General features: G+C 33.6%; 1 protein-coding gene across 1 annotated transcript; it reads right to left on the reverse strand.

The window, feature by feature from the left end:
* Positions 1–2,239: 2,239 nt before the first annotated feature.
* LOC128554228 (uncharacterized) lies at positions 2,240–48,098 on the reverse strand. The gene is made up of 3 exons (XM_053535477.1): positions 47,488–48,098; positions 12,574–12,615; positions 2,240–11,594 (listed from the first exon to the last, which is right to left on the reverse strand). The coding sequence occupies exons 1-3, from the start codon at positions 48,041–48,043 to the stop codon at positions 10,108–10,110; spliced, it is 2,085 nt and encodes a 694-aa protein (XP_053391452.1). The 5' UTR covers positions 48,044–48,098; the 3' UTR covers positions 2,240–10,107.
* Positions 48,099–72,089: the final 23,991 nt, after the last annotated feature.

The following is a 72,089-nucleotide window of genomic DNA, read 5'->3' on the forward strand; positions in this document are numbered from 1 at the left end:
TTAGAAGATATTGAGTAGTCACTAAGTTAAGCAATCTAATCATCAAACGTGTACTTGATTTGGACTGTTCGCTCTGAACGTCCTCTTGATGAGGTAAATATTTGACGAAAGTTTTATGAAAAATTTTCCAGTGGTTAAGGAGATAGTAGTATTGAGCGGACACGAAGGTAAGTTATTTCTACGTTGACCTTCTAGTGACCTTGACTTTGGATCTAGTGTCCTGGGTTGTGTGCTTTGCACGTTGCCCTTATGCGGTAAATTGATGCTACTTTTATTTGAAGATACATATCCCGCACGAAGTTAAGCTATTTGATCGTTGAACTCCGTGCGACCATAAACGTGGATCTAGTGACCTGTGTTGTTGTGTGCTTTGCACGTTGTCCTGATGCGAAAAATAATTGATGTTAGTCTTATGAAAATCTTCCGAGCGTTCTCATTGAATACAAGAGTAACCTTGACCAAGGACCGAGTGACCTGGATTATGCGCTCTGTACGTTGTGTTAAAGAGGTAAATATTTTATGCTAGTTTAATGGAAATCTTCCCAGCAGTTTAGATGATGTGGAACAGACATTAAAATGACCTTTTTGTGACCTCCGATGTATTATCTTGAACTTGGACTTGGACCTGGGATGTACGTTCAACACATCGTGTTGTTGCAGTTTAACATTCATGCTTGTTTTGTGAACATCTTCATAGCGGGTAAGAAGTTATGGAGCAGATTGCCGATGATCGATTATAACCGAAAATTGATCGATAATATCCAATGTCGGCGACAATCGATTATAGTTTTGAGTAATCGATTGTTGTTGAAATGAGTGTTACTACGCAGAACAAGCGTGTTGTTCTGTTCTTTTTTCTCTTTCTGTGACTTACTCTTGGTTTAAATACAGTTTTTTTTTCAAAATGGCGACGGATCAGACAAATCTGTCTAGGCCAGATAGATGCTTTCATATTCTGAAAATGCCTATTCTCATGCGTGGAAATATTTCATTGGAAAGACCTCCTGTCAGGACTATTCGCTGTTAATCGGTTATTTTGTAAAACCTACGCTAATAATGACTTACCATTTTCGTTTTTCTATAGGACACGAGGACGGACGGCCGTACCAAAAGTAGGATGGACGGACAAAAGGACGGACGGACCAACGGACGGACCGATCGACAAACATACGTGACTTCATCTTGACTGTATCTGATGGTATAATAACTATTCATATTTTCAAACCAATTGAAAATGGAGGCAATGCTGTTAAACTTGTTGCATGATCCATAAGGTTCATGTGAAGTTCAAGTGCGTTCTCGTTGGAATATTTAAGGGAAACCACACTTTCGCCATATTTTCTAATTCTAAAAGGGAAGTGATTTTGTAAACATTAAAGTAAGGGTTAGTGCATGCAATGTGCAAGCTTGAATTATAATCTGAAATGTTTGTTTGAAGAACTGTCATTTTGGGACAGTTTGTAAGTGTGATAAGGGGGAGGGGGGTGGGGGAATTTTGTCAAGAGAAATGTCACATTTATGGGACCTGGTATGCGATCTTATCTTATGAGCCTCATATCTTACTTTAGAATTTTTAAATGTTGTCTATATCGGTTCCAGAAATAATCAAAGTAAATTATTTGGTACGAGATTAAGTGATTGTAATATGCTGAGCAAAACTTCCAACTAGTCACTTGAAGAATGTAGATATATTTCTTTTTAAAAGGTAAGCTAATGAATTTTAAACACCGTTTTATTGACCTGAAAGCCTACACAAATATAGGTAAAAAATCGCAAAATTCTTGGCTGTGCACGTGAAAATCGTGATTTTCTCATTTGTATTCTTAAAATTTGGCTGAATTCTGTTGTGTGTATTAAGAAGCCTGGTGTTTTGGTTAAGCAAAAAGCAGAAAACACCTGATATAAACTGAATATGCCTCGGATGCGACTCGATGAAAGGGTGCATGCCAAAGGAATGCTGGAAGCAGGAATGTCACGACGTCAGGTAAGCATTGTGATTCATGTAACAATTATCAATATTTTTTGAAAGAATGTTCTCTATCATTACACAAAAGTACAATAATTCAGAAGTGACTTTCTGTACGTCTCCTGCTTTATTTCAAGTAGTCAGAATCTTTGACAGACATGTAGGGGTCTTATTGGAAGTTTTGCTCAATATATCTAGTAGCCCCAAAATCCGTCTTTGTTTGGGGTATTTTGATAAAATGTTTGATATATGGAACGAAAACGAAACATTGAACTGATTACATATCTTTATTAGCCGTAATACAATAGAACACAAAACATTATACAATACAAAATAAGAACTAATACATTGCCGGAATACACGTTGGCTATATTGCAATACAAATGTAGTTTACTAATATGTATCTAATTCTATTGCTATTTTAAGGATATACTAAACTGTTTCATTAAATTCATGTTCCGGTAGGTTTTGTGAAAAGTGAAAAGAATCTGTGGAATAATTAAATAAAGAAAAACATCTGACAAAATTTCATTTTGTACCTGTTTGGATAAGGAAAGTCAGAAGTTCCAATAACCTTTTTTGCACGAAATCCACGTGCGTGTGTAATTAATGATTTTATTTGTATATTTTTTCGTCACTGGAAACATTGATGATTGGCTCACTCGAAAAACAGCATAATGTTTAAAAAATATTGTTGGTTGCATAGCAGACCTGAATCAAATTCAGCACAAGCGCACAATTGGGATGTTACAACGAAACAGACACGCAGAAGATATAGCCAAAATTTTATGCTAAACGGCTATTGTGGGACTACTGACGGTTGATAGAGTTTAAAAAAAAATAATTCAAGTGTAATATGGTAAGAAGAAAACAAGTCAAATTTATGAATCTAAGTTAGTTATTAAAAAATACCCAAGTTGTTCATCTGGATAGTTTCTTTTGCTGTTCAGTATATTATCTGACCTAGTGACTACCTAGTTTGTGAATCCATATAACTTAGTTTGCATTTTGGTAGACAAACATTGTGACAAATGTCATGTTCGCATTTTGGTAGACAAACATTGTGATCAATGTCATGTTCGTCTGGTAAAAAATTAATGTGCCTCTGGAATGTTGACACGTTTTCTTCTATGTTTAGTCGTATTGACTTAATTTTCTTTTATCCCAGATGATTCAGTTCCTAACTTAACTTAGTTTATTTTGTTTTAAATGGACTTAAGAGAATTGCAGAGAAAATGACAGGTTTCAAAAAGTAAATAAACACTGTGACTACTTTTTATGTTGAGCTAGAAAAATATGGTGTCAAGTGTGTTTTTATTTGACATTATAAACTAGTTTTGATTTATGATAATACAGTTTTAACCCGACTTAAAGTTTAAAAGAAATAAGGACATATACAATCATTTTCTCGACGCCAAAATGTAACAAACCGTACAATCACAAATATTGAGAAGAGCTTTTTTTCAAATAACATCAAATGGGAATCCATTTACTATGTGTTAAATAAAGTAAATAAAGTTGTAGTAGATACTCGAATAAAGCAATTTATATATTAGACTATACATAGAATACTTGCAACAAATGCTTATCTGTTTAAGTAGAACATCGAAAATAGCCCATTATGTAAATATTGTAATAAGTTTAAAGACTTAGACCACTTCTACCTTGGTTGTAGATATTTAGATACCTTCTGGTCAAAAGCAGTAGAAACATTTAATAAATGTGGTTTTAATAAATCGTAAAGGAATCTGAAATGTATGTTTATTGGATACAAGTTAAAACTTCGTGAATATAATTATACAGATTTATTACTGTATTTGATATTGCATATATAAATCTTTTTTTATGAGCGAAAGACGAACAAAATCATTTAACATTTGGAACAAATCATATTGCGATTATTTAGTTTTAATCAACTATTATGAAAATAGGAATATTCGTCAGTATACTTTGATAGCTCTTCTTAAAGAATATGTGATCTTGTATTCAAATTAACTACGTAATCAAGATGACATTGCTCACATGTATTCATATATTGTCTCACACTCAAATGTCAATGTATGTTACTATTATTGTCACATGCTGAAATGAAAAAATAAACGGGTTGTTCCACGTTTCTGAAACAATTCCAAAAAGAAAAAAAATATACGAGCAAAAATTCTAACCAGTTTTCCAGTTAATCAAGTATTATAAAAGATGGCCCCTAGAGTGTCAACAAGATATTTAGATAATGTAACCAAGTGATCTAGTGTAAATGACTCGGTTTCTAAAAAATAATCTAGATTTAAAAAGAAAAAGACAAACTTTCTGACATGGTTTCATTTATAACTAATAGAGGGAAACATTAGCAGTATGATTACGACTGTACAAAACGTCTACATTTCATTTTAAAGACTACGTATTAAGTAAAGTACACTCAAACATACACAGTTTTAAACTTGACATACGATATAGACACGTATATCTAACACATTAACATGTAAAATAACGTTTACACCTTCATACTAACCCAAACAAAACAAAAACATAAACAAAGCGGAAATTTATCTAATTTGAATATCGGTATAAGAAATTGAATACCTGATTGTTTATTGAGCAAAATAAACATTGCAATAATCCAAATGACAAACTATTGTTTATGAAGGTACTTACTACTTACGTACTTACTCTTACTTACTTACTTACTTACTTATACTACTAACTTACTAACTCAGTTAATCTTACGTGCAAACATACTTAGATAATTACTTACTTACTTACTAAATCTCTTACTTACTACTTACTGACTAGTCACTTACTTCCTTACTTGTTTACTTTGTTATTACTTTCTTACTTCCTTCCTTACTTACTTTTTTCTTACGTACTTACTCACTGACTCCATCACTTCACTTACATACATACGTACGTACGTACGTACGTACGTATGCACTGGCTTACTAACTAATAATTTACTTATTGGCTTATTTTGTTATGTACTGGTTTACTTTTTTACTTGCTTACTCACTTCATTACTTACTAGTTTACTTACTGGCTTACTTACTTGCTAACTTAATTACTTAAAGGTTACAAGTAAATATTATTTTATCATAGCAGAACATGTGTTGTAATTAGTTACTACTTGCTACTTGCTTACTGATTAACTTTCTTACTGGCTTACTGACTGGCTTTTTACTAGATTACTTACTTATTATCTTATTTACTTACTTACTTACTTACAGATTACATGTAAATATTATTACATTATAGCACAAGATGTGTTGTAATATCAAAACAAAAGAAAAATACATTTAAATCGTCTGAGTAATATGATAAGTTGAATAGAATACATTACTGAATTCAAATACTTTTAAGTCTCAAACATAGCTATTTACAATCTTTCTGTTTGAATATAATGCATTTTGCAATCTTATTACTTATCAATATATAGAAAAGAATTGCATAGTTCTATAAACATAACAGTTTTGAGCCGTTCCATGAGAAAACCTGTATTAATGACAAACAATCAAAACTGAAGTTACACAATTTTCGTGAAGAACATTCTTTTACCTTACAAATTTGACAATTTGAAGTAATTACTATCGCTGTTTCAAGAGTTACAATGATTATATGTAAGTCATAGAAGGAATATTGAGACGGGACGTTAAAGCACGTCATGCAACAGCATGACGTCGCCGTGCATGGCGTGTATTTTTCAAGTTATTTAAGCAACACATTTTGCGTATCACTTACTCAATATCATACGTTTTAATATTTGAGAACAGTTTAAAAATGAGTTTAATGAAAAATAACGTATCAGTATATTTTTGTTTCATCACGGGCCTATTATCTACACATCTCTATATTATCATGATGCATGGGTTCTATGGAATTCTCATTGCCATGACAACACAAATAACATTTATTTGTAAAATATGTTATAATTTGTTTTCCCTTAGATAATACAATATACTTATTATTAGTGTCTACATGAAAATAAGAAGACTTAAAAAAATAAAAAAATTCTAGGATTTTATGCAACAAATACACCATTTCACTTTTACAGGTTTTCTCATGGAACGGCCCATATATATATCGACACGTATATCAGTATATACATAAAGTTGTTTTGTATTTCAAGATGTAAACAAATTGACACATTTAAACATATATGGCATATATTCCTACCGAATTATCTGTATATATTATTTCTCTCCTTTTCAAAATTTGGATACACAAAAATATAATGACATTCATCTCGAATATCTATACAATATGTACATGTATGATTGTGTACCAGTATATTTTGCCACCTCTATAGTTCATTGAGAAGGCGATGATATCTTCTCGTAAAACAATATCTAGGTTTGAGGATAGTTCTATTGGTTCAACATTATATATATATTGATCGTGCTACTCAGTTTTGACTCCGCATGACACATTATCGAACTCGTCCGACACTGACTTGTTGGAAACAGTCTGAGTAAAAGACTTGACAAAAACTGTGACCAGTCAAGTCGATTGACAATGGATGATGGACGACGACCCTTGACCAACCGCATATACAAAAGCCCATCTAGAGCCCTTCGTTTAGATGCACTAAATTTAGAGGTAATTAAATTTGCTTATTATACAAAAAGCTCACAATTACTTAACGAGAAAATAACAATATACTCATTTATACAAGTAGAGAAAAATCTGATTTAGATCTACTGATAACAATTTAATAGATTAAGATTTAGCTTAATACTCAAACACTCTAAGTTATTTTGACAAAAGCAGGGGTTGTTATGAAAGCATTAAGTTACCATCTAGAGGAAATATGAAAAAGCGCCAAATCGACATATCAAACTGTTTTAAAGACGTAAATAATACACCAGATATGTCACTATTTATCTAAAGTGTTAAAACTGTGATGACAAAATATATGTGACAAGATCCGGAATTCGAACATAACAGTTTTGAAAATAGAAAACTATAGACAGTCTGGTTCTTTAACGTGCCCGGTGTATAGCACCGATACCCGCGAAGTCGTCTTTCCCGGGAAGAACAAGAACAGACCTCTTAGTCAGGTAAGAGACACCCAAGAGCATCTCAGAAATTTCTAGTTCCTGGACCTGGATTCGAACCTCGGACCTCTGGATTGGCAGTCAAGCATGATACCACTAGACCACCTGTATTTTAATAATGTGAAGCTTGTTGAAGGCCTCATTGTAAATGTGTAATTTCATTTGTATCTGCTTATGTCATTGCATAATGAGTTAACCTTCGTAAAATAAAGAAATAATAATAATAATTATAACAATCATTATCATTATAAGATACGGCACAAATATTAGCTTTCCTACAGATACTGTATATGTTACCAGTAACACATATTATGTTTTGTAGTAACAGAAAACAGAAAGGAACAATATTGCAACATAAAAATATGTTTGTATAGTTAAAATACATACTCTGGGAAAGATTACACCCCTTTTAAGAAATGAATGTATTTGTTCAGGATTGATAGTTAAACACATTTTGTAGCTATCATATACTTTACCTAATATATGATTACATCATTTGTACATACAGTAGGCAAAAGTGTTGACCAATAATTTCTCTCAACAATAGAAACGGGTTATGCCTATCAAACTTAATTTTATATTTGATTTACAACAATTGCATTGAATTAAACACATCGTCACCTTAGCGCAGTAACGGTAACTCCAAATTTTACAAAAAAAGACTTTTTTACATTTTTGGCTTCAAAATAGACGTATACATCAACTGAAAAATTATTGGATATTATATCCAAGTGAAAAATGATGACTTTGATAAAGTTGCAAAAATGTTTGAACTTCACAAAAGTATTTGTTTAGTGCAAAAACCCAGTAAAAGCACTTATTGTGTTTTTGCTAAATATATCTAGATATTGTTTAATATAATTGGCGGAAAAATGGATTAAGTGCTCTTATTTTTGTTGCATTATTTACATTTAGGAAATATCAGAAACATCATTTAAGACGAAAACAAAGGAATTCCATGTAGCCTGAAATAGAAGTACAGTGATATTTTAAAGGAGTATATCATTATTTCATTATATTATGTGTTTCAAAGAAAGATTTCAGTGGGAGTATGAATCACCTTTTAGTGATAGTTCTAGTCAGTACAATTCTTAAATTTTTGTTTCTAGAATCCACAGCTTGTACTGAAATCGTTGGAGATTAGTAGAAATCAAAATTGAAAATTGATACATAAGGTTTCCTCTGCAGGCACAGAGTTCATTTGATGTGTTAATATTATTGCTTTTAGGTATAAAACCTTTTCAAAATTTGAATATCATCATATAAAATAAAACTGTTTAATAAGTATTATACTTGTATCTGCATATGTAAATAAGGTTTATATATCTACATCAAAAGAAAACATTAATTTTCATATCATGTACCAGTAATCAATTAATAGATTATGCATAAAAACAAAATGGTAACTATTCTAATGATAAACAGCTATTTTGTTTATTCCACTTTTTAAAAAGTACGTAAGCTGCTGAAAATTGCAAACAAATGCAAAAATTGTTGAGGCGTCTTTTATCTGAATGAATAATAGCTTAAATTCACCAAGTTTGGGTTTATTTATTTTTCACTTTCAATATGCATTCTAAATGCATTTTGTACATTGTTCTTGTCAGCATTCATTTGTGATTAAGCAAAAATATCATAAAAAGCATAAAATGGCACGATTATGATTTAGTTCAAAAGTGCACTATAATTAGTACTATGTTATCTGACATAATAATGTAATGCTAACAGTATCATAGTACTATTTTTCCGACCAATATGGAATATGACGTATATGAGATGAGGCAGTAACTAAGCAGGGTGCCTGTGAAATTGCTTCCTGTGTTTTCAGTTACTTCAGATCTGTGTTAAGCTGTAACATTTAATCAATCACAACATTTGTTTTCGTAACAATACTGGTCAAAATTAGAATAGATAGTTTAAACCTTATTGATTTTGAAAAAAAAAACAACCAATTGCGCAATTTCTTAGAATGATGTCACATTCAAAATGAGTATAATTCATTCACCTATACAAACGAAATGCAACATTTTCTTTTTCTTTTTTATACAACATCGCAATTTGCCACAATTATTTTTTGAAAAAGAAAACTTTTTAAATTTATATTTTAATTGTTCATTTTTCTTTGAATACCATAAGAACACCTTGTGTTGCTGCGAAGAAAAAAACAACTTAATTTTACCTGATATTAATGAGATTGGATTTATTCAGTTTTCTCTGTATAGTGCGAATATAGATCATTAAATTCTTGTAGAAAAAAATACATCTTTGTATTTGCAATGCATGATTGAACGATCTTGTGGTTTTTTGTTAGAAACTTAAGTGAAAAATTATGTTGATGACACCAGTGATTGGCATAATTTTGGTACTACCTCTCAACCAAAGCCTTATGTTCATTTCAACTCAAAGAATTCTAGAGCACTGGGCCTAATTATACATGAAACAAGCTTAGAATTAAGAGCTTTTCTGTAAGTTGGTATAATTAATAAGTTTCTAAAATGGAAAGCGTTCCCTTATTCATTTCAGTAGCAGTTAATAACGTGTTCCATTAGCGGTCTGTTATGCGTTCCATTAATGATCTACTATGCGTTCTGTAACTATAGTCTTTTAAGGATTCCATAAGCAGCGGGTTTATGCGTTCCATTAGTGACATATCAAGGATTTCATTAGCGGTGTTTCCAAAAGAATATTTTAATAAATTGTCTTGAATATCTCAACCTCTGCCTTGAAGTGCCCTGTGATTGCCGTAAAAGCATTGTAATACTACAACAGTCATTTGTGGTCATGGATTTATAGTATCTATGTAACAGTCTAAGACTTTTGCTTAAGCCGATGCCAGGGGCACATTGAATATTGAACAGACCCTGTCATACAAAGTCTGCTATTATTTAGCTTATTTACATTCTATACGTCATCATGGTCTTTTTAAACAGTTTATGACATATATATGTAAATAAAAAAATAGAAAACACATTATTTATCACTAAAAGGTTTAACAATTTATACAAGTGTGTTAAGTCTGCTTATTATGATATTGCTGTTTCAAACACTTATACACTTTGTTTGTGTTTCAGTGAATTTTTGGAGAGTTTTATTTATTTACATATATCGTATAACTACTTCGAATACTTGCAAGCATTTTCTTCCCCAAACACTGTTTGCAACAGCAAGCTTTGTTTTGTCTTGTGAAAAGCAAATTGTGCATGGAGACAACATATCTATCTCATGAGATTTTAAAATATGCCCCAAATGAGAAATCTGTACAATGCTGTTTGTCTCGCGGCTACACACGAAGATACAATCGAAGGGTCCTACTGCTACCCCTTTTGGTGAAACTATCCTGGCGTCTTCGTCAACGACGACCTTTTTCTTTGTCGCTATGTCGAACAGAAAGACATTTTTGGTATCAGTTACCGCAACATTTTTTCTGTTTCTTATATACGTACACTTTATTTTGCATTCAGGATCTTTCTTGTTCAGATAGCTGTAATCTTTCTCACGTCCTGACAGAGATAGAAAACGAAATATCCTGGAATCATCGGAAGTTCCAACAACGAAGTGTCCATCGTCCTTCAGACATATAGAGTCATATTTAGCTGTTACTTTGCACCTCCTTATCAAAGTTATTTCACTGGATTTGCTGACACGTAGAATATCTATCTTGTAGCAACCACCACTTGTTATCGCCACTTGCTCCTCAGATACAGCAACTAAACTCTGAGGAAAATACGATAACTGATGTGATCCTACTTTCTGAAGCTTCTCATTGAAAACTACGCATTTACGGTTGTTGTTATCCACGGCAACTAGTCTACCGTCGAGTAGATAATCAATGCCCGAGTAAAATGGTTCTTTTTCATCGTCTTTAGTCGACTTCGTTTCAGTAGAACTGATAAGACAAAGCTGTACAGGGCTCTGCTCAGGACTCACCGTTTTTAGTATTTTGGTCCACTCGGTATGGTCAAATTTCCAATCAAATTCAAGACTGTCAAAGTTGAATGAAGGTAGAGATATATCTGAGAATGAATTAAGATCGTTCACAAATTTCTGCAATGTAAGTTTAGCAATGACATTTTCTGTCTTTTTGTCACTTTGAGCCATATTTATCAGTGAGAGTTTCGCTTGTTCGGTTTTTACTATAAAATCCTCACAGTGGCTGCGATTTCCCTCTATCTCGATAGATGTCATATCTCTGACTAGTTTTGCCTTCCGTTTTAGTAATTTTTCTTTCTTTTCGGTATGTTCTTGGAAAGTTTTTCTCCGTGCATCAAATTTTACTAAAAGAATGTCTTCCCCTTTCTTATGTACCTTTTCAACGGATGAAATCCAATTACCAAGCAACCGAGCTTCAGTCTGAAGTCGTTGTATTTCCAATGCTGGATTGCATTTCCACTCCAATATTTCCTCAGATACTGGTTGAATGCCTTTACATTTTTCATGCTGCTCCTTTTTGCACACATGACAGCAAAGAGTGTTCTCTGTTTCACAGAAGAATGAAATTCTCTCTTTGTGTTGATCACATGTGCCCATATCTTCTGTTTCATCCGTTTCTTGCAAGTCTTGTATCTTTTCATCGCGTGGGGGAGCTTTAAACAGGGAAAGAAAATAGTACTTTTGTATGTATTGGTTAAAATTGCAACAATCGAGAATGAAAGTATTGTAAGAGTTTGAATTTTGATGCTTTTGAAACTCACACATTATCATTTTCAAAGAAATGCATCTAGCATATATACAAGAAATAATGTAAGAACAATAAATGAATTCCAACATAATTATTTTATGATTTAAAAGCCTTAGTTACTTATAAGATACAGAACGTCCTCAAAATGAAATCTAAACCAATCTATGAAAATTAGTTATCTAAGTGTAGCTTCCATTAGATTTCAATTGAACGCAGTACTGCAAATCTATCAACAATGAAAATCAATTTAATAAAATATTAGTTTCATTTTATTTATTCACATGCATGCATTGCATAAAAAGCAGTACAAGAAGCATCTGATGAATAATTGCCATAACTGTATAAATACCAGACACATCTGCAGTGATGTATGAATACAATTTAACTCCTGTTAATGAAATACACGTGTTTGGTGTTCAAAACACTTTCAGCTCCAATGCCGATGAGTTTGTTATAGAAATTTTATGTATAAATTTGGTTAGAAATTCTATGTTCAGAGTTTTTAAACCTTAACGCCTTCGGTCAAGGTCAAAGATTTTGCTTTCGGTCAAAGATGTTATGATTTTAAACGTAGCGTACCAGTACTGGCTAGAAACTGATAGAAATGTCTGATATTCTAAGCACAATCTATGCAAAGCTTACCTGTAATAGAACAATGCAGTATACGATACACAGTAAGCGCAATAATAGCTATCAGACATTACTTCAGAATTCAAGATGTAGTATTCAAAAAATTTGCCATGATATTTTTGAAAGATTATCTCTGTGTTTCATTTCCTTAAATACCAGTTATTCTAGACCGAAACGGTAATGTTGGAATAAGTTCGACCCCAAAAGTCGAAACTTTCTTCCTTTATATTTTCCGATAAAGTTAATATTCTTACCTTGTAACTTTTGGAGTCCTTCTGTCACCGACAACTGGATATCTACAAAATAAGCATTACATTTTTAAAGTGAATTAAGGTGATGAGTTACATGCAAAATAATGCATATTGCAGAATTACTCAAACGATCTATGGTTAGCTGTACAGAAAATGTATCATTATCGCATATTCATACTGCTCTGAATTTGGTAACTAATATAGTCTTCATGAATATGTCGAAATCTTGCACGAAGTACAACTTAAAACAGAAATTTTCAGTTTTCTGATGTTGATAAAGCACTTTATGCTGTACATACGAAGAGGCTCTACTTGTATGTGCAGTGTTTATACATGTATATGCAGTGCTTATACATGTACATTGTATATGATGTCTTTAATACTGTCAAGTTCCAATCATTAAATGTATGAAACGTTTGGTTGTCGATTAAAAGGTCTACGGTTCGAATCCCACGATGCCTCTATTTTTAGCTCGACTTTTCTAAGAATAGTCCGAGCTATTATATTCAGCCTGGTTTCGGCGTCAACGTCAGCGTCGGCGTCACACCGTGCTTTAGTTTTACATGTAAGTACATATAGACTATATACCAACAAAAGAAATTGTTCTTTGTTTCATATAAAATTAAGCTACTTAAGAACACTTTTGATACAGTTTCTAGATTTTCACTCCGTCGTAGACCTATTTTACACTGAAGTTAGGTACTCTCATATGGCCGCATTTCAGAAAGCGGTCTGCAGAATAAACACCCTACTTACGTTTAATAGTAACAACTCGATAACATGCGAATATTAGCATGAAAAGTGTCTTATTTTATGTAATATTCATTCCACGAGTAAAATAATGCCCATTTGGCCCCCGGTTTACACGCAAATTCGCGATAAATGGAAAATTAGGATCTGTTCATTAGGGACTTCTTTTGACTACACCACGGATGCAGATTTTGAACCGAATTACTGCTCTATAACCTTTAACTATCATTTTAGGACATATACATGTAGACTGAAACTTATTTTGTTCTTCTTCTAGGTCAGTTACCAACTGCACTGGATCCAGTCCCATAACGCTGACATGTATTTTGGACAAATTATGCCTTCTTTTGGACAAAATAAATCCTGGTTAAAGTTAACCATGCAAGTTCCTGTCTCCAGAACTAATACAGATATTGAATTGAAACTTCAAATGTGTCTTGGGGGGTTTATATTTTTTGGGTGATAGAAATAAAGTAAAAAAATTTTTTCGAAAGTTTTGATTTCCGGAAGTTCTGTAATGTTACCATGAGCTTATTAAAGTAAAACAGTAATGCACGTTTGCAGAATGAATATTGTTGTAGTGAGAAGATATTCAAACCACATACTTTGTCTGTTTGAAGCTTTAATCTTTTGATCGTCGTTAATCTAACCCGATCACATTTTTTTAATGTTGGGCGGGTGTGTTAAAAGCCGTTCCCTATCCTTTCGATGCCCTTCAAGCACTCGAAGTAAACCCTTTTAAACTCCCAAATGTTGGAAGGCAATAGCAAAATTGTTCTATTGCGATGATTAAAAATTCTGAAAAAGGGTTTTCTTTGCTTGGCATTTTTCCCCCAAAAATAAAATACCACACACGCGCGCACACTTTCCTTTAAAAAGAAACCCATCGGGGATAAAAAGCTAAAAAACCTTTCCAAGGGGAAACTTCTTTTTACTTTTGTTTCAGTTTTCTTTTTTTCTTTCAACTTTATTCTTTGATTTTTAAAATTTAAACCCCGGGGTTTTAAATTTAAAAAGCTATCTTAAATTTGTTAAGAAAGGGAATTTTTCAATTCAGGGGGGAAATAGGGGTTTTTTAAAACCAACTGAGGTGAATGTGTAAAAAAACCGGGGGGTTTTGTGTATATCGAAATGTGGAATTTGTGTGTTTCAAAAAAAACGGGGAGTTAGTGTAAAGACTAAAGGGGGTTTCCCAGTGTATAAAAACCGGGTAAGTGTGTAAATTTGAAACAGGAACTACCCTTTTTAAAAGGTAAAACCCGGAAGTCCGGTTACTTTTCATATATTTGAAAAAAAGACAATCGGGGGGTTTAAATTTTGTTTTGAGGGTTTTCGCCTTTTAAAAAACACTATTTCTTTTATGTCGGGTTTGGGCTTTTTCCCCCAAAAATTTTTTTCCCTGGAAAAATCAAGTATTTAACTAAAGCTGTAACCCTTTCTTACATAAAGAACCTAGTGGGTAGAAAGGTTTTAAAACCCAAAATCCCCTTAAACCCAGTGGAAATTATAAGTGTTTTTAAAGTCAGCGATTCTAACCCCCAAAAAACAGAGGGGGTAAGAAAATAGAGAAAGTTCTATATTCTGTTTTGTAGGAAACATGAAAGCACTTAAATAAATTGGGAATTTCAATCAAAAAATTGTCTATTTTCAAATTTTAAACTTTTAAAATAACTGTTTATGCAAGACATAGAACAATCGAAAACAAACCAACTCATGATGCAGAGGACAAAATTAAAGCAAAAAACGGGAATCGGGTTTTTTTCAGTTGGGCCCTTAAATAAATTCCATTCCCTACAGAAACCTTTTGAACTTCGATTTAAAAAATTTCCCTTTCATGGTTTTAGGGGGTGCAAAATGGGAAAAATACCCGGGCCCTCGGGGGAAACCCGTTTTGGGGGTTTTAACGAGGCTCCTTGAGTTACCGCCTAAACATTCCCCGGGCCGGATTTTTCCTTCTGCCCTAAAACCCAGGGGTTAAATCTTTTTCTTGCAAAACCGGGTTTCGGGAAATAATAATTAAAAAATAAAAATAAAACAACGAACAGCTGTAGGACCGGAAAAAAAAATGCCCCAATCCCTGGTTTCCCCCCTTGTTTGTGCTAAGCAGAAATTTTTTTTTCCTTCATTCTACTTTTAAAAGACGAATTAACGTCAAACTTTTTAGTGGGGGTTTCCCTTTTTAAAAAACCTTTCGGTTTAAAAACGAAATCATGCTTCAACAAAAACACAGACAACTTATTTGGTTTAAGCCCCCCTTTCGGCGAAAATTTTCATTTAATTTTTTCCCGGGTTGTTGTTTCCTAAAAATTTAAAAAGGGGTTTTTTATTATAAATCCTTTGTTACACATTACCCATACACATATTACCGTTTACTTTTTAAAATCATGTTTAAAGTTTAAAAAAAGATAACATTAAAAAAAGGGCTTTTCCCTGGTAGATTATTAACTCATGACTCGGGCTTGAGACAAACAGTGGTAGGAAATTTAATTTAAAAAGATAGAACGAGGAAAACACATGACTCTAAACCCGGATGGCAGAAAAAAAGCATTTTTTTTTTTTGCCTTTTCCTCCGTTTAACGGGTTTTAAAAAAATTTGATTTTTTTTGGAAAAAAGAATTTTGCGCTTTTTAAAAATTTACAAATAAAATTTTGGGTTTTCAAATATGGGGAAAACAGGAAATAAAGTTTGGGGGAAACCCTTAAATTCAAACTCCGAAATGACTCGTTTTCCCCGGACTTTTGCATGAAAATCTTTTATTTTTTGGGCCCTAAAAATAGCAAAAATTTTTAAAAAAAGACAAAAAAAAAAGTTTACAGCTTTTCCGTCTTGGGTTATTTTTTTTCTAAACATTTTCCCAAAAAAGGGTTTTTTTTTTTAAAAACCTTTTTTTTTTTAAAAAAACCAGGGTTCGGGAAAAACTTTTGATTTTTCCCATATTAAATCTTTAAAAATTTTTGTAAAGGGGCGTGTTTTCGAATCCCACCCCGGGAAAGTTTTTTTCCCAATTTTGGACGTTTTTTCCCTTTTGGGAAACAAACATGATTAAATTCCCAAAAAACTTTTGGGGAGTTTCGATCACAAAAAAGTATAAAAGTAAAACATTACAAAGGTAAGAGAAAAAAATAAAAAGCAAACCCCTGAATTTACCGCCAAATTTTTTTTAATCAGTACTCTTCAAAAAAAATTTTTAATGAAAAAAAGGAATGCTCGTTAAAAATCGTTTGACCCAAGGAGATTAAATGAAAACAGTCATAGGTTTTTTAAAATTTCATGAATTGTTGTTTTAATCAAAACGTTTATATCTTTAAGTTTTTTTAATGATTATTTATTTTTGGGGTTTCCCTAAAATGTTTTTTAATCCCCCAGTAAATCATACGTATGCCACTGTCAAACCTTAAGTTTAAATTGCTTGCACCCATTTTTAAATTTCCCTTTAAATGTGTCACCAAAATGGGAAAATGTCTTTTTTGTTTCGGTCATTTTTAAATGATAAAGTATGAAAATCCAAACATGTAACAACAAATTAATATCGTTATGTTTTTAAAAGCTTTTTATTCAAAAAATTCCCTTCAATCGCAATAAAATTTTTCGGGTTTTAAAAATTTCAATAAAGCGTTTTGTAAAATGTATTTAATTTTTGGGTTTTCATACGTGCTTTCATATGTATTTTTTTAATCCTTTGGGGGAAACCCTCATCTGTAGAAACTGTGTTGGGATCAAATTTCACTCACTTTCAGTTCAATAAATCAAAAATTTTTTCTTTCCCTTTTTTTCCCAAAAAATTTTAACACATAAAATGCAACCGAAATAACGCACGGTGTGATATACCACGGGAATGAAAAAAAAGATAAGCGGGAGTGGGGAAATTTTTCCCCCCCGTCCAACAAAAAAAATTTTCTTTAAAACTTTTTTTTGTTAAAATTTGAACTTCTACGGACCTGTAGTTGAAGAAAAATTTCATGGCAATAAAATTTTTTTTGTCAATACTCATACTTTTTTTAAAACGTTTGGTTTGCCCATTCAGAAAAAAACCCCTTTTGGTTTTAATGAGCACATGATTTTTAAAAAAAACCCTTTGGGTTTTGGGTATGTCGGAAACGCACTGGACTTTGAGCTTTCAAATTTTAAAAACGTCAAGGGGTTTTTTGTGTAAAAATTTAAATTTAATTTTTTTAAAATTGCAAAAAACCCAAAGGGTTTAAAATTTAAAAAGAAAAGCGTTTAAAAATTTATTGAAATTCATGATTTACTTTTTAAAAATAGTGTGTTCGTTGGGCAGAACGGGGGCAATTTTTCTGTAGGATATATCGGTTCTTTTTGTGAACAATTTTTTTTTCTGCTTTAAAATTTTTGGTTTTGCGGGTGTTTTCCCATGTGCTTAGTTGACGCCCCGGGGGTTTCTTTATTTTTTCCAAAAGGGATTTTTTTTTAAACCCTGCACCCGCAGCATTTCTTTTATTTAAAACCGTCAAAAATTTAAAATTTTTCGGATTTGGGTTCAACACACTTTATAGCCTATGCTTTTTGAAACTTTTTTTTTTCCAAAAAGGGATCGCTAAAAAAAAAACCGCGCAAAAAAGCTTAAATTTTCCGTGGTTAGCTATGATTTTGGGCTTTAGTTTTTCCCAAAGTGTTTAACATTTTTTAAAAATTTTAAGGGAGTCAGCCTTGTTTTCCCATTTTCTTTGAGGTGTATAGAAAAAAATCAATCAGTTTAAGAAACAAATTTAGGTGGTTTTAAATTTTTCAAGGGAAAAATTATGCTTTCATAATTTTTTTCCCCAGAAAGGGTTAGTTTTTTTTTTCAACAAAAAGGGGTTCATGTTCCCAAGGCCCTTTTAAAGGTTATGAAACTTTGCTTTTATGTTGTAAAAGGGTATTGTTTTTTTTAAAAGGGAAAAAATTCATGCAAAAATTTTTCTTAGGGGAAAAGGTTTGTTCAAACTGCAAAAACAAACAAAGTAAAAATTTTTAAATTTTTTGTTCCCGGGGGCAAAAAATTTAATCTTAACTTTTAAATCGCCCCCTTTAAACGGTCTAGGGTTTGGGCAATTCGGGGGGCAAATTTATTTTCTGAAACTTGGGGCCAATTCCCAAAAAAAAATTTTTTTTAAATTTTTTTGAAAAAAAAAGAAGGACAATTCAAAAGTTATCGTTGAAAAAGGGTTATTTTAAATTTTTTGACAACCCCTCTTTTGATCTTCCAAAAAACGTTATTACAGGAAAACCCAATACGTAAACTAAACTGGTTACTTTACATGTAAAAAGGAAAGGGTTTTTTCTTTGTTTTAAAATTAAAGTTTAAATTGCAAAGTTTGCGGAAGAATTAAAAAAAGTATTTTTGTTTGAAAACGGGATAACAAAAAAAGATTTTTTCTTTATTTTTTTCAAAAAACAGTCGCCCTTAAACAAAATTTTTTTCCCCAAAATTTGGGGGGGCATCTCTCAGAAAATTTAAAAATTTTTTAGTTTTTCTTTTTGCATTTTTTGGGAAAAATTCTTAACAAACAGGAAAATAAAAAAACGGCTGCATTTTTTCATAACAAACGTCTCGACATTCGAAAACCCCATCGAAAAAAACATTTTAAAATTCTTTCCCCAAAATGGTTTGGTGTCATTTCTTAAATAGAGTTTTTGAATGAAAGTATGTTTTTTAAAAATTTTCACGTTTCCCACTTTTTTTCCTTGTTTTTATTTGTATGGAAATAAAAAAAAACTTCCCTTAATTAAAGGGAATTTGGTTTTTGGGAAACCCAAAATCAGCATAAAAATGACAGTGTCAAAGGGTAAAAAACCAAACCCCTGTTTGCATGATAAACGGTTTTGCGTGTTATTTAAAAAAAATAAAAAATTTAATTAAAAATTTACCTAAAGTTGCATTGGGTTCTACCGTTTTAAAAACTGAGGTAGAAAAATCTTCACCTCGCACGGCAAAAATGCTGTTTTAATTTTTAAAAATTATGCTCTTTTTTAATAAAGAAATTTCTGTTAAAAGTTTGCAGGGTATCATTTTCTATTTATGAATGTCTCTGACATATTTAGAAAAAAATTGTGCTTTTTTTGGAAAAATAAAAAAAAAAATCCTGAACCCTTTTGTTGTTGTAAGATATTTTACGAGTAAAACGGGCTTCAAAAAAAATCGATTTTACGTGCCTTTTGAGCTCTTTTTGTGCTGGGGCCACAGATCACATCAAAAAAAAATTTTTTTTAAAATTTTTCCAAAATTTAAGGAAAAAAAAATTCCCGCCAAACTCTTCTCCCAAATTTTTTATCTTTTTGGGCCTTTTTTCCTTTTCTGTACTGTTATTTCCGCTGAGTGGGGCCTCCCTCCCCCCCCCCCCCACCCACCCCCTGCTCCTACCCCTAGGAAAATTTGTGAAAATTTTAAATAATTTTGGCCCGGCCGTTTTCTAAAAAAAATTAGAAAATTTTTTTGTGGGCTTTTATTTTCATTGTGATTTTTAATGATTATTGAGTGGGGTTGGAATAAATTGAAAAAAAGTTGTTTGCGGTAGAATGGGTTTTCCTGGCTCCGAAAAGAAAATTTAGGCTAAACGATTTAGGGGGTTTTCCATCGAATAATGTAGTTTTTGGGATAAATGAAAATTTTTGGGGGGCCCCCAGCTCCCCCCCTAGCCCTTTTTTTTTAGATCGGACCGGGGGCCGTTGTAGAGGGGAAATCCCAACCGGCACGGTTTAAACCGCCAGGGGGGGAAAAAATTTTAAATCGGGGGGAAGGGGGGTCGAGGTGTGAGGGGGCTTTGGTCCGGGAGGGCCCTAAATCGTTCCAGCATTAAAATTGTTGAGACCTGGGGGGCCCGTTTGGAGGGTGGCGGCCCAAATGGGGGGCCAGCAATAGGGGCTTTTCCCGGGGAAAACCCTTTTTTACTCGTGTGGGGGTCTCAAAGTTGGTTTCGGGCCATTTTGGGAAATTTTCATTTTTTTTTTTGGGGGGGCCCCCCCCACCGCCCAGTCCTTTATTTTTTTTTTTTTAATGGGACCGGGGGGCCCTTTTGTAGAGGGGGTTTGTCCCTCACCAGGGCACGGGTTTGGCCGCCATTCCGGGAAAACTTTTTTTTGGGGGAGGCCCCGGGGTTCGAGGTGTGGGGGGGTGTGGGTCCGGGGGGGGCCCAAAAATTTGGGGTTTATTCATGTTGAAAAGGGGCGAAAACCCGACAAAATTTAAGGTTTTTTCAGATGCATAAATGGCAATTATTTCTGTTTTTCTTGTCCGCCCCCTTTTAATATGCCCTTTAAATTTTATGTGGGAGGGGGACTCTTCATTTTTCGACCAACTTAAAGTCAGAATTACCGGAATAAAAAATTGTTTTTTATTCTTTTTTTAAACCCCCCGTTTTCTTTAACTTTTTTGTTTTAAAAGGGCACTAAATTTTTGGGTCCCGGGAACTTAAAATTTCCCCAATTGAAAAATTTTTTTCCCGGGATAGAGGGGACCGTCCCGGGACCCCAAAACCCTTTTGGGTTTCGCTCGTTTGACGGACCCCCCAAAAAAGTGTGTCTTTGGGTCCGATATGGGGTGGGGGAAATTTTTTTTGACGGATTTGTTAGAAAAGGGGAATAATTCCTAACAAATGTCCCATTGAAAAACTTTACCGGATAGGGGTGACCGCCGGACCCAAAAACCTTGTTTCCTCGTTTGGGGCCCCTAAAAAAAGTGGAAATTTGGGGCCCATATGGGGGGGTGTGGGAAATTTTTTGATGGAAAAATTAGAAAAGAAAATATTTCCCAACCATTTTTTTTCCTTTGGGTCACTTTTTTTAAGTTTCCCAAAAACGGGAAAAGGCATTTATTTGTTAACCAGGGTTTTAAAAAAGTTCATTTAAAAAGGTAAAGTTAACATTTTTGGAAAGGGGCGTATTGCCGTTTTTTAAAATTTTATTTAAGCCGGCCCAATTTTTTTTTTTTGCTTTTGGGTTTTTTTCCTTTTTTTGTTTTTTTTTTTTTTGGTTTTTTGGGTTTTTAAAGGTATGCTTGTATTTTTTTTGTAGGGAAAACAAAAAAAGGCAATCAAAAAATTTTTTTAAAAAAGAAAAAATTGAAGTTAGCATTTTAATTTCTAAAAAGGGGAATTTTAATTGTTATACTTCCTCTCGTTTATTCATATTCATTTTTAAAAAAATTTTTTAAAATTTATTTTTTTGTGGGGCTGTTTTAAAAAAAACCCTTGAACGATCATGTTTCGGGGGGCCCGGGGTTTCAAAATTTTTTACAAAAAGGGTTTTTAGAGAGGGCCCACCGTTTTTTCATTTTTAAACTTCATTTCATTCATATCACCCGGTTTGTTGCCCAAGCAAAAGTTGAAAATGGCTCGATTTAGTGGCTATACCCACCATAAAATTTCATTTTTTTAAAATTCTGAAAAAATTTTCATGCTGAAAACAACGGGAAGTTTTTATCTGAGCGTTTAAAAAAGAATCCCGCCCAAAAGCTGACAAAATCTTAGCCATAAAATTTAATCAAAAATTATATTTTGTTTTTCTTCTTTGCGTTCTTTCTAGCTTTGTGGAAAAAAAATTTAAATTCAGAAAAGATTTTTAAATTTTAAAGTGGGCAGTAGTTATATTCCCCCTTTTTTGAACTACAATAAATACAAAATTTTTTTGAAAATGTTTAAAAAAAAAACAAAAAAAAAAGGGGGGCAAGTGACCCGGATCGCTCCCCCGGGAAGAAATTATAAAGTTTCAGGTTTAAAAAGTCAAATTGTTTTTTTTAAAAAAAAATTTTTCGGGGAAGATTTCCGGATGTACAATCAAGAAACCCCCTGGGGGGGGGGGGGGGGGGGGGAAAAATTTTTTCCCCGGGGGTAAAGTTTTGAAAAAAGTTGTAAAAGTTTTCAAAAGGCAATGTTAAAAAACATGTATAAAATATCTAAGATCTGGGCCCTTCTGGTTTTTTTTTAGAAAATTTTTTATGAAATTTCCCTATTTTCATAATTTTAACCCCCGGGGGCGGGGTTCAATTTGCCCGGGGGGTCAAGATTTGAAAAAATTTTGTAGGGTCCACTAGGCAACCCTACAGGTCAATACCCAAAAGCTCTGGGCCCCTTTGGGGTTTTTTTTTAAAAATTTTTTGAAGTTTTTTTCTATTTCCCTTTCAAGAAAAACCCTAGGGGCGGAGTCTTTTGTTCCGGGGGTCATGTTTTGAAAAATTTTTTTTAAGTTATTTTGGCAATGAAACAGTGAAATATTAAGCTCTAGGCCTTCGGGTTTATTTTCAGAAATTTTTTGAAAAATTTTCCTAGGGTAAAATAAAGTTCCCTGGGGCGGGTAAATTTTGGGACCCCGGGGTCATGTTTGAAAAAATTTTAAAAAAAGGGTTCACTGGCACTGCTAAGGTAAAAAATTTCAAGCTCAACCTTCGGGTTTTAAATTTTTAAAATTTTTTTAAAAGGATTTTCCTTTTTAAAAATAAAGGGGAAATTCCTGGTGGGGGGGTCAATTTTGCCTTAAAGGTCATGATTTGAAAAATTTTTAGCAGACGCCCCATTTGAAAATTTGAAAAAGCCCAAAAAATCAAAGCTCTAGGGCTTTTTTTTTTTTAAAAAAATTTTTTTTTTGGGTTTTTCCTATGAAAAAATGTTTTGGACCCCTGGGGGGGGGTTTTTTTTTAAAACCCGGGGTCAGGATTTGAAAAAATTTTGGGTGAGACCCCTTAGGAATTGTTCACACAAAATATTTTTGCTCTGGGGCTTCGGGTTTTAATTGAGAAAAAGGGTTTTAAAAAGGGGTTTTCCTTTCGGTTGCAATAAAAACCCGTTTTTTGGGAATTTTCTTCTTTGTTTTAAAATTTTGGGAAAGGGTCCCCAAAATGGAACCGAGGGTTGGTTTTGGAAGGGGGGGGCCCGTGGGGTTAAAGGGGGGGGAGACTTTTTTTAAATTTTTTTGGGAGGGGGAGGGGCCAAAGAAGAAGGGAATTAGGGGGTACAATAGTCCCCCTTGGGTCCCCCTTTTGGGGGACGGGTTTTAAGGTTAAAACCGGATGGGGGGAAATTGGGAAAATTTTGGGGGAAACGGGGCCCCCCTTTTTTTGGGGGCTTTTCAAACGTTTAAGAACCCAAAGACGTGGCGTCCCCTTTTCGAAGGTTTTCCCCCCCCCCCCCCTATTCCATTAGATGGCGCCTTTTAAACCCCTTTCCCTTGACCTTGATATAAACCAAAAAAACCTCAAAAAACCCTTTTAAATTCAAAAGATTTTAATGTATATAAAAAACAGATGAAACCCTTTAAATTAAAAATTTACCCAAACTAAACAAATAAATGACGAGGCGTAACATTTTCAGGAAACAGAAAAAATGATTTTGTGACCCAAAATTTTTGCTGGCAGTATTTTCATGTTGGGCCCCTGATATACCAAATACCTGATGCCAGTAAAATCAAATGGTATAAAAAGCATTTTGAAGTGGGGTAATTGCTTGCGTGTAGCCCGTTAATGCTAGTAGTACAAACAATTTTAACTTTATGCAATGTTGCCGGGTTAAAAAACTATAAGTACTGACGAAAAACCATTAAAAGGCTGAACTGGGCCCCCCCCCCCCCCCCCAAAAAAAAAAAAAAAAAACAGCCCGTAAATTCTCTTTTTTTCTGGCAGTTAACCCCCCCGCAATTAACTGCTGTAAAATGTAGGGAGTAAACTCTTTTTTTGCTCCCACTGCTGTACTGCCCCCTTCACGCCGGGTTTAAATTATAGGTTTTTGTTTTTTTATTGGAAATATGCACGAGTTCTGCAAACGGGAAAAATTGCCCCGGCTGTTTGAAGGGACAGTTCTTCCGCGAAAGACCCGGGGCATATTTTCGAATTTAAAACTAAATTCTTTTTTTTAAATGCGATTTCCCTTTTTTTTACTTAGGGAAAAATTATATTTAAAAATTCAATTTGTTTTAAGCACGTGCAAAACTAAATTTTCGTCGGGAAAGAACTTTTTAAAAGCAAAAGAAACAAAAAAACTGAGTCACCCAAAAAACGAGACACAAACCATTTGAAATTTGAAAAATCAGTATGGAAAAATATTGACGTTTTTGGTTAGGGTGAAACTTAAAAGGGGATTATAAAAGGTTTTTGGGAAAAATAGCCATTTTCGCATTTTTTGAGGTTTTTCTATTTTTTTTTCCCCCGTTGAAACCTCTGGTTTTTTTTCGCCGAAAGTTTTTTTGTTTTTGTTCATTACAGGGAAAAAGGTTTTTTTTTATTTATATTTAGCAATACTTTTTTTTTTGATTTCTGTTTTTTATCATAAAAACGGCGTGAATTGGGGTGAAACCCCCCCGGTTGAAAATTTTCCCTACTCCCAAGTACTAGTAAATGAAAAAAAAAATCTGAGGTTTTTTTTGGGGCTGTGACGAACCTCTGATTTTTTTTAATGAAAAAGCAAATTGGTTAAGTTTAATCTGTTAAAAAAGGGAATGAAATGTGAAACTTTTCACGGGAAAAATCACCACCCCGCCCCCAAATAGAAAGGCAAATTGGAAACCCTTTTGGGATTTTTCGCCGAAAAACTTAGTTTTGTTTTCCTTTAAAAGGGAAAAGGTTTCGGGGCCCTTTTCCCCCCGTTTTGCGTTAAAACATCTGGAAAACCCGTCAAAATCGACCATGTAAAGCTTTACCGTTCCTTCTTGTATCGGGCCGAATTTAAAAAGGGAAACTTGGGATTATTAAATTTCCCGAAACATCCGATTACAGGGTTTTGTCTATATTAATCAAAAAACAGCAAATCGTCCCTTTAAATTTATTTTTGCCAGTACTTACTTAGATTTTCTGTTTGAAAAGTAAAATTTGACGTGATGGGTTAAAACCCCCTCCTGGGAGTAATGCGCAGGGTTTGCAAATAAAAGAAAGAAAAAAATTGAGGTTTTGAATTTTTAAACTTGACTTTTTCCAAACTCTCCAGTGCAAAACCCAGGGGAAAAAATTTTAAAAATTTTAAATTTTAAAGAGTTTTTAAAACCTTTTATTTCGTAGGGTGACAATTAAAATTCAAAATTTTTTAAAAAGGTCCTTTTTTTAAAATTTTGACGTGTTGTTACCAATGAAACACAAAGGAAAACAGAAACAAAGAAAATAAATTTTCAATTATTTTATATTTTGATTACTTTTTAAAATTTTTTATATAATATTGGGTTTTTTCAAAAATTTTACTTTTTTTTTGGAATTAAATTTTATGATCGAAAATGACAGTTTTACAGACGGATTGAGTTCAGACCGACAGATAGACACAGACAGAAAAAAGGGCAAACCAAAGTCATTCAGATGAAACACTGGGAGAACACACAGTAGAGGTATTAAAATTTAAGGGAAATTTTATGATTAAAAAAGGGGAAAAGGGAAAATTTAGCTCAGACCTTCATTTACGTGAAGTTATATTCAGGACATTCCGTTACCTGGGGAAAAGAGTCCCTTTAATTTATTATAGTTTGGATTATTTTGTGGTAAATTTAAAAAAGAAGACTATGGGCATAAAAAAGGTTCAAAACCCCCTTTCTGTCTTAATTCGAAAAAAAATCAAAGAAAAAACCCAAATTTTCCATTTTTCAATTTTGGCTGGAAATTTTAGTAAGGAAAAGTTTTTACCCCTTTAATTTTTTTTTCCTTTTCAAATTTTTTTTCGGGAGTTTTTAATTTTTTTAAAGAAAAGTACACTTTTGGGAAAATTATTTTTCGTGGAAAAAATTTTTAAATTTTCTAAAAAAAAACTCCACTGTTTTTTTAAATTTTTTGACGTTTAACCCCTAATTTAATCAAACGAATCAACCCCCAAAAAAATTTTTATTTATGAAAATTTTAAAGGTTATTTGAGAAATTTTTTGGGAAATGAAATGAGGAAAAAACATACATTTGCCCCAAATTGTTTTATACATATTTAAACAATTTGGAATGGGGGCCCAAAACACCCCCTTTTCATACATGGACCCTTTTTTTTTAAAATTTTGACGAAAAAAAATAGAGTTAAACGAGGTTTTTTTTAAATTTTTAAAAAGATAGCACAAAACCTTAAATCACGAAGAATTTAACGTGACAAAGATTTATTTTCCCTCCCTAACAGGTTAATGAAAACTTGATTTTTTAGAAAAAAACTTTTTTCGATAATTTTCAAAATAAAAATTTCAGGTTTGATATGGGGGAAACAAGAAATTTTAAAAATCGGGGAACGTTCATTCAACCTCCCCAATTTATTCGCGTTCCCCGATTTTGCCCTGAAAATTTTTTTTTTTCTTGCCTGAGAAAATCACATTAAAATTAACAAAGAATTAAAAAAAACGCATTTCCGGTCATATATAATTTGGGTTTCCAATATATTTTCGGGAAAAAAGTTTTTGTTTTTAAAATTTAATTTTTTTGAAAACGAGGGTTCACACCCCAGGACGGAAATTTACACAGTTAATTTTCCCCGAATTTGGTTTAGGGGCCTGAGTTCCCGGGTCCCCACTGGGAAAATCCTTTTTTCCCCCAAATTTTTTTTTTTGAAAAATGAAAAGAATTTTTTTTTTTCCCAAAAAATTTCTTACAGGTTTTTTTCACGAAAATTTTATATAGTATTTTTACCAAAGGGAGGAAATGAAGAAACAGCGGGTTTTCCGCAATTCAAAATATATTTTGTTTTTTATTCAAAGGGAGACGTATAAAAACTTTTTTTTGTAACAAAAAGCTGTGGGAAAAACCTTCTGATCAAGGAAAGTAAAAATTTTAAACAGTCATAGGTTTTTTTAAAAAAGCATTTTAGGTTGTTGTTTTTTTTTCCAAACTTTTTTGTCCCAAGTAAATTTTTTTGTTTTGAAATATTTGTATTTTCCCCGAGCTGTTAATTTCTATTTAAAACATTGTTACGCCACTGTCAAAAAAAAAATAAATTTTAATTGCACCTATAATTTAAATTCAGCGTTAGTGTGCATTTGGAATTTGGGAAAAAGTCTTATTTGTGTTGGGGGGTTACTTTTAATGAAGGAAAGAAATAATTTTATGTAAACAAAAAAAATGGCGTTATTATTTGAAAACTTTTTTTTTAATAAAAAACCCTTTTTTTTCACTTTTCCCCGGGATAAAATTTTTCTGTTTTTAAGTTTCCCTTTTAAAGATTAGTTCATGTGTGATAAGTTATGAAGATATCGGAATTCATTCAATGCATAACAAATTTTAATTTTTTGACCCTTTGGGGCTGTCTGTTTGTTTTTTGTTTTTTTTTATTTTTTTCGCCCCTTTTCGTTCAATTTACAAATCTTTTTTTGCTCCCGTTTCCCAAAAAAACCAATTAAGTTTCCCACCGCCCAAAAACATACGGTGGATATATCATTGAATGTACAAAACTGATCCACAAACAAAATTTCTTAAAAAAGTTGTTTTTCTACGGACCCCAAGTTGAAGAAAAAATCTTTTGCAGATAATTTTTGCCATATTCAAACTTTTTTGAAAGATAAATGTCAAATGGGAGAAAAAATTTTCCTTTTGGTTAAAGGGGCATTTTTTATTTTAAAAAAATTATCCTTGGTTTTTTCTGTAACCACGAGACTGAGTTTTTTTACCTTAAAAATTTTACGAGACCCCTTTTATAATACTTGATATATCAAAAGGTCTCGAAAAAACAGAAACCGGGGGGGGGGGGTTACAACTTTAAAACGATAGTTTACAAAGTAAAACGCTTATTAAAAAAAAAAAGCAAATTTCCCTGCGGTTTTGGGGAACTATAAGTACTTAAAAAAATGTGCTTCAGGTTTTCAGGTTTTGGGGGACAATTTTTCTACAGGGGTTTTTCTGTCCCCTAAATGAACACCTAATTTATTTTTGTTTTTTTTTTTGTTGTTCTTTTGCATGAGAATATAAGATTTAAAAATTGTTTTTTTCCCTTTGGTTTTTTTTTTCCCTGTGGGTTTGTTGGATCTCACACTTCATATTTTGATAAATGTTAAAAAACCCGTGCAGCCCCAGCATTTTTATTTTTTTAGGGCCGTTGTAAAATTTTCAATTATTTCGGACTTTTTACCCACTTTTGTCCTTTGCTTTGGGGGTTAAAATTTTTTTTAACATGAATTTCTACTTTGGGGACCGTGAACAAAAAACCCCGCAAAATTCCGTGTTTAAAATAATTCACGAGTTTGCAGGGTCTAGGGGGTTTTTTTTTAAACTGTAATTAACAACGTTTTGGTTAAGGATTTTCCCTTTTATCCCTTTTTTCCTTTTTGTGTAGTAGATTTAAAAACCTTCAGATAATGTACTAATGGAAGATTTTGGGTCTCCTAAATTTGACAAAAAACTCATAAAAAAAAACTGGTTTAAAAACCGGCCCCTTTGGGGGTATTTATTTCCCTTGACATTCATAATTGGCCTTCCCGCAGACAGCCCGTTTTTTATAAAATTGGGAGGGGGTATTTAACATTTAAAAAGAAACCGTTTTTTTAAAAGCGTTTTTTGAGAGGGATAAGTATTTTACTTTACTTTTGGGAGACCAAAAAAAATCTGTATTTTTTGCAAAACTGTTGAAGTGAAATTGAGTTTTTGCAACTTAATTTTTTTCCCTTAACCAAAAGGGAACCTCGAGAGGGCTTTCAAAACCAAATTTTAAGCAAACCTATGTCGGCTGAAGATGAATAAACCCCAGACCAAAAAATAAACGTTATAAAAACAAATTTTTAAAAATAAAAAACAAATTTTTAAACCCCAAAAAACCGCCCATTTGGCAGAGACAAATAAATTTTGTGCGAATATTTTCAAAATACATGAAATAAAACAAAGCTGAAAAATCTAATTAATTTCATTTCAAACAAAATAAGGGGTTACCGGGGGTTTTTGAAAGAACAAGTATTGTTCAAACAGTTGCGTTTTTATGGCCAAATAAAAAGAAATTTACTTATCCCCTTTCCTTTTTTTTGTCAAAGTTTATTTTTTTTCGAAAAAATTTTAAAAATACTGCTGTGCCTATTTCAGGAAAAGAAATTTAAAATTATTCGATAGCTTTTATTTATAGGGTAAATACCCCTCAAATTTTTTTATGTAAAAGTTTAAGGTTTGAAATGTTTAAAAATTTTTTTAAAAAAAATTGGCTTAATTAAAGAAATCGCAAAATAATCCCCAAACGGGCATAGGCCCTGGGGAATCCCGCGAAAAACCCCAAAGACTTTTCGGGGGCCATACCTAAAACCCTTAAATAATTTCTTAGCAAGTTAAATTAAAAAAAAGTATTTATTTCCCGGTGTAAGTTTCCCAAATTAAATTTCAGTTTGCCCGGAAAAAGGCCGTTTATATACCCTTTTAATTACCCTTTTAAATATATTTAAAAAGAAAAAAATAAATAAAATTTTAAAAGTTTGGGGGAATTAAAGAATGTAAAAAAAAATATTTTATGTATCAAAAATTTGAAGAATTTAAAAAAAATTTTAATAAAAGGGGAAAAATTTTTATTAAAATTTGAACACAATTTATTCAATTTCGGTTTATATTCCCTTTTAAATTTTGCAACGCTTTTATAGTATTTTCTTGAGGGGTAAACCAACGTTCTTTTTAAAAAACCCAGGGACTTTGAAAAAAAGCTGTAGTGGGGGTCAACGTTAACATATTCCTTTAACTGTTGTGAAAAAGCTTTGAAGAAATTCTTTATAATTTTAATACTGACAGAATTTCCGGAAAAAAAAAATGCATTTTAAGCACCGCTTAATTTTTAAAATTTTTTAAAATGAATATATTTTAAAAGGGTCATAAAAAACGGTATAATTTTTGGGGTATGTCTTAAATTTTAATTTTAAAAAATTTTTATTATCAAAAATTTTTTTTTTAAAAAAGGGAATTTTCAAACGAAATGGTAAACCCATAAGCCCGGGCCAAAAGGGATTCCGGAAAAAAGATATATAATATCGTCTTTTTGGGAAAGGGGGGAAAAATTTTATAATTAGGGGGAATAATTAATGTTTAAACATTTAAAAAATTATTTCAAAAGTAAAAAATTAAAAGACGAAAACATTTGGTTTAAATTTAGTGATAATGAATTTTAAAACCCTTAGTGTATGAAAAAACGAGTTTTCGTACAGGTTAACCGGGGGAAATGTAGAAAATTGCAAAAGGGTACACACTAAATTTTGTGTTTAGATATGTGTAAGATAGAACCTGCCCAAAGCCCCGGGGGAAAAATTTTACGCTCGAATAAGCTCAAAAAATTTTGAGAGATTACTAATTTCAAGGTCAGGGTTAACGTGGTATTGTTAGATTGAACTGGGGAATTCCCCGGTTCGTGGCGTATCCCCGGTTTGTTGGTGTGTATTCATACGAAATTACCCAGTTGGCTGCGTTTACAAACACACACGCACACACGCACACAGCTTTTCTTGAATTTGACTGGGTGACCTAGTTTTTGACCCAACATGATCCAGGTTCTAACTTGATCTAGAGGTCATCAAGACAAACATGCTGACCATTTCTCATGAGTTTCAAACTTAAAATATGGTCTCTAGAGTGTTAACAAGCTTTTCGTTTGATTTGCGCGGATGACCTAGTTTTTGAACCCTTATGATCCAGTTTCAATCAACAAGATTAATATTCTGACCAAGTTTCATGAAGACAAAATTATAAATGTGGCATATAGAGTGTGATCAAGCTTTTCCTTTAATTTTTCACTGGGTGACCTAGTTTTTGACCCCTCATGAATCATGATCCAGATTCAAACGTGACCTAGAGGTCATCTTGACAAACATTCTGACTAATTTTCATGCGATTTTAACTTACACTGTGGACTCCAGAGTGTTAACAAGATTTTCCTTTGATCTGGCCTACTGACCTAGTTTCTAATCCTACATGACCAAGTTTTGAACTTTTCATAGACATCGTCGAGACAAACAATCTGACTAAGTTTCATAAAGATTGAGTGTTAAAGTGTTAACAATATTTTCCTTTGATATAGCCTACTGACCTAGTTTTAGACCCCACATGACCCAGTTTCGATCAAGACCTAGTGATTATCCATACAAACATTCTAACCAAGATTCATAAAGATTGTGTCTCAACTGTGGCCTCAAGAGTGTTAACAAGGCAAATTGACGAATGACGGACGACTGACGAAGCACGACGATCGACGCACACCGCACGACGACGGACAATGACCGGTCAAACTTTGTGCTCAGGTGAGCTAAACGGTTGTAATGTGTCTGTGATAAACAAAGCGTAACTACCGATTATGAAGTTCATATTTGTGTAAGCTTTATTCGAATATACATAGAAGAAAACAGATATTGTATATCTATTTTACGTCGTTACCACATTAAGTGATAAACATTTTGACCAGTGTGTCCGATAATTAAAGGACATACTGATTATTACGCTGCAACACATCAGTGTAGGTGACTTTTACGTAATTTTGAATGTTCATTTGGTGATGTCAGACGCCAAACCCTAGAGTTGCAACCCTACCAGTATCATTTTGGTGACTCTCCCATACCGGTAAAACTGTTCGGTACTTGATATCTCTTCTCTACAGCGTTTCAAGAAAAGATTTTGAGAAATGCAACTTCTATGAAAAATAAAAGTCAATCTGAATATTGGTCTAAACAGAAGATTGAAACAATAAGAATTCTTATGGAATTTGAATAGACAAAATGACAGTAAGTTAACATTATGTTCCTTTATTGTTTTAATTTAAGACTTGTTAGCTACAGTATAGGAAATGGCAGTCTGAAAGACAGCTATATCACCCCCCCCCCCCCGCCACCCACAATGTTAACGAAAGTGAAAGGGTAGATGGTATTGGGTGGAAGCATTGACATTGTTGAGCATATATTATATTCCATGTATGACAACATGAATGAATTTGATCCTTCAAGGGGGTTAAGAAGATACAGAACAGATACAAAATGGATGGCTCAATCCTTTGGCCTAGAGTTGTGACATTGACCTTTTTCCGACATGACTGACTCTTGATTTTTCGTCTTGATTAGGTGATCATTTGATCCGAGTTTCAAAATATTTCAAGGGGTTTAGGAGATACAGATCTGACACAAAATGAAAGCTCAAACCTTTGAACTAGAGTTGTCACCTTTAGCCGACATGGTTGATGCATAAGTTCTGCGCATCGTATTGATTAGGTGATCATTGACTCAAATTTCATGAAAAACCTTCAAGGGGTTTTAGTGATACAGAGCGGACACAAAATGGAAGGCTCAAATATTTGACCTTAAGTTGTGACATTGACCTTGACCTTGAGCCGACATGGCTGACTCATAAGTTCTGCACTTTGTCCCGAAAAGGTGATATATCAGCTCTAGTTTCATGGAAATCCATCAATGGGTTAAGGAGATACAAAGTGGACACAAAATGGAAGGCTCAAACATTTGACCTTGAATTGTGACATTGGTCTTGAACCGACATGGCGAATTCATAAGTTTTGGACATTATCTTGATGAAGTGATCATTTAACCCGAGTTTCATGAAAATCCTTCAAGGGGTATAGTAGATACAGAGCTGACACAGAATCGAAGGCTGAAAACTTTAACGTTGAGTTGTGACCATGACCTTGAGCCGACATGGCTGAGCCGTAAGTTCTGCACAACGTCCTTCAAGGGGTTTAAGATATATGGAGCGGACACAAAGTGTTACACACGGGACGGACGAAAAAAACATGAGGGCCATGATGGCCCTATATCGCTCACTTGAGTACCTAAGCTCAAAATGATACGATCGTTTCAAACCAATATCATTAGAAGCTGCTAAGGTGTATTCATTTAGATAGAAAATAAAGGGAGGTAATTTGTCATAAATTCAGTCAATATGTATCTTCACTGATTGTCCAAGTCCATCTGTTGAAATTTCAGATCAGCATCTTTATTAGTTACGGAGAAATACCCATTTTAATTTGAAATAAAGGGAGGTAATTTGACATAAAATCAGTCCATAGTTATCTACCCTGATTGTCTCAGTCCAACTAATGACAATAATGAAATTTCAAATAAGTCCCATAAGGACTTACTGATATAAATCCATTTTGATTACAATCAGGGGAGGTAATCAGAAATAAAATATCTTTTGGATCTGAAAGATTTATCATGGAATCCAAGATTTATTGTTGTTGAAGATATTTTGGAAGTTTGTATCAAATCAAACCATAAATGAAGTCTCCATATGAAGCTGCTATATTTGTGCAGACAAGGTCAAAATAGCTAATTTTGGCCCTTTCAGGGGCCATAACTCTGGAACCCATTATGGGATCTGGCCAGTTCAAGAAAGGAACCGAGATCTTATGGTGACACAAGTTTTTTGCAAGTTTGATTTAATTCAAATCATAAATGAAGCTGCTATTGTGCAGACAATGTCAAAATAACTAATTCTGGCCCTTTCAGGGGCCATAACTCTGGAACCCAAAATGGAATCTCGCCAGTTCAAGAAAGGAAATGAAATCTTATAGTCATACAAGTTGTGTGCAAGTTTGGTTAAAATAAAATTAAAAATGAAGCTGCTATTGTGCAGACAAGGTCAAAATAGCTAATTCTGGCCCTTTCAGGGGTCATAACTCTGGAACCCATAATGGAGTCTGGCCAGTTCAAGAAAGGAACCAAGATCTTATGGTGATACAAGTTGTGTGCAAGTTTGGTTAAAATCATATCATAAATGAAGCTGCTATTGTGCAGACAAGGTCAAAATAGCTAATTTTGGCCCTTTCAGGAGCCATAACTCTGGAACCCATAACGGGATCTGGCCAGTTCAAGAAAAGAACCGAGATCTTATGGTGATAAAAGTTGTGTGCAAGTTTGGTTAAAATAAAATCATAAATGAAACCTCTATCGTGCAGACAAGAAATTGTTGACGGACTGACTTACGCACAGACGACGGACGATGGACGAAGGGTGATCACAAAAGCTCACCTTGTCACTATGTGACAGGTGAGCTAAAAAACGAAATCTAAAACACCAAAAATAAATGAATTGCTCACTAAATATAATGTATAGCAATACTTAAGTATCTTTATATTTAGCTAGTCACAACGGCCAGTATTTCTTCTTTCAAATATACAAAAATACTCGGGTGAAAAGGCACCTTTTATGCAAATTTATCTATGACAAGGCGTAAATGAAAGCTAGATGTGTGTCCATAGGACAAAGATGCCCCCACTCCTGACACTGTAACATGGTTTTATGACTCAGGTTAAATAATTTTTAAGATGTTTGCAACACAAACTTTTAAGAACCTTATGTGTACTTTTCACTTAGTTAGCCATACCTTTGGCCTACCTGAGTAAAATCCTGAAGAGAACACTTCACAGGCAATAAAACAATCCTCTAATGTGTTATGGTTCTAGGTAAAATACATTTTAACATACATGTTGCACAAACTTTTTTTTAGTAAGTCTGGACAAGAAGTCTGGTCTTTTGTAATGGAAAAAAAACTAAAAAAGAGGGCCAAGATGGCCCTAGGTCGCTCACCTGAGAAACACACCATAACAGTGTAAACATGTTTGAAATAGTGATTTGATGGAAACAAATATTCTGACCAATTTTCAAAGATTGGACCAAAAATGTGGTCTCTTGAAGTGTAAACAAATATTATCTTCAATTTGATATAGTGACCTAGTTTTTAAGCCAAGGTAACCTACTTTCAAACTTGACCTAGATTTGATCAAGGCAATCATTCTGACTAAATTTCATGAACCTCAATTGAAAAATACAGCCTCTATCACATACAAAACCTTTTCCTTTGATTTGTCCTAGCGACCTAGATTTTGATCCAGATGACCGTATTCAAAATTGACCTTAATTTCATCAAGGCTATCATTTTGACCAAGTTTCATGTAGATCAATTGAAAAATACAGTCTCTATCGTATACACAAGGTTTTTCTTTGATATGACATAGTGACCTAGTTTTTAACCACAGATGACCCATATTCTAACTTGACCTAGATTTCATTAAGACAATCATTCTGACAAAATTTCATGTATATCCAGTGTAAAATGCAGACCCTATTGCGTACACAAGGTTTTTCTTTAATTTGACCTAGAAGACCCATATTCAAATCCACCTAGATTTTATCCAGATTCTGATCAAATTTCATGAAGATCCGGTATAAAATGCAGGCCCTATTGCATACACAAGGTTTTTCTTTGATTTTACCTAGTGTCCAAGTTTTTTACCCCAGATGACCCATATTCGTGAATGGCCTAGAATTCCTCAAGGCAATCATTCTGACCAAATTTCTGCAGATCAATTGAAAAATACAGCCTCTATTACATACACAATGTTTTTTGTTTGATTTGACCTAGTGACCTAGTTTTTGATCCCAGATGACCAATTTTCAAACTTGGCCTAGATTTTATCAAGGTTATTATTCTGACAAAATTTCATGAAGATCATTAAAAAATACAGCCTCTATCGCATACACAAGGTTTTTCTTTGATTTGACCTAGTTTTTGACCCAAGATAATCCATATTCGAACTTGGCCTAGATTCCATCAAGTTAATCATTCTGACCAATATTCATGAACCTCAATTGAAAAATACAGCCTCTATCGCATACACAAGGTTTTTCTTTGACAAAATTCTTGAAGATCAATTGAAAAATACAGCCTCTATCGCATACACAAGGTTTTCCTTGATTTGACCTAGTGACCTAGTTTTTGACCCCAGATGACCCATTTTCGAACTTGGCCTAGATTTAGATCAGTTGAAAAATACAGCCTCTATCGCATACACAAGGTTTTTCTTTTGAGTTGACCTAGTGACCTAGTTTCTGACCCAAGATAACCCATTTTCGAACTCGGCATAGATTTCATCAAAGTAATCATTCTGACTAAAATTCATGAAGATCAATTGAAAAATACAGCCTCTATCAAGGTAATCATTCTGACAAACTTCATGAAGATCAATTGAAAAATACAGTCTCTATCGCATACACAAGGTTTTCCTTGATTTGACCTAGTGACCTAGTTTTTGACCCCAGATGACCCATTTTCGAACTTTGCCTAGATTTAGATCAGTTGAAAAATACAGCCTCTATCGCATACACAAGGTTTTTCTTTTGAGTTGACCTAATGACCTAGTTACTGACCCAAGATAACCCATTTTCGAACTCGGCATAGATTTCATCAACATAATCATTCTGACTAAAATTCATGAAGATCAATTGAAAAATACAGCCTCTATCAAGGTAATCATTCTGACAAAATTCATGAAGATCAATTGAAAAATACAGCCTCTATCGCATATACAAGGTTTTCCTTGATTTGACCTAGTGACCTAGTTTTTGACCCCAAATGACCCATTTTCGAACTTGGCCTAGATTTAGATCAGTTGAAAAATACAGCCTCTATCGCATACACAAGGTTTTTCTTTGATTTGACCTAGTGACCTAGGTTTTGACCCCAGATGAATTCGGCTTAGATTTCATCAAAGTAATCATTCTGACATAAAATCATGAAGATCAATTGAAAAATACAGCCTCTATCGCAAACACAAGGTCTTTACTTGATTTGACCTAGTGACATAGTTTTTGACCCCAGATGACCAATTTTCAAACCTGGCCTAGATTTCATCAAGGTAATCATTCTGACAAAATTCATGAAGATCAATTGAAAAATACAGCCTCTATCGCATACACAAGGTTTTCCTTGATTTGACCTAGTGACCTAGTTTTTGACCCCAGATGACCCATTTTCAAACCTGTTTTAGATTTTATCAAGGTAATCATTCTGACCAAAATTCATGAACCTCAATTGAAAAATGCAGCCTCTATCGCATACACAAGCTAAATGTTGACGGACGACAGACGACGACGGACGCCGGACGTCGAGCGATCAGAAAACAAAATAAGTCAGGGTCCATAACTCCTACACGACTGAATGAATCCGGACGCGAAACCCCAGGTGCACAACTGCACATCGAGGGGTGAATGCGACGAAGTGCGAAGTGCATTTCATGAAATTGTACAGGAGAAGGAAAACGCATTCCTGTTGCTTTATAATTCTGGCAGATATTGTAATATTTTAAGATATGATTGAAAACAACTATATTTGTTTAATCTAGTGAACGTTTTAGAGGAATGTCCGGCAGAAAGTTTTTTTTAATCAAAATGTCACTTAGAACTTTTTCGCACTCCAAATAGATATAAATTTGCAAAAAAGTTAAGTGCGACAAAATTCTAAGTGATTTTATATTTCATGATGAAAGGGGTAAAACATTCATCATTTTGTACCCAGTTCTTTGTAGTATTTGAAATCATGGAATAAAATGAACCTTACCAAAACCATATCACTTAAAACGTTTTCCCAGTCATTTTTGTTTACTATCCGAAAACTTTGTGAGCTTGAAAAGAGTCCAAGTGACATTATGAGTAAGCCTTTTAAATGAATATGTCATCCAAAGTTTTTGTTTTTGAGCTTATTTTTCTTTAGAAGGAAAAATTGTTCATGTATCTAGTAGAACAACATGGTGTTAAAAGGTTGGACACAGGAAGTTAGCCCTTAAATTTCTTTCATAGTAATCAAATATAGTGTTCGCTGTATGCAGCATAGCATAACAAATGATACCGGTTTATCTGCTGATTATATTTTCAATAATACATGAAAATTTTTATAACACTAAGTGCAGAAACAGCACATAACAGTTTCTCTTTTTTCTTTAAAGCATTTCAAACTTCAGTAATATCTCAGACTCATAATTATACCCCAGTCACACATACGGGGTGGATAGCTATGTCTAGCCACGGATAGAAACGTAGTAATCCATATCAATTCGTGCCTGAGCCGCACCTTAAAGTAGTAATCCGTATCAATCCGTATCAATCTGTACTTAGCTAGACGTAGCTATCCGCGCCTTATGTGTGACTGGGGTATTACACTGAACAAAAAAAGGCTAGCCAATCACAATGTATCTTTATAAATCATATTCTTTGGCTTGGTTAGTGTATCAGTTTTAAGACAATTATAAAAACTGATTTCAGACTTGATATTTTCTTAAAAGTCTAAAATTCATTCTAATATGACTAGCAATGCAATAATCATCATATTAAAAGTTACTATTAAAAGGTATTATGTTAACGTCATGTCAACTTGATATTTACCTACAAGTATGCATCTAGAAATAGTACTTTCAAATTTGATCCTATATTTGCTTAGTAGCATGTTTGAAATGGAATGTAACATTGCACAACTGCCTAGATTATTTTACACACATACTAATCTGGTTATCCGCTTGACAGATTAATTTGCCGTCATTTTCGTCCAAATTGAACTCTTCTGCAAGACATATTACCATTTCCAGTCCTTGTGTGTGTAAAAAAAGGAGCGTTCGACTTTGGCGCCATGATGCATACATTGGAAATACATATACAAATTTTCTACAGCAAAATTATTTATAGTTACAATCCTGTGGTTATAAATCGTTTGAAATAATTTCACTCGGGCTGTGCCCTTGTGAAATTATTTCGCCTCATGTATAACCACCCATCATACATAAATATTGTTAAAACACTGCTTTAGTTTAAATTATTTCTTAATTTCTGTATCACTAGAATTAAATCACTTGTCCCTCATCGATGTAAATTCGAGCTTCACTCGGGGGCGATTAATTCTTCATGTGAGGAAGCCATCCAGCTGGCTTACGGAAGGTCGGTGGTTCAACCCAGGTGCCCGCTCGTGACAAAATAATGCATGGGGGGCACCTGGGGTCTTCCTTCACCATTAAAGCTGTTAAGTCGCCATATGACCTATCATGTGCGATGCGACGTTAAATACAAAAAAAAATATTTCCAGAAATATTTACAGACGTTGGACAGCTGGTTTGTTCAGTATAATGCTTTGATTTAGTAAAACAATTCTCTTTCAATAGCAAAATGTTTTTTTTTTCTTTAAAAAACTGTTTACAAAAAATAAAGCTTAAATTATTATGCATTTTTCTATTCTGTACTAAGAAGTTGAGTACAGAAAACAGTAAGAAAACAGTGTTTAAATTTATTTTTTGCCCAATGAAGCTTTAATACTCCATTACTTATTGAGACATGTACCTGTACATTTAAGTTGAAAAGCTTGTTTCACAATCAAGCCTCTAAAATAATCAGTATAATTAAATAACTTAACCTGACTAAATAATCTATTATAAATAATAATGTTTATTAGGAAAGAAGTTAATGTCAATCTACTCCACATTGCCATTTCTAAGCATTGCAGGTCATTCATACTAATAACATACACTACAAACCAGACCATAGCTTCCACTCTAATATTATGTTTTGATATTTCTTCAAGATATATTAATAATTTTGAGTGTTTTTTTTTTTTGGTTACAAATATGAGACAGTTTCCAAAGGTGTAGCTTTATTTTCGGTGTGGAATTGTCAATGACATTTAGTTTTATTTATTGTGATAGACATTAACTAACAGCCACTTTAGGTGACACTGAACCTTTTCAGTATCATGAAACTTTGATTCCAAAGATTTCATTACATTCGACATTGTATTAAGAGACCACACAAGGGACTGCTAAGAAGTGGTCACTTTATGGAATGGTCTCTTAATAAATTTCATTCAGATGAAAAGAAAAGTTATTTTTAATTGTTAATGAACTGTATTTATTATGAACATGCATGTATGATTTCAAAATCTGTTTTAACATCGTGAACACTTTTCCAAGTCCACAAACCATGAAAATTATAGCTGGATTGTTTGTGAGTTCGACTGATACAAAGGTTAATTGCATATAGTCACGTGCAAAATGTACTCACTAATTACACAGATGAAGAAATGCCCGGTAGAATTTTGGTACCGGGTTGCTTAATAAATACTTTTGTCGAAAATATTTACTGTCGGGACTACATTATTGTGGTCGCTAGTCGTTTAATAAAAAAGTCGTTTCATGGAATGAATTTATGTACTGTATACTTTCGGGAGGGATTTTTAACCGGGCGTTTAATACATAATGAATAGCTTAATAGAGGTCATCGCAAGTACGATGCCGACTGTACATGTTCTGTGAAATATCACTATTATAATTATACACCAAAATCAACCAACAATAAGATAAGATACTTCCTAATAATTTGCTGAAACCCATGGTCAGTCATTTCAGCTTCATCATTATAGCAGTTACTGTAATGTCTGTGTTAAATGTTAAGAACACTACTGAAAGTTATATTATACTGTACTGTTTGTAATCTTTAAACTCATAATAATATATGATAATTTAGGAAAATTTAAAATGTACAAACATTTTCCTAAAACTAAATGTGTTCTTTAATCCAGAACAGTAATAACCAGAAGCTCAGATATGTGCATTCATCCACTGTTATTTGAGACATACAGAAAATGCAGTTAAGAGATTTCAAAAGATACCTGACAAGGTTTTAGTAAACTACGAAATGACAAAAAGGTGAGCGATGAATCAAAATTCCAGACCAAGATGAACTTATTCTTATATTCTTTTATTCAGTTATATACTATGAAAATGCTCCAGTACAACTGTGATTCACATTAAACAAGAACTGTACAAACAGTCATAACTTACAGAGTGTTTGTCAGTTTCTTGTGGAAGCAGCACATAAAACACCTGACACGCTGCTGGAATAACAACTTGGATCAGGGGGTGTTTCATTTGTACGCCTGACCCAAGAGGCAGATTAACAACATGATTAGGGGGCCTCCGTGGCCGCGTGGTTAAGGTCGCTGACTTCAAATCACTTGCCCCTCATCAATGTGGGTTCGAGCCTCACTCGGGGCGTTGAATTCTTCATGTGAGGAAGCCATCCAGCTGGCTTACGGAAGGTCGGTGGTTCTACCCAGGTGCCCGCTCGTGATGATATGCACGGAGGGGCACCTGGGGTCTTCCACCACCATCAAAGCTGGAAAGTCGCCATATGACCTTAAACTGTGTCGGTGCGACGTTAAACCCAACAAAAAACAACAACAAAAAAACATGTTTTTATTTTGTTTGTTTTGAGTTTAACGCCGTTTTTCAACAGTATTTGTCATGTAACGGCTGGCAATTAACCGAAATAGTGTTCCTGGATCCTATACCAGTATAAACCTGTTCTCCGCAAGTAACTAACAACTTCTCCACATGAATCAGAGGTAGAGGACAAATGACTTCAGACACAATGTATTTTATCAAATCTTCACGGAGAACATAATTATGCCCTGCCCGAGGATCGAACTCATGACTCTGCGATCTGTAGACCGATACTCTCCCTATTAGTACATTTAATATCTTTCTGTCTGATTATTATGTGCCTAGTGTCATTGATAACTATGTTAGAATGAATTATTTATATATAATATTGCTTATGTATTTGTATAAGTGTACAAATTGCGTGTTACCAATAAGATCATGAATCTTGAAGGAACACACACGGTAAGATTCATCAACTTTCATCAAATGGTTTCAGAGGAAGATGTCGGCTGAATAAAAATGGTTTAAAAACGACGAACGGATAGACGGACAAATGTCGGACGATGTGAGATTAAAATAATTCACATTGGGCACGTTGTCCGATAACTAGAATCGCAGTCCACAGATTCAGTCAGAATGGACATATAACATATAATGTAGTGTTTATATCACCTGAATATATAATGAAAATGTTTTAGGTATTATTCGGATGAATGTTCTCATACAATTCACTAATTCTATATTAAAAAATATGAAAGTCTTCATATTGTTCTTGCTTTTTCCATATTCATCAAATATATGTTATTTATCTAGCCTTCTCTTTGGAAGAGCATTTCAAAAAACAAAAACCCATTTAAAATACATCTTTGATTTAACTTATATAGAAAACGCATATTGCACAACATCAATGCTTGCGATAATTTGTTTTTGAAATATTTGTACTGCTTAACATGTAACAGTTTTAAATTTCATACATTACTATGCATCCTAAAATAGCCTATATCCTTTTATTACATGTTTTAAGCTCCACTGTTCGGAGAATAGGGGCCGGGGGTGGGTTTACTACTCGCCTCGGCGTCGGCGTCGGCGTCGGCGTGACCCTTCTTGGTTAAAGTTTTTCGGCAACCTTTGTTTTTCTGTCATATCTTTGTAACTATTGCTTATATCTTACTGTAACTTCACATAAACATTGTCCAGTATACAAACAATGTATGTGTAGGGGCTGAGCCCATTACACTAAAGGTCAAGATCACCAAGGTGTTGTACTTAGGTTATTTTTAAGGTTGAAGTTTTTCGGCAACCTTTGTTTTTCTGTCATATCTTTGTTACTATTGCTTATATCTTTCTGTAACCTCACATAAACATTGTCCAGCAATCAAACATAGTATATGCAGGGGCTGGCCCCATTATACCCAAGGTCAAGGTCACCAAGGAGTTATACTTGGAATTTTTTTCATGTTAATTTTTTTTCGAAATCTTTATTAATTTGTTTATAATCATCATCTGCATGTGTGGTTACATATCCCATAACTCTAATTGTATTTTTGACAGAATTATGCCCCTTTTGTACTTATATTTTTTTTTGCAATCTTTGCTTTCTGGATATTACTTTAATGCAATATAAGATAACGACTTGTAACTTAAAATGTATCTTTATCTCCATCATCTGCATTTGTGGTAACAAGCCCCATAACTCTGATTTGTATTTTTGACCAAATTATGCCCTTTTACACTTAATTTGTTTTAACATACTTTATTTTCTGGACATAACTTTAGTACTATATACGATAATGACTTGAAACTCAAAATGTATCTTTACCATCACCATCTGCATTTGTTGTAACAATCCTAATAACTCTAATTTGTGCATTTGATGGAATTTTGCCACTTGGTGTATCTTCCTTTAATAGCTGAGATCTCTTATTAAGACATAAATTCATTTTACTGTCAAATCCCCGAATAGTGGAGCGCGCTGTCTGACGGACAGTTCCATTTGAGATCAATCCAACTGTACATATCAATATTGCATGTTTAATTGTTTTTTTCGACGCAAATCACTGAAAAACTGAGTAAATACCTGTTCTGATATTTTGCATCAAAAATTGCAAAAGGAAATTACATAGTGGTTAATATTGTGAGCCCAAAATTCAAAATAAAAGCATCATGAACATATTTCGACTGTTGTAACGAGTGGAGAAGAATTCAATCTTGATAGAAATTTGCTTTATGGAAATAGACTGTGCAGACATAAACACTTATTGACCTACCAAACAAAAGGCTCGAATCGATGATAAAGTTTTAAAATGATGTAGAGTTTGACCTCCTTCAGTCTCGTGCAAAAAGTACATATAAAAGATGATAACATTGTAATTCTTAATGTCCATTGTTAAATGCAAATATTTTTGTAACAACGAACAAAAAGTATTTAACTGAACTGGTTTACAAAAACATGCACACCCTTAAAAAATTTAAGAGGCTCGAATCAAGGAGAAAGCAACACATGTCTAAAGTTTTGTGTCTCGTTACCTGCAGCCTGCTAAAAATGTCATTTAAAGCAGTTTCTATCACAGCTTAAACAGAAAGATACTGGAGAAAATAAATAGGTAAGTTCCAGCTATTGCTGATTATGTCAAGGCATATCTCTCTCAAAAGTATTCACACATGCAGGAATCACGATAACCATTCTGTTTGTATTAGCACTCAAATACAGGGATGAAGTAAAAAAGAAACATCGGTTTATCTTCAAAATGCATTGTTATATATATTTTAATTACTTTACTTAACATTTCCATAAAATGGCTAAAAGAATTTTGTGTATTTTTAGAGCTGTTTTTTGTGACAATTAATAAACTGAATATTTAAATTTTGAATCCTTTAAGTACATGTAGTTATTTAATAAAATTGCCAATAAATAAGTGATTGGATATTGGCCCTGTTACTTTTCTTCGGGACAGTCGTATTGGCCGAAGGCCGAATATGACTGCCCTCTGACAAATAACAGGGCCAATATCAAATCACCTATTTATTAACATATATTGTTAAAAAATAAACAAATGAATAAAATTACAAAATGTGAATGCAGACATCAATTCATTATGAATAGATAGATATAGTCCCCTTAATGCAAAAAGGTACCAAGTGCCTTCTTTATTCATATGCTCATGGTACCTTTTTGTATTAAGGGGACGAAATTTATTATATAGATAGATAGATAGATAGATATATAGATAGATAGATATTTGTGGCAAGTAGAAAGAATATGATTAAATGGGTATACACAGAGAAATATTTTTAATGCAATAAGTCGCCAGTATTTTGATGCAATTAGTTGCATTGGTTTTTCACTGAATATTGATTTAATAATTTCAGTTTTCAGTTAGTTAATGTATGCTCCCCGAAAATATTCCGATTTAAAGTCACACCGACATAATTATAGGTCATATGGTGACTTGGGTAGCTGTTTACATGTACTGAAACACAGACCGCTATATACAGGATATTTGTTTGTTTCCATTGTGATATTCGCATCGTGAAAATATTGAATTGTCTCCACTATCGGTGAAGATGCAATAGGGTTATTATAACAGTAGCTTGATCTGGGATGCAGTATTCGGCTCGAGTGGATTTTGCCAGATCGAATCTCACGAGACGCACAAGCGCCGAGTTTGATCCGACATTGCAAAATCCACGAGAGCCGAATACAAAATCCCAGATCTAGCTACTGTTATAATGACCCTTTTATTATATACCTCTACCATTTTGTTTGTTGGTTTGTAATTGATATTAAAATGGAACTAAGTGAAGTTTTTAGGTGCGCTTTTTATAGAACTGTGTCAGGTCATGCATATTAATGAAAGTAGTCTGGCAGCATACAATGCGGAAGGTATCATACAGAATTTAAAAGGTACAATACGGATTTTTTTTCTGCCTGTCCATATTTAATTGTGAAATACAAGCCAATTTTTTTAAAGAATATATATAGGTATATAATAAATATCGATATAACACTTAAAACAAATACATTTTCTTCCTACCTTATGTTCATTTGTGACGGCAATGATTTGTTTATTAAATGCTTACATATTCAAATAAGACCAATGTTAATGTTAAATTCGGATATATTAAGGCTTTCGTTTTACAACGATGCATCCGCTATTTAACCATTGACACTTACGCACTGCTGTGATTTCAAATATTGGCGATTAGGTCTGTGAAATCAATACGACGCCATTTTGTTTAAAAAACTGCATTAGATTATTTTTATTTATATACACAAGTGATAGATATCAACCCAACAAATGTGTATAGTTTAGGCAGATCACTACCAAATCAAATGTAAGCCTCCGCTGCTCTATCAAAAATAGTCCAAATATAAAGTGCTGTATTCCTCCATTTCCTCGTACCCATTCTTAGCATCGTGTTTCTCTACTGCGTTTCACTATTTATCACTAAGCATTCTGTCGAAATCGGCATGTTCCTATTGCATGCTAGGTAAAATTACGACGTAAGAATTTAATGTCTCGAATAGAAAAAATTAAAGAAGCGAAAAGGAGTTAATTCAGCGGGTTTTATTAAACGAATAGTAGTTTTCTTATATAAACGTTTACACCCCATTTTCTTTTAGATTTTCTAAAGTAGCGATATAGTATATACCAAACATCTTAACGATTAAAAGGATCTTGGATCAAAAATTGTATAAATAATGTAATAAAATTTAAGATATTGCTTACACAGGACTAAATTTCACGTAATTCTTTTGAATGGAGGTGAACTGTAATAAATGATCATTTATTTTTATTTTTTTCTCAATATTTTGCAACGAAACTAGGCGGATCTTTGTAAAATAGTGGATCCAGTTTTGATATATTTTCTGGTCCTTTTGGATCATGGAGTCCATTCAATAGATGTGTAATAGAGTTCCGCTTCAGCCGATGCTATGTGGCGTAAGAGGTGTTGCACATTTTATGACCTTTCACGAACAAACCCAATCAAACCGAGTCTGCTATAATTCTTGTTTGGTTGCATACTATACTTCAAAGGGATCGTTTTACAGATTTTATTTTATTAACTATCACAACGGCTATCTTTAAGTACCGTGCGGCGGCTGTAAAAAGTCTTCCCGTACTTGGTTTCAGTATTGTTATATTTTCTGGTCCTTTGGGATCATGGAGTCCATTCAATAGATGTGTAACCGAGTTCCGCTCAAGCCTATGCTAGGGGGCGCTGCACATTTTATTACCTCTCATGAACAGAATCAGTCAAACCAGGTTTGCTTTTTTGGTTGTACTTTATGCTTCCAAGGGATGGTTTTACAGATTTTTTTTCTTAGAGGCAGTACTCTACCAAATCCGCTGGTCTCTTTTCTTATTTTAAAGTTAACATCCCCTTTTTATTTTGTGTTTTTAAAGAAGCGACACATTATACCTGATGGAAATATAAGTGGTGTTTAGCCTATAAGTGATCCCATATGCATCTTCATAATGTCTAAACGATTTCATGGGCTTACAGATTTCAAACTACACCGGAAACTCGTTTTTTGGCTTGTCTGCAGAATGCGAGATATGAAAACATGACAATATACAGAAGTTCAATTCATAGTGATACATTTCTTGAAAATGTATCTGGAGTTCTTACAGAGGTACTTGGTATTGTGAAAATTTCAAGGTGCAAATACTCTTAAACCGGACATAGTACTTATATGTCTTAGCAATATGTATAAATCACTTCATAGTTATACATTTCTGTGTATGGGTCAAATCCTTGAAATACTGTATGAGGATTCATCTGGACAGGGCTTTAATAGTGTTTTGCAAAATACAGTTTTCTTTAAACTTTCAATAGGCAATAATTCCATACTGTACACAGTAAAAGTTTTCCAATCTAACTGTATATACCGATGCAAGTTATACCGATCCTTTGACAAATCAGGGGTGAGTACAAGGCTTTCAGCACGGACGGGATTTAGTCTGCCACATGTCCACCCACACCGATGATATGCTTATGCATTGATATAATTTGCATTGGTTGTTACATCCAGACCATATTGTTAACCTGATCATGATACACTTTCCATTCGACTTTTACTACATAAGCAACGACCTGTTAATCTTGTAGTTTTTAGAAGACTTTTGAGGTTTATCATTAGTCAGAGTTCGCAGTAAAAATCAGGTGTAAGATGAAAATGTCTAATATGGACAGAATATTGCGACTGGCCTTGGATGTTTTAAGTACGAACAGCAGCAAAATATCAAAATATTATGTCTAAAACCTTTAGATAATTGCTCCACGTTTTAATAATTATAACAAAAGTTTTACCTGATAGCGTTTCTTGTATTCGGTTCTCTGATGCTTGTAGTTCTTGCACTATCCTTGTAGAATGTTCTTCCAACATTCCAGCTAAATTTTGTAACAGCTCGTCTTCATCCCGCATCTCTTTTGCGTACTTTAGAGCAGTTGCCTCATCAAGTGAATCGCTTGTAAACTTTTGTATTAATGTTGAGCATTCGGTCTGAAGAGACACGTCAAGTCCCAAGCACAGTCTCTCCAAAGCGTCTTCTAGATCTTTTTTCAGGGTCTTGTATTTAGCAATCTCTATTGAAGCTGTCGAAGTATGTGCTAACGTGTTTCTTGTTTCCTTGATAACTTTAACGTTTTCCTTTTCAGTGTCAGAAAGATCCATCACATTTTGTAGGACAAATGTCAGCAAAGATAGGTCAAGGTCATCAACGTGTGGATTTCCATTTTCCGGAAAAAGTATAAGCTTTTGGTACTTTAAAAGCTTCAGTTTTTTTTCATGAGGTTTCAGGACGACATGTAGGGCAGTTTCTTTAAATTTTAATTCTTTATCTATGATACCTTTGCAAACCAGCATCCCTACTCGAACAAGAACCAACAGTAGCCGTATGTAATTTTCAGTTTCTACATCCATCATCTGAAATTATCAAAATATTATGTAAGGCACATGACTTGCTGTTCAATTTGTCAAATCAAAAAATACTTTTTAATCGGGGGAAAATGCAAGGTGTTAGAAATAAATAAATTAAAAAGAAGAAGAAGAAAAAAAAAACAAAAAAAAAAAAACAAAAAAAACTGGAGCATATCAGGATGTTATTCAACTAATTCAAAATCTTAAACTATAACAATATTTCTTTGACTAGTTCTCAAATATGATTTAGCAGAAAAAGTTGGGTAGTCATTTCTAAACCCGATGCCTTTAATGGCATCCGCTTAAGTAACACAACAGCTAATTATTGTTTTACTTTACGTGCTGCTTTGTAAATTTCCATTGCAATTTTTGTTTTACTAAATAAGACAGCATGACTGAAAAATCTGATAAAATATGAACAATTATACTTTTTATCAGAACTCTGAAAAATAGATATTGAATACATGTACACTTGTTTCATAGTTTTAATACATAATATATATTCCGAGACATATGTATGAAAATTCAAGTAGATTTAAATCTTAAGCATGAGGTTTCAAAGGGCGTGGAAGATTTACTTAGAGATGTACGATCATTATTTTGTGCAATTAAGATTTTTTTCATACTCTATCAGCTTGAAGTTTGTAAGGTAAATAAGAGCAGAAAAGCAGAAGACACCGCTTTCGTTTTTATTTTTTTCATAGAGTATTTTTCTACGCCAACTTTTAAGCATTGCAGAAATTGAGTAAAAACTGAAAAAAATGGGGTACTTATTAAACATAGAATAGTCGACTTAATTTGATAGAGATTTTAGGTCTATCAGGTTACTATAAATACACGGTAATATCAGTATAACATGAGCATAAGTTTCACCTACCAATATTTTTCATTTTTATATGTTGTTCTAATTATCCCACTCCTTCATTTTCGAATAGAGAAAACGTAATTAAATCTTAAAAAATCTGTAGTTAAGTTTTGAAAATATTTTGCTGCTTTAATTACATTCAAAAATGCTTCAAAGTAGAAAGACAAAAAGGGGGGATCCTGCATCTAAGAGATATATTTAGCAAAAAACTTTTAAAAACTGGCGAATTTGGATTTTTTTCACTATTTTTGTTTCAATTTATACTTTTTAGATAATCTAAAATATCATGTTGAAAACGTCCATTTCTGTTGAAGCTTATCATATTTATCGATCGGAAAGTGTCAGAGCCAAACCTGATCTATTAAAATAGAGACTTGAAATTAAAGACCCCTACCCCATTGTACACTTTACATCAATTCAAGGCAAATGCTGGCTTAAAATAAGGGAGATTTCTTAGCAACAAATAGAATATGTTTGGTTAAATGGTACATCAAAGGGCATATTCTTATTATTCGATACTTATCGTTTGCATTAATTTTCTTGGAAGAAATATTTAAAGAAATGTTTTTGTTTTCAAAACGGCGGATATCCTGAGAATAAAGAACGCTCGTACATCCTTAAGCTAGTAAAGTCAGTGATCGATATATTGTGCAATTCATTGGTTTTTTTACGTGAATATTTATTAATTTCGACACCGTGTCATATGGAAATCTAGACGACGATTATGGGTTTAGTGACTCAAAAGTCAAGGGGAAGGGGACTTTAATCCCCGTATTTGCTTTTGTTTCCGGACACTTGGTCACAATATCTATGGCTACAGCTTTTAAATGTTGCAGGATGACTAAGCACCGCTTGAAGAATATCTTTATTGCTTTTTGTGTCAATAGGTCAAAGGTCAAGGTCACAGTAACCAACCGGGAGACTAAATTGGTTTCTGGAATACAATTCATAAAGTATATTAGCTAATGCTTTCAGATTTTAAACACCGACTAAGTTTCTCAAGAGAAAGATACATATTAAGTATGTAATCAGTGGCTTAAAACCAAGGTCACTGGAACTTAACTCAGTTTCTAATGTTTTTTTATTGTTTCCAAAACTCAGACAATATAATTACAGCCACGCCTTTAGACATTACAGAGTAACCAAAGAGAACTTTTGGAAGATATTTGTAGATTTGCTAGCATCGAATTTCCGCACCCCTCTAATACACACTCATCTTTTCAGTTATTTTTGTATTTGCCCTTACATTGAAGTAACAATTTTCAAACCCTAAATGAATTCTGGGAAATTACTTACAATTAATGAATTTTTCAGGACATGATAAAAGTGTTATCAAGTCAAGTAATGACTTGGACATTTAAATAGAATGCATTAATTTAAAAAACAATACTCATTTAGAAATAAATATTCAAATGTCAAGCACACGTACTTTCAACATGGCGACAGTAACCTGCTTTCAAACCAACTGCAAAATACATATTGTATTTGTTTTAATGATGTAAGAGCATTTCATGTTTTTTAACGTTGCATGTTAAAGCAGATTTTGATATTCATCACCTTTTATAGTTAATTAGGTGCCTGTCTTTTTCTCAAAGCCAGATAAAATATGGAATGACAGAAAAATTAAGAGTAAAGTTTGAAAACTGTTAGTCATTAGTAGTACTTTAATAAGGCCATGTATCCAAATACTTTAGAAACATATTTTCACAATTAAAACAAAGCAAAATGACGTTGCCAATTAGGGGCTTTATTTAAGAATGGTAAGTGTGTAGTGTTCTAAACTGGAGTTATAAAGCTTTTTTTAAGTCACATTGTTTTGTTGTTGTTTTTTTTTTTGCATTTTTGGTCAAAGTGTACTGAATTATATAACCAAATAACACATTTAAATGAAATTGTACAAAATGTATTTTTGATAATGTCACACATATGGCTTTAAAGAGGAAACAGTAAGTAAGTTCCTCCAAGAAAGATCTTACTTTACATAAAACAGAAATTACATGCTATGGATATGAAGCATGCAAAAAGTAATAGAGAAAAACACTTTTTTTTGCACAGCCCTAGAAATTAATTCAATAAAAAAATAGTTTTTCATGCACATTGAATTTTGACAGCTGTAGCAATTACCTTATATACCAAGTACCTGCAAGTGCTAGTACTGATATCTTTTATAACCTGATGGTAAAATAAACAGTAAAAGTTTAGGGTTTGAAAACACGTGTGAATTGAAATTAGGTACGTTGAAGATAGTTCTGTTTTAACATGTTGAACCTTAGCTTACTTCATTTACATTCCTCACATACCTAACATCACACCCTTAATTGCCCCAGAATCTCGGTTTTGCTTTCAGTTCATTTCCTTTATATTCCTTCTTAGTATCAAGCATCCAACATATTCCATACTTCCCCTCTCCGCTCCTGTTTAATTTTCAGTTTAATTTTTCATGTTTTATCTCAGTATCCCTGATCAAACATCCTGCCCCTTCCCCTCTTTCATAGCAGCTGTATTTTTACTGTCAGTTCAGTTTCTTGATATACTATCTTAATAACCCTCAATCACATTCTGTATCCCCTAAAAAACCTTGTCCGAGTCTGACGCTTTTATCATTGGTATACACCGGACAAGCTAAAGAACCAGACTGTCTATTCGAAGAAAGCTGTGTTAAGCTAGATTAGTCTTTATTTAAATGATCTCTCTCTCTCACTTTCTCACTCTCTGTCTCTCGTTCTCCCTTTCTTTATGTTCTTGGGGCTTTCTCTCACTCTGTCCCTCCAGTCAGATAGCTCTGTGTCTGTACTTGTAGAAGATGGCTGCCTGTAAAAGCGCATTTGAACATACTTGTTTTGAAAACGGCGCTATAAAAATTGGACTTGATATTACTCCAATTTGTTCTTTTTTTTTTTAACTTGATACATTATCTTAGTATCCCTAATTAACATTCTAAACCTCCACAATACCCATTTCCTCACCTCTCCATCCCTGCAACTTTTCTTGTTTTTACTGCCCTATCCCATTTCTGCTTGCGAGCTTGTTACTTTTTGCAATACATTTATATGTAATGCTGTTTATTTGAGATTTGTACGTAGAAAATATTAGATTAACTACAAAGCTTTCTTCATCAGACAGCTAGCTTGAGGAACTCGCTTATACTGTGTGCATTTTGAGAATAATGCTGCATTGACTACATATGTTAAAAGCGATGGGCTGTCTAGATATTATTAAAATATAAAAGGAAGAGAAAACTTAGAAAGAAAACACTCTGGAGACCAGTTGGCGGATAGGAAAAATGAGAATAATCTTGGTAGAGGGTAACGCAAAGACCATTTATTTGAAAACATTAAAAAATCAGTTTTATGCAAGGACACATTTTGAAGTTTCAAATATATATTGGAAAAAGTGACCACGCCCCAGGCGGCCGTGCTTTTCATAAATCTTCATAATTTGACAAAGGGTTACATAACGACCATTATTTTAAATCAGTGTGGATGGACTGACGACGGACCGTGACGGATGAGCAATCACAATAGCTCCCCACCCCCGATCACTTCGTGCTTAGTTGAGCTAACAAAAATATACAATAAAAAAGACAATTTCAATTTTGATATTGTCAACTGCCCCCGCCTGGAAGGGTATGTCCCTCCTGCGCTTTATGCGGTGGTTTAAATATTTCAGAATTTATTCGTGTAGCAAGAACCTGCTCAAAGTGAAAGAATTTTATTGATATAAATCTATAGTTAACCCCAAAAAAGTTTCTACATTAACGTTACCGATATCATAAATTACGAAAGACTTTCACTATTATTAGAAGTAAACTTTACTATAGATCGTCTGAACATTTGGCAAAAATATAGCATTAACTTTAAAAAAAAAACTTCTTAAACTTCGTGTTATACACCAAGCATGCTATAGTGATGTAGTTGATAAACTTTGGAAAATTAAGCATACTGCTTAGTTCAATGATTTATTTTTTAAACGTGTAAGTAAGTTTATCAAAATACATATATATTATATATATGCTTATTTTGTAAAGCACAGTGCATATTTCGGGATTGACACCTATACAGTTAGTTGCCTACGCTTTCCTTTTTGATAGTGCAATGACTTATAATGAAAGGAGTGGAAATTTGTCAGGAGCGTGGATTTCCATGTTGAATATTCGTCTTAGCTTTTCTTTCATTATCCCCTATGGCTACATTCCAACATTTTATCTACCCCTTACCCATTTTTGTATTTTGTACATAATTAAAATGCACTTGTTGTTGGATATTTGAAGCAGTCTGTCTGCTTTATTTTTCCACTACACTTTATTTTTGTTGCGGGCCTCCTTTGCAATGCGTGGTTCTTTGGCTTTGTTTGGGGTGCTTTGTGATTCCAGGAAATCTACCCTTACCTTTTACATTTTTCGTACATTACTTAGTCGCACCCTTTAGAGTTAAGCTCTTGGTACTCTGACTTCAGACGAGTTGTTGAGTACATTGGGTGTAATTATACCTTAGACTGACAATATTTATAGATTTAATTGTATAGTTATAATATAATTCTATACAAAAGTACATTGCAACTCTAAGCAGAGTTATAAGAGACAATAATTATTATAATATCTTGGACATAATTCACTTACATTGACAAACTTAGATAAGTGTTTTTAAAAACTGAAAAGAAAACACCACCGCTAATCAGTTATAAAGATAAAATGTCTTAAAATACTGATAATAAAGTGAATTTATAAATGGGTGTTACTACACTAGATGAAACAGGTATAAAACATGTTATTCTGTATTGTTCTTAATTGATCATATATTACTGATTATTAAGAGTATTTAAAGGTAGTCTTGATAAAACAACCTAAAACTTAAGATTTTTAAGATAAACTGGGTATATATTACAGGATTGTAAAAAAGCCTAAAAATAAAATGTTGGAATACACTCTTTTAGAATGACTGAAGAACTGGTATGCCAAAATCATGATAATCAAAGAGTAATAATGCCTAAAAACCATTATGTTATAACCGGCACATATATATAGAAGTCATTGTAAATTATTCAATATTCTACGACCCCCACCCCCACAAAACATATCATGATTTTAACAATGACAATTCTTCAAACACGATCAAACAACACAATTGTTAGTTTATTTGTACAGCAAAGTGTTCCTTTTTTTAAAAATCATACAGCAGGTTTTGGCAGTAACATTAACTATATCCTTTCTAAAGAGCACATAATTCAATTGTTCTTGGTTATTAAAATTCACGTAATTATTATTAATATCAACAACTTTAGCATTGAGTACATCTCTTAAATCTTGGTATGCATTACATTCAAACAATACATGCATTTCATTTTCAACTGACATTTTATACATTGGGCAAACACGCTGATTTTCTGGAATGTTTTCATATCTTCTAGTTTCTAACCTAAGGGGAGCAATCCAACACCGAAAGTTAGCAAAAGTAGATCTATGTTTGAGGTATGATTCTGTTTCATAATATTGTTTGAACAATCTGTATGTACGCAACTTGTTTCTTCCCCGATATCAAGGACCAACTTCATTCTGTATATTGGAACTCCATGCACTAATAAAATCATCCAGAGAACTTTGCAAAACTTTATCACAAAAATACTTTGATGTTGAACTTGTACATATGTCTAGAAATTGTAACATATTAATACTGTTCATATGATTCTTAAACTAATACTGCCAATTCGTACAACAAGTGTTACTTTTATAACAGCAATAAGTGAAGACCTTACTGTTAGTTCTATTAATATCCATCGATTTCAATCGATGCCACTGATGGGCTACTGATTTCCATTGTTTCAAATAAGGGGACTGCCAGGCAAACTCACCATAAAGGGCATTGTTGGGTGTATATTCACCAGTGCCAAGAAAGAACCGCGTGGCTCGGGACTAAAAGCATTTATACAGGAATATGACTATGTATCCCAGTTTGAGGAACCATAAGCAATAACAGGCCATACTTTACCTTTTGCTATCAATAACCCAAGAGCTCTTCCAGTATTTTGAGCAACAGATTTCGCGGTTACGCTGAAATCTAAATATTCATCCAACAAAAGATCAAGGTATGTGTATCTACCTGTCACCTGTAGTTCATGATCACCTTATGTGGAATTATATGAAGTTCTGTTTACAGAGTTTGGTCTAAAATGCATGCACTATTTTACTTTTAGAATTATTCACAGTCATTGTATTAACATTACACCAATCGTTTAAAATGTTAAGCATAAACCGTAAATCTTCATTCTCAGCTAAAAGTACAATACCGTCTGCATATAGAAGAATGCAAACTCTTTCATTTTCTGTACATATACCTCTACCAGCAGACTTTATTTTAACAGCTAAATCGTTCTCAAACATATTAAACAGTACAGGTGACAGGGAGCATCCTTGTCTGAGGCCGCATTGTACATCATACCATTCAGTATAATATCCATTTACTCTAACATTAGATGATACATTGTAATACAAAGATTTCAATCCAGTAAGTACTTTTCCATTAACGCCTATATTAGAACTATTTAATTTACTCCATAGTATACATCTATTAATAAAATCAGATGCCTTTTTAAAATCTATAAATGCACAGAAGGTAGACTGCTTTATTTTGTTTGCTAGTATCAATAATAATGGTTAATTAAACAATATGGTCAACAGTACTTCTACCTTTCCTAAAGCCATATCCTTCGTCTTCTAAATGGTTACTCTTTTCAGACCAAACAGATAATCTTTCATTCAGAATAGAACAATAAAGGTTGAACATTGAACAGGACACGGCAATACCTCTAGATGATAAGGGATCTTTGGGGTCTGATGTACTAGATTTGGGAATTGGACTTAATATAATTTTACCCCAGTCGGATAGAACAACACCGGTGTCAAAACATTATATAATACATGTAAAGAAGAAACAATTGATATTCTTTAAAATGCCAATGTTAGATGTAATAAATTTAACTTTGTATTTTGTAACTCATATTAGAGCCTTTCTCAGTTGGAAGTTTTGCTATTTCCACTGTCTTGTCCAACTTGCTAAAAAGGTGTAAGTGCGAGGTTGTTTCCTTTTAAAAGGTTAGTGACCGTTCAAAGGTGGTGCTCCTATTTTAACTCACCTGTCAGGTAGTGAAAAGGTGAGCTTTTTTGATCTGTCGTTGTCCGTCGTCCGTCGTGCGTCGTGTGTCAACAATTTGTAAAATATCTTCTTCTTCAGAACCACTAGGCAGACTTACACCAAACTTCACAGGAATGATCCTTTGGTGGCTCCCTTTCAGAATTTAATTCCATTCAGAAAAAGCTTTGAAAATCTTCTTGTCAGAAACTGTTAGCCGGATTTCAAAACTATTTTGTAGAAATAATCTCTGACCCACTATCAAAATTGCCTAAGCCATTCTATTTTCCTTCTATGGCTATATTGTAAATTTCAAAAATCTTCTTCTTCAAAACCACTGGGCAGATTTACACTAAACTTCACAGAAATGATCCTTGGGTGCTCCCCCACCCCTCTCCATATCATAATTGCCCAAATAATTGAAATCCATGCAGAACTCTGGTTGCAGGAAAAACTTCAGAAATCTTCTTGTCCAAAACCACAGTAGCTAGGGCTTTGATATTTGGTATATTGCATCATCTAATAGTCCTCTACCAAGCTGGTTCAAAATATCCCTCTAGGGTCAAATATGGCCCCGCTCTGGGGTCATATGGTTAACATAGACTTATATAGGAAAAACTTTGAAAATCTTCTTGTCCTAGGGTTTTAGACTTATTTAGGAAAAAAAGTTGAAAATCTTCTTGTCCAGTACCACAGGGCTTAGGGTTTTGATATTTTTTAAGTAACATCATCTAGTGGTCCTCTACTGAGATTGTACAAATTATCCCACTATGGTCAAATATGGCCCGCCCCGGGGTCACATTGTTTATATAGACTGATATAAGGAAATTAGAAATTCTTCTTGTCCAAAACCACAGTAGCTAGGGCTTTAATATTTCGTATGTGGCATCATCTATTGGTTCTCTACCAAGTTAGTTCAAATTACCCCCTAGGTTCAGATATGGCCCCGCTCTGGGGTCATATTCTCACAAACTGACATAGGAGCCTTATTGTATCTGTAGTGTAAATGCAGGTATTGCATCATCTTTTTGTAAATTTTTTAGTTATTGAGGTAAATGTCAGACTTCACGCATAAAATACCTCTAATGTTTTTCTGTATTTCATAACTTAAATTTCCATGTAAATTTCATTAAATTCGGTTCAGTAATAAGGAAGTTGATATTTTATAAACTTCAGTAATTTATGTTTTTATCCCCAAAACCACTATAACGGGCCTCAAATTGTCAATTTCAATCCGCGCCAAAGTAGTCAGATTTCCCGGCTATATCATGATTCCCGTGGAAAAGCAAATAGTCGGAGTCCACGGATTAGCCGTGAGTCCCATGAAATTTAGTATTTTGCGGGACATTACCCTACAAATAGACTGGACTAGATATGCCTAGCGCACACCACATTCCGACATTAGACGAATCTATGTCAGATTGATTTTTCTTGTTAGAAATTTATGCTCGATCGAGGTAAAACATTTATTTGTAAGATTTTTGTATGATTTTTGAATTACGATTTTTATTTGGTAAATTTTTGTTCATTCTACAGAATTCTGTAACATTTACTTTTCGGCATGTGATTTTGGCTAGTTTCGGTATGTCAGGATAATTTATTAAATTTTTCAGACTTTTGTAAATTATTTCAAAAGAGGAGTCTAAAATGTTTCGTTTCTATAAGCTATAAGATTTGTACTGAAATTTGTGTAACATGATAATTGTAAAGTACTCTGTTTCAAAAACATATGTCAAACAATTCGTTGTTATGGAACGCCGATACTGCATTGCACTGTAATGTATAAATCTATATGGCAAGTCTAGTACTGTGTATGTAATATATTATTGTAATTTGAAATATCGTGCCAGTCTATAGCATATACATTATAATGTCCGTTTTGTTGTATGGCATTAGACATCATATTGATACCAACTATTGTATAACGTTTGATTTACATTGAATTTTGTTAATTTGTAGTTGTGAATAATAGCTGCAGTTTATCATTTCCATATCTATAATGTTTCATCATAAACTTTTCATACTTCAATTTTAGACTTTTAAGTAATTAATTTTTGTAATAATGGAAGTAATAAGTGACGTAATTTAATCCCGTGACGTCTGAGCTTAGTGGCACATATATTTTGTGTAAGTAGCACATATTATTTATGGGAGCCTACGGAGGTTTGGTGTACCCAAAGGAGCAGTTTTATGCCCTGACTTATTTGTTTTGCTATGGTGCTTACCATATGTTATATATTTTAGCTTCTTCCGCCAGACGATTTTACCTGGAGATGTCATAACTCGGAAGTACAATGCCCGAGGTTCACTTGTCTTCACTCGCCTGGATGTGATTTTCCCAGCGCAGAGCTTTCGTCCCGCGGTTGTGCCGTAAACCGCAAAGATGCTGACTTTTGTTATCCTCTGAAGTCAGCTCAGGGATGCAATCACCTACTATCACAGGGAGCCAAAACGGAGTCAACGTATTCACGGTTTAAAGGGACGTTATTTGAAGATATGTTATATTTTTTGTGCTACTTAAAGTTCGAAATTAACTGAAACATCTGTGCCACGTCACGTTACGACGAAACTGTCAGTGATAGAATTTTGTATCTAGAGATACTGAACTCTGATTTTCTTTTTTTTCTTTCTTATAATCAGTTTTTTTCTACTTATCATTTATTCATTGTTAATAATCATTTTATGTAAATAAATTTGTAAATATTGTAAAGGGTGTTGATTTGTTCTGATAGTTATTATTTTGTCGCCGGTACGTCCATCCTTGTCAAACATATGGTTTACATAGACTTATAAAGGAAAACCTTTGAAAATCTGCTTGTCCTAGGGTTTTGATATTTGGAATGTAGCATCATCTATTGGGCCAGTTTAGTTCCATTTATCCCCTAGGGTCAAATATTGCCCCGCCCAGGCCCGGATCACATGGTTTAGATAGACTTGTATAGGAAAAAAAACTTTAAAAAGCCTTCTTGTCTGAAACTGGAAGACCTAGGCTTTTGATATTTAGTATGTTACATTGGCTAGTGGTCCTCTATATCAAGAGTATTCAAATTATGCCCCTCAGTTGAAAAGAGGCCCCACCCAGGGTGTCCCAACTCTGCAAGTTTTACTTAGACTTATATAAGAAAAAAGCTAAAAGATTTCTTGTCTGAAAGATAATGATTTCAGTAAAAAATAAATTTAGAACCACTCTATTCGCTGAAATGAAGAAAAATAATATCGAGTCCATTATCTACCATCTAACACATTATATAAAACAAAAAAACTCCGATTGTAACTGCGATAAATGACATTTTACTGAATTGAATTATTACACGGTTTAGTGAAATTCGATGATTTGGATCTAAGTCTTTCCTACACTACAACAACAACAAACAACAGAATAAATTGCATGACCAGACGGGATACGTTTATTTGAAGAGCAAAGGAGTAGCCGGAATATAAACACAATCAATGAAAATGCAAATCATCATACATGAAATACGTACATTTTCTGTTCGCTTATTTGAAAAATATATATTTGGCCATGCTTAGATAGTACCATACATCATGCGTAAAACGTCAATGTTTCAAATAATTTTCAGACAGGACAAAAAGCCTCAAACTGCCCTAAGACAGAGTCAAAACTGAAAAATATAAAATGCGCGATTCGACTCGCCCAGAAAAAAATCAGAGATAATTTTTTCAATGTCGTTTCGCTAAAATGTTGGACCACATTATCACATATATAGACCTATGGTACTATTTCGAAAATCAAAATATCGGATGTGTATTACAAATAAATCAGAAAATATTTATAAACAAATAAACATGTGTCATACCCAAACGTGATCGCGTCTTTTTTCAACGTTATATAATTCTGATTTAAAAAAACAAATCAAGGTGTGAACAGCTCTGAAACGTCTGGTAGAATCACTGGCGCCAGACCAGAAAGAAAATGCCGCTGTACATGCTATACCCTACCCCTAGGTATTCTATAAGGACCATGGTCATGAAGGGGAAAATATACTAACCCGTTTCAATCACGCATTTCATACCTATAGCACGCAATTTGATAAATGTATACTATGAATATAAAACAAGTGGTAATTTATATTCCATTGTGTACCGGTCACATTTCTCCAATACTTCTTGTCTTACAAAAACAACGCGTAGTTTATAGTTTTTTCATCGTTACACAAAACAATTTGCTTGACCTTCCCTGGTGAAGTTCCGTTCTAGATTACAAAACCATTCTGATTGGCTGTTGTGAAATGTATGTCCATCTTCATTTTACTACACGTGTTCGCTAATATGTGATAATGCAGCATAAATGTGCAAAATGAATAAAATAAACAAAACAGATGTAGACAAATGTATGATTTCAAATTAAAAATCATATACAAGATGAATTTCATTCATCATTTCGAGTTTTAGCGTAAAATTGTGATTTTCTTTAATTTTGTTTTTGTTTGTTTACGTTTCGCCTAACATGTTTACACTGCCGTGACCTCTAGACCGGATGTTCATTAGGGAAGGTCACGCAAGTTTTTTTCTGTAACGTTGACGAAAGCATAAAATATGCTGATAATCTCAGCAATATGGAATATTGAGACAATGTGACTGGTGCACGTTGGAAGATAAATTATCGCTTGTTCAATATACTAGGTACCCAGTCACCGAACTGCGCGTTTAAGTTGAGAAATGTACGCTTGAAACGGGTTAGTATATTTTCCCGTTCACGACCATGGTTCTTCTAGAATACCTAGGGGTAGGGTATAACGTGTACAGAGGCATTTTTTCTGGTCTGGCGCCAGTGGGTAGAATGACCAATACACGCTATAAATTAAACATTCAGTAATTCACTACACGCACGAAAAACCCGTGAACAGTTTAACGTACTTATCACTGTAGTGTATACGAACCGTAAAGACAAACGTTTTACGCTATTCTAAACTAGAAGTACAAACAATAGCTGACAATATAATGATGATAAAAATGGACATATTGGTGAAAGCGATCTTACCTTCATACTTATATTTCAATTTTACAAACAAAAGGTAAAATTGTTTTATATGATAAATTTGCAATTCAACATGGCAGAATAATATCAAATTATTGAGTTTTATCTATGTTTGCTAAGTGCTTTGAATGGCGCTTCGGTAAATGTTGGTAAGATTAAATTTGGTGTAATTATTTAACACATTCGATAATAAGATGTTCAACAAAGGAAATATTCATACTTTATTTAGATGTAAACATTTAATTTCATTTATCCCCATGATATGCTAAGCTGTGCTTTATCAATTAGAACGTTTGCCTGGATTAGATCGGGTAACCTGAAATTGGGCAGGGAGCCCTTGTGAGATATTCTGAACCATCCGCTTTGGTCGGTCTCCCACACACCCGCGTAACATTAAGTATCAGGGACCCAGATTATCCTTAAGGTTGTCACCTCTTAATCTAAGTAGAGGTTGAAGGTCCTCAGAATGCTTTCTTTTCAAATCATACGAATCACAGAAGTGCAAAAAGCAACTGATAAAAAGATATGAATTGAATACAAAAAATGAAACAGTGATTTTTATGTTTGACTCATCACTGTAAACTATGCTCTTGATTATCATCCAATGAAAATATAGATAAGATGACGTAAAGTTTATAAGGTATTATGTGACAGGCTGAGTGAATGACTGATTGATCTTTGAGTGAATGACTGACTCACCATATGAATATTTCGAAAATTAATTAAATGAACATAAATAGACTGACTGACTTGCTGGCTGGCTGGTTGGCCGGAATAAGTTAAAATTGAAAGGATTTCAAAAGTTATAAGATTGACATAAATATTCTGAGTACAAATCGATAAATTTTCTAAATGAATGTGTGTTGAATACATTGACTGATAGACTGACTATGTGGCTAATTGATCGACTGAAAAAGTCATTTTTAAACGAACATTTTATAAACTAACTTTTTAAGGAAATAGACACTTGAGAAGAAAGACTGAATGAATTATAAAAATCAACGGTTGGTGCAAAGATAGAGATAGTTTGATTGATTGAATGAATGAATGAATGAATGAATGATTCAATGAAAGAATGTAGGAATGAATACATAAATCAAGTTTACAAATCAATCGAAATGAATGAGTAAATGTCTAATACAATATATCACTGAAAACGAGATAAGTATATCTATCTATACTGTAATCAGATTTGTAATCAGATGTTTTCTGACTGACTTCTGCCAATTTACCAGTGATTGAATATATTTGAGTTAAAATCTAAGTACTGATTACGCCTGATTACATTTAAGATTGCTGTCTGCTGATTAAATTAAATTACTGATCATGACTACCATGTGGTATACAAAGCTATTTCAATCAGATACCGAACTGATTACGCCAAATGATGTGGTACAAATATTAATATCTATGCTCAAAATCAGGCGACCTGAAAATCCTTAAAACTAACTCACTCTGATATTCAATTGTCTAAAAGGTTTCAAAGAAAACAAGATGAAATAAATGTATTCTACACTATCATGACAGTTTGTCATTAATTGTAAGATAAGCATATAAAGCAGGTTGTATTACTAATAAAGAATGTCTGAAGCAAATAATATTTTGAAAAAAGGCACTGCCTCAGTCGGGTCGGAAATCGATCGGATTTCAACTCATCCCATATTTGAAAAGAGCACGCTAGACAATTTGAAACCATTTCACCTATTACTGGCTTACAAAAAAAGCTTTGATTGAAAATGATCATACTTTTGACAATTTAAATCGAAGTTGCGGAAACTTGCTCAGAGAGAACTATACTTATAGTTCAACCTGACAAAAAATTTATCAAATGCCACTGCTGACAATTAGGTGACATCAGTAACTTTTTACCACTCACCTGGCCTAGGTCTTACGCTAGATAGCACAGTATCCAATTTTGCCTAGACTGCTTAGAGACAAACATTCTTACCATGTTTTATGTACTTCAGGTAGATCATAAACAAAGCTTTTCAACGATTTGACCTAGTGACATAGTTTTTTACCTCAGTTATACCACTTTTGAACTTTACCTAGATTCCCTACAGATAAAAATTCTGACAAAGATTTATGATTATCAAGTTAGAAAGCGGCCTCGACAGTGTTAACGATTTGAGCAAATGACTACGTTCTTTCCCAAGTGACCCTATTACAAATTTATCCTGGATTTCAAACAGAAAAACATTCAAACCAAGTCTCATGAAGACGATATAGACAATGTGGAATTTTGGGTGTTAAAAATATTTTTCTTTGATCTGACCTAGTTTTGGCAAAGATAACAGAGTTTTGAAGTTGGCCTAGACTTCATAGGCAAGCTTTCTGACAGCTTAAAAAATGTGACCTTTAGACTGTTAACTTGGTTTTTATATGATCTGACCTAGTTTTTGACCTCAGGTTGTCCACCTTTAACCTTGGTCTAGATTTAAAAGTCAACAATTCTGAAATTTTCTAAGAAGATCAAATTGAAATTGTGGCCTATGAAGTGTCTAAATCTAAATCACAGAGACAAACATTCTGACAAAATTTTACGAAGACCAAACAGAAAATATAACCTCTTGGGTGTACACACTATTTTTCTTTGATTTGAGCTAGTGAACCACATGTACCCCAATTTCAAACCTGACTTGGAGTGTTAATAGTCAAATTGTATATGAAGCACAAAGACAGACACATGGTGATGACAATAGCTTACCTGAACAAGTCTTATTCTTCTTCTTCTTGGGGTTCACGATCAAGTTTCATGCACATCAAATGAAAAATGACTAATATTCGATCATGACTTAGATTTCACCAAGAAGATCATTCAGATCAAACTTCAGGAATATCCAGTCAAAAATTTAGCCCCTATTGAACACACAGTTTTTCTTTGATTTGATCGGGTGACCTAGTATTTGCCCCTTGTTGATCCATATTCATACTTTTCCTTTGATCTGTACTCGAGACCTAGTTGTTGACCCCACATGACTCAGAAATTAATGCCTAAAGATCATCATGATAAATAGTTTGATCAAGTGTCATGAAGACATGGTCATAAATGTGGCCTTAAGACTGGTAACAAGCTTTTCCTTTTATTTTACCTAGTTTTAACCCCAGATAATCCATATTCAAAGTTGACCTACCAATTCCCATGAGTTTCAAACTTAAACTGTGGACTCTAGAGTGTTAAAAAGATTTTCCTTTGGTCTGGCCTTCTGGCCTAGTTTTTGACCTTACACGAACCAATTTCGAGCCTGACCTGGATACAAGGTTGGCAAAGTATTTCTCTTAGTGGTATTTCCCACTGGTATTTCCCGGAAAATACCCCAAAAACAGCAAAAGTGGAAAATACTGGTTTAAATGTAGAATACAACTATAATAAAATGATATGTGTAGACAAATTGTTAATGAAAGCAATAGCACATAATACTTGAATCCTATCCAAAGGGGAGCAAAATAGTCACAGTTCAAAAGGTACATGGTAAAAAGCACACATTATTTGTCAATATATCTACTGATTAATTCAGTACTCTTCAATTTAAGAGTTTTGATACAAAAAGCTGTAATAATTATTATACACTGTACAGCATTGACAAATCCCTAAACAATGCTAAATTACAGTTAACAGCTAGCTAGAGAATAGCTGAGATATTAATTTGATAATAATTAATTTTTGGTTGCAAACCTAAACACACTGAATCTGTCTGATCATTATGACATCCTTTGATATATTTTAGCACCTTCTTAATTATCATTGTTACAATAACAATACTTTTTTGATCATTGTAAACCACTGTGTGGCTTAGGGCTTAATTATACACTACCAACTCATACACTTTACATGGTTAAGTACAGAAAACTAGTGGGCTGAGTGCTACAATTTACCATTTTCACGAAATTTCATCTTTTGTTACATAATAACTTTTGTCAGTGTATCAATAACTGTTTAAAATGTAAAAGACTCAATGAACAAAGATAAAAAAATGTTTTAATTATGTTTATAAAACCATTTATTGCAAGGCAATAAATATCACTGAGTATTGCCCAGTAAAAGGCGGTATTTCCCGGGAATTCCCAGTATTCCCCACCGTCCCATATTTTATGAGTATTTCCCGCTTTTTTGCCAACCCTGCCTAGAGATCACCAAGGCAAACATTCTGACCAATTTCATAAAGATTTCGTCACAAATGTAGCCTATAGAGTGCTAAGAAGGCAAATGTTGTTGGACGACGGACGGACAATGACAAGTCCCAATAGCTCACCTTGCGCTAAAAATCACAAGATGACAACTCTCTGCAAACAAGACTGGAATAGACAGACACAAATATGCAAATCTATTTGCATCCCAGCACGTTAAGATCATTGACTAGAGATATATCAGCCTTGTTGTGCAGGCTTGATTTTTATACCTGTCTTGATTTTAATTTTGTTACTACTCACTCTTTGATACTATGCTTGGTAATTCAAATACTAATTTTGCATTTATACAGACATAGGGAAGACCATGCACTAAAACTTTATTCACTGAATACGCTAACCACTTGATTAAGTTTTATCTATATACACATGATTTATTATGACAGATCACAGTTTGTCTTGTCCATTCATGAAATACAGCATATCTGTGAATAAAACTTCTGGTACAGTACTCAATGCTTTTGGACAAAAATGTCAAGCTTGAAATAAATATTTATCAAATCTTAAATAAAGAAAAAGTGACTTGCTTTAATCTGTATTTTACAATGTATCATTTTTTTCAACAAAAACAGATTTCGAGGAAAATATTACAAAATATAAGTATGATAAAATAACAAACAATAAACACATTTTTGTATTTCCAGTCAGTTAACTGATAATGTCATATAAAGGCTCATTTTATAAAGTGTAGCACCAATGTGATATGCAAATAGGCAACAAACAAAACAACATTTTATTCCTTATAAATTCGCTACAAGTTCCACAATACTTTTAACTGTATGTCAAAAATAAATAAAAAAACAAAACAACCAAAATACAGAATATGCGTAATTACATGATTATCCGCTTTCAATATTGCATATGAACTTTCAAGGCTAAGAGTCACAAAGGGACATAATCTAAAACAATGGATTCAGTAATAAGTCATACAATGCTATTCAACAGACAACCTTTGAGAAATATATGAGAAAGCAATTTTTGAAAATAAGATTTTGCGCAGGCAACATTAGTATATGTTATGTGTATAACAAAATAATGTGATAATAGTAGTTTATCTCGTAAAGTAAAGCTTACTTAATCACTACTGTTCTTATATTGAATTTAGTTTCAGCTTATATCATGAATTAATTCACATTTTTAAAAGTTTATTTTGTTCAAGTTCCATTGTTCTTCTTTCTGTTGTATCTTTATACTGATTTGGTTGAACTTCCATTCTGTAGCCAACTGCTCCCAAGAAGCAAACCTGTAAAACAATATCAAACATACTTTAGTAACAAAATCAATAGTTCTCCTACAAATTGGACAACTTCTGAACAAAAACTTTGAACTAGTAGATGCTTTTGTAGAAAAGTGCATGTCTTCCCCAATGCATAGTCGTATAGGCAATAAATCAAAAAGGGACAGAAGCGAAAGTCAAAGAGACACTGATGGTTGCATGCAATAGGGATAATCTACTTGGCATGTCAAATCATTTCACTAAGTTTAAACTTTCTGGGCCTAGTGGCTCTCAATTTATGAATTTGAAACGGTTTTCCATGTTCAGGTCCATGTGACCTTGGCATTTGATTGATTTACCCTATAATCAGTAGGAGTCATCTACTCTACCAAATCATCCAATTAAGTTTCAACATTCTGGGTCAAGTGGTTCTCAAGTTATTGACTGGAAAGAGTTTTCTATGTTCAGCTCCTGTGACCTTGCCCTTTGATGGTGTGACCTCAAAAAAACAATAGGGGTCATCTACCTTGTATGTCCTATTATCCTATGAAGCTTTAAGGTTCTAGGTCAAATGATTCTCAAGTTATTGGTTTAAACAATATTTATTCAAGAAATATCATATAGATACATAAGTGACAAAGGCAAGGGATCAAGCAGAAAGCTAGTAAGCTGTTTAGAAATGGTTTTCCATGTTCAGGCCCCTGTGACCTTGAACTTTAACAGAGTGACCCTAAAATAAATAGGGGTCAATAGGGGTCATTTACTCTGCATGTCCAATCATCCTATGATTATTCAACTTTCTGGATCAGGTTATTCTCAAGTTATTTATCGGAAAATATTTTCAATGTTCAGGCTCCTGTGCCCTAGACCTTTAACAGAGTAACCCCAAAATCAATAGGGTTCTACTACTCTGCATGACCAATCATCCTATGAAGTTTCAACATTCTGGGTCAAGCGATTCTCAAGTTTTTAATCGGAAATGATTTTCCATGTTCAGGTCCTGTGACCTTGACTTTGATTGAGTGACCCAAAAACAATAGGGATCGTCTTCTTTATAAAAGATAGACTTCTCGGAAGCACAGAGCACTAAACACACCATCCTATGAAGTTCGAAGGGTCTAGGTTAAAAGGTTCTCCAGTTATTAATTGGAAATGAAGTGTGACGGACGAACGGAATGACGGACAGACAGGGCAAAAACAATATGTCTCCCCCAGTGGGGGAGGGGGAGACATAAATATTTTCAGTTGTTTCTATATATAGCTGAGTTGTATTTATATGAAAATCAGACCAATTACGTTTGAGAAAGAGATCTGCAAAATGTTTTATGCAGTAATATATGAATAGCCATCCCATCCACATATGGCCATGTATATGTGACCAGCCAAGTAGCTTGGTATAGGGTGGCATTGTTTAAGCTACCAACCAAGTAGCTTTGTAGAGGGTCATTAGACGTTCAGATCTGCAAAAGCACATCATATTCTGACATTTAGCATTTGCCAAGATGTTGTTCAACAGCTTCAGACTAGGTTTTTTAATGATTCAAACTATTGGCCTATTTTTTTTTTTTTGAATTCAATTAATTCAGTTTCAAACTGAACCCATAAACATGTTAACACTCTAATAAAGTTTCATGATGATTAGGCAGAAATTGTAGCCTCTGAACAGTTAACAATATATGTCTACGATTTGACCAAATTACCTAGTTTATGACTCAAATTGACCGGGTAATGGTCTTGTTAATAATGTTTTAAGGCAACTATACTGACAAAGTTCAATTAAAGTTAGGTAATATTCTGAAGTGTTAACAACTGATCAGTACAACAAAACATGATGATGATGGACACCATGCAATAACAATAGCTAACCGTAAGTACTGTAAACTCATTTAATATTGCGGGGGTAACATTTTGTGGTTTGGCCCCAAAATACTTTTTCATTCATTTTTGATTTTGTGAACCGATACAACCATGAAAATCTACAAAAATATACTTCATATGATTGCACAGTATACCATACTCTGGAAAGCTAACAATTGAATGCCCACAACCGGAACTTAAGAAGAAAGGTTGAAATGCATACCTTATGAACTGCAACAAGATGTTTTAGTCTGTCTACAAACACACTGGAACAGTAGAACAACACTATGTATATTACGACCATATCTACGGACCCAGGATTAATTTCAGGGGAATAGCATTCTGTGCCTGACAGTGAGATGCCTGTAAATAGTGCAAATTGTGCAAATTATGCAGCTAAACATGTTGGATCTTACAACTTTATATAACTTTTGTCCTTTTTCTTCATTTTGTTTGAATTAGTAAATACAATGTACAAGAAGGGCAGTTCAATAAGCTGTCATACATCTATGATACACAGGGTACTGTACAGAATACACTCAGTCAAAATCAGCCTTGTACATACCAACATAGTGATGACTGGTCACGGGGTGTACCCCGCAATCAATTCGCTTTGTTACAAAATGACACTACATATAATAAACATACAGAGCCGTCTGTTTTAAATACTTTACGTAAATCAGATCCTAGTGGGGGAGGAGGGGGGAGCATAATCATCCTAATATGCACTCAGTACAGGGCGGTAAAGAATTTTCACCTCGTTTTACTTTCCCGCATATAGTAGACAGAGATGCATTACTTGGTCTGAGGAAAAAGGACACTTGTCCTGGAAATGAAATATCTACCAAACAAGTGATACAGGTATCAATCCTTTCTTATGATTCTATAGATAGGGCATATCTTGTTGATAGACAACATAGTCTTTCATAAGGTATAATACCATACGATATTTCTCAGAAGTCATATACCCCACATAACATGCCAAGCACACAAGGTCCTACACATAACAGGTCAGCTGGAAATGTGCAAGGCTTCTTACAAAATACTGGCACACATGATAGTAACTATAATTATGGTCAATTACAGCCTACAGAAGGATTCTCACACTCTACGAAACATTCTGATATGTTTCAGCCTGAAACATCTTTCATACCTAACGCACATACTGTTCCCCACCATATTACATTCCTCTATGTGCAGAGGAGCAACAATGCCATGAAAGTAAATCTAAGCATAAAATGCCTCCTGAAGGCAAGCAACCTTGTAACATGCACAAGGATGAGATTAAATAGAGTGCTTACATTCATAATGTACAGGGTGTCCCACAAATTAGGTAACCCATTAACAACTGTGTTCAAGGTACTAATTCAAACATACAATCCCCTAATTTTGAACAATACAATGAGATTCAAAATATGAGTACCATATCTGATAACACAATTTTACATCACAAAAGAGACTCTTTGTCACATCATACAAAAGGTAGATATACCTGACAACTGTTCACATGCTTCTAGGTTCAACACTGAAAATGGGGAAAAGTTAGTGCATTTCAAAGACCCAGTCTTGGCAATTCAACAGTTCAACTACAAACAGCAAGGGACTTATTGTCGCATAAACCAGGGACAAATTTCTTGTGATACAGCAAATCTCACTCAGGGCAACATACGCAGTAATCAAAGGCATTTGAAAGTGCCTACGATTATGAACCAAAGGCAACCAGAGATACCTGAAAGCAGTTCTCAGTATTTTTCAAACACTTCTCAAGTCAAGCATAAATACAAGGAACCTTATAAGTTTGATGGCAGGAATGAAATGGGTGGAATAATCATGTAATGGCCCAACAATCAGTTATATGCTTAAGGGTCCTGCTCAAAAGTTGTGATTTGAAGGCAGAAAGTCTCTCAAATTATGAAACTGTACAAGATATGTTAAGTAGGAAATTGAATCCGGTAGAGCGTGAAACTGCTTATTGGTGCGAGTTCTGAAACCGTTAACAAAAGAGGCACGAGTCTGTTCCAGAGTTTGGTTATGCTCTGCAAAGACTTTGTCTTTAAGGATTTCTAAGAGGTCAGTGCAGAGGCTAGGGAAATATATGTCATTGATCAATACATTAATGGTCTTTCCCACCCAGAAGTTAGGAGTCATGTACAGTACAGACATCCCCAGACTATAAATAGTACAATCGCACTTGCAGTTGAATTTAAAGCTTTTGAGGGATCACAAGGGATACTGAAAAAACCTCGTTTTGAAGATGAATGCGAAATAAATGCAATTTCAAAAGGCACTTCTTCCTCTGTTACACATACAAGCAGATCAGATGTTACATTAAATGAGATAGCAAAATCAATTGAAAATTTGACGAAAACAGTTAAACGCAATAGCAGTCAAAGCAGAAGTAGGGATAGAATGTTAATAAAGACAGGAATAGAAAAAGCTACAGCCGCCCTGACTGTTACAATTTTCAGGAGAAGGAACATACAGCCTCAAGTTGTCCTAAGCCAAAGTTGGAAAACTAGATCTGGCTGCTCTGAGCCCAAAATATCAGCAATAGGTCAAGTTGAAATACAAAATGGGCAACAGAATATTGTTTAATGTCCAATTAAAGAAAGGTCTTGTTAGTATGCCAAACTCATCTTAAATGATGTTTCTTGTAAGGCAAACTAGGGTTAGGCTGGACAGGGTCCTATCGAGATACCAAGAAAATCACCGATATAACTTACAAAAGAAAACATGTAGAGACAAACAAACAGATAGTTGTTCATGTTGATGATTTATCTTGGGAAGGAGATCATTGATTCTGACAGGCATAATATCTCTGAGTCTGATCAGGAAGACCTCGATTCAGATGAAACTCATTTTCTGCAAACAGACAACGCAGATGATGGCTTTATACAATCAGAAGTTGCAGCGCAATACACTACCAGAACTGGTAGACTGGTGAAACGATAGAAATATTCACCTTCATAAATGGGAATAGTTGCTGATTTTGTACAAAGTGAATATTTCATTGACAGAATTTTGTAAATAGTTAGGTTTTTCTTTAAAAAATATGGTTATATCAAAGAACTATCTTTGAGTCTGACATTTTAAACTGTATTGATGTTTGGTAAATTATGTCCAATATAGTCTTTTTGTAGAATTTATTACTATAGTTAAGGTTGAATTTTAATTAATAAAGTTTTTTTATTCCGTATATATACGTGAAAAAGTTTAAATAAATAAAACCGTCATATCCAAATTTATCATGCTTTTGTCAGATTTTACGGTTTGCCATTTACACTGTGATCTGAAATTCTAATTTTGATTCAATCAACAGATAAATAGAAACATGTTGGTTTTAATTTGATATACTTATTTTCAAGAAAAGCTGAAATCTTCCTTTATTCAGTTTTTGAACTTCAGAGTACACAAATTTAACATATAAGATAATTTCTGAGGAAAGAGAGATGGGAGAAAATGCCAATTAAATATATACTAATAACAATTACAAAAAATCAGTTCCTGAAAGTTATAATTTTTGTGTAAACTTCCTGAAACATCTAAAACCATTTTGGGCTCATTTTGTGTAAAGTATAATACATGTTTTGTGTTTCTTTATTTTGCCAAATGCGGTTAAACAACTCAATCAATTTGAAGAAGAGCACCTGTTCACTCATTTAGAATTTGGCCATACTTGATGTCAGTAGTATGGTCTGACTCTTCGAATTTGGACCTAGGATTCAATTCCGACAATGGGGTTT

This window comes from Mercenaria mercenaria, unplaced genomic scaffold (assembly GCF_021730395.1).
Source record: "Mercenaria mercenaria strain notata unplaced genomic scaffold, MADL_Memer_1 contig_4851, whole genome shotgun sequence".
Classification (NCBI taxonomy): domain Eukaryota; kingdom Metazoa; phylum Mollusca; class Bivalvia; order Venerida; family Veneridae; genus Mercenaria; species Mercenaria mercenaria.

Coding starts and splice junctions, on each gene's coding strand:
- LOC128554228 (XM_053535477.1), bottom strand. CDS start 48,043: ATGCTGGTTTGCAAAGGTATCATAGATAAAGAATTAAAATTTAAAGAA. Junction 12,616..47,487: donor AATACAAGAAACGCTATCAG/GTAAAACTTTTG, acceptor CTTATTTTGTAG/ATATCCAGTTGTCGGTGACA. Junction 11,595..12,573: donor AGGACTCCAAAAGTTACAAG/GTAAGAATATTA, acceptor CCCTGTTTAAAG/CTCCCCCACGCGATGAAAAG.